Here is a 72,089-nt window from a genome sequence, read left to right as displayed (position 1 = left end):
GAAAATGTCGTAAGCGAGATTCAGGCATCTGTCAATTATCTTGCGTTATATGATTGCTACCCGCCACAATATGACAGGAACAGTGGAAATATTCCATTCCCGATACTTTTAGTGCAGCCTAGTACATGCAGCTCTACTAAGTATAATTCAGTCCTGCAGCTCAATCCGGTAATTGTAGTACAGGAACCGCTTCATTAACAAATCGATCATCTGTGGCGTAGTCACAATTTCACAATTAGTAACACACATTTACTTTCAAGTAACATTTACTGATTTTAGGTTTCTTTGAGTAATAACTACGGAAGCAAAAGCAGCAATTATGTGGGCACTGGCACCTTTACAGTGGCTTCGTTACTGCGTAGATATTACCCCTCGAGGTCACGTTATTCTTTTGACAAGGCCAAACCAGAGCCTGCTGATTTTGCTATTTTTTTGTTTTTCATATCTAGACTCAATTCACATGGAATACAATTTATCTCAACATATAGAGTATACAAACACCATCATTGTCCAGTCAACAATTTATTTGAAAGGACAGTCATTAAATTAAAGTACATTCTCAAAAAACAACACAGAGCCTCGTCCGTGGGGCGTCCTCCAACCAGGTGGACCGACGACTTAGTGCGCACGGCGAGAAGTCGTTGGATACGGAAAGCGGAAGACCGCATTCTGTGGAAGGCATTGGGGAAGGCCTACGTTCAGGAGTGGGCAGATACAGGCTGATGATGATACTATGTCTAAGTGAGAAGTAAGCCGAATGAATGGCTATGCCGCTGGCATTACTGGCGCTGACCACTCAGCATCAGATGTGCCGCATGTTCGTTTGTCTATACGGCAATAAAACACAAAATCAAAACAATGTACTTATTTACATTCAGAGTGTGATTTGTTAATTATATTTTGGAGGTATAACGACGGAAGGAAGATCTTTCACTGAGCGGGTGATATTGCTCGGTAGACCGACGGTCCAAATGTTATTGTTCGGAACTGGTACCTATATATGCAAGCTTATCTTGAAAATGTAAGCGAGATTCAGGCATCTGTTAAATGTCTTGTGTTGTACGATGGCTACCCGCCATAATATCATCATTAAATTACAAAATTATAATTATTGTCGACTTTACGAATAAGAATAAGTTAATTTCGTAATTAATCTTCGCACCATCTTAAAATACAATCTTCAATAAATCCATACCTGATATTAAAAGCTAATAAACGTCCTCAAAGGCACGCCCGCGTAATTAGTTCGCCAAATATAATCCTTAAATTCTCATCAAAAACACCCATGATTCGCCAATTTCTTAGGTAAATAATATTAATATATTTTGAAAACATACCTCTCTCTGTTCTGTCACTTGGGGTAATAAAGATATCTATGAGCCAAAGTGATTATCCATCACCAGGTGGGTCGTATATCATAGACAGGAGAGTCACGAATTTCGTCATGAAGTATACTTTCTATGGTCATGAGATATTAATAATAATTAAAATTAGTAATTTTCTTAAAAGCAAGTAAACGTACAAAAATAATTTAGTTTTAATATTAGGACAACACGTTAGAAAAAAATGCCCACTGAGTTTCTCGCCGGATCTTCTCAGTGGGTCGCGTTTCCGATCCGGTGGTAGATTCTGCGAAGCACTGCTCTTGCTAGGGTCAGTGTTAGCAACTCTCCGGTTGAGCCCCGCGAGCTCACCTACTAACGCTAGGGCGAAGCTGAAATAGCCTCTCAAGGCTATCAGCATAGGTAGGAAAAAAAAAAAAAAAAAAAAGCAAGTACAGAAAAAAATATCTAAATTATTCTAGAGAAATTGTCTAATTTGAAATGACATGAATTGTAAGTATATTAAAAATATCATTTACTTAACTTTATATACATTTATACGAAACGGAATTCATTGAGAAACTGATTTTTTTCTTTGTATATTTTTTTTTGTAAGTAGGTTATTAACTGTAGTTATTCTAGTTCATGAACACTTGCTGTGTTTTTTGTTTTACAAATAAAAGAGATAGATTTATGTAGGTGATCAGAGGTTATATAGATGTTAGTTTTATGTCAATTAGATCATTTTGTTCTTCATAACCCTAATTGTCGTATTATCCTTGGAAGGCTTACCCACCTTAATATAGATCAATTACCGAATGGATATATATATATCTTCATTGCGCCTTACCTCCATATTACGCCTTTATGTAATCGCCTACATAAATAATAATATGTAGGTACATGCTTTACCGGCGGCCATGTTGGGCAGGCTGTTTCATCTCTTTTTGCCACCAATCATCGGCAGCTTTTTAATTGTTGTTACCATTTATCATACCTATCTTTGTTTGTGTTGTTAAATATATATCTATAATATCTATTATTCGTTATTTCACTTTATATAAATATATTTATCATAATTAAATAACAAAAGTGGAAGTCAAAATGAAAATGTTGCATCAAAATAATGATGAATGTTGTTATATACCTAACACTTTCAAGTAATTGGAGAGAGCCTACCGTTAAAGTCGACTTAAGCAAACCAAGCGATCCACGGGGGGACTCTTTGACAATGGACTCGAAAAGCCTTTGAATAAACGAGACATTTTCTGCGGTATCATGTTACTGTAATTTAAAATTGTAGTTCAGATTTTACTGCGATTTCTAAAAAAAAAATTTAATTTTGTGAAAGTGCTTTAGATCAGATTATTTTCTCAGCGACTGGGATGATTTCATAGGAATTAATTTAATTAAAAAGTGCTTAAGAAGTATTCAGGTTAGTGAAACCGTTTTTTTTTAATTAAATAGCAGACGATTCCTTTTATTATTACTTTCAAAAAGATCTACTTACCTATTACTATCGGTGTATGCTTCGTTGATGTTCCTCGGACATGAATAAAACGCAGCAACTTTAGAGGTGAAATGACCAGCTATAAACTCATGACTAGAAAGCAACTTGAATGATTTTTGAACTTTTAATAAAAAAATTATACTGTTAAATATTAGTATTCACTTTAGCCACCATCATTGAACAAACGTGCAATTTTTAAACTAAATGCTTAAACGTGGTTTTAGAGCCGCATGAATGAATGAGATCATAACATCATACCGAGTTATTTTTGAATAAAACAAGTGTTACGTGTCACTCAAGCGATCGACGTATACAAATATATATTTGATATTTTCCAAGAATTACGAAAGGTTCACAGAAAAAATTGTTAAAAAATTCATTTCAAAAATTCAAGTTTGAGGCGATATCCGTTTGTCAATCCTATATCTTGAATCGCCCTATTTCAGTTCAAAGCCGTATTTTAAGTCAGCATGTAAGTAAGAAATTTAACTTATTTAAGTTTCAATACAATCTAAATTCTAAATAATTTACGGAAATTATTATATCGAATTATTTTTTCTAGTTGGCAAACTGGCCATCGCGCAGAGCCTAAGCTGCTGAAGTTTTGAAAATATGTATTTTGACAGTTGACGCCTTGTATGTTGTAAGCATCCATAAGGATGAATTTTTGGTGTTTTCACTTGTAAAGATTATTTAGAAGCCCGTCGTTTTCAAAGTAAGAAATACTCTAAATCAGAACTTCTGGTCAGAACTAAATGTGGACTTATATTGAGGTTTTTTCAAAATTTTACGCTTAAGAGAGTGAATTACGGTTTGAAAACGAATATGGAAACTTCTCCACATTTGAAAGAAATGGAATATTAAAGTTTAGCATGTAAAATTAATATCATATAAAATTTGAATAGGTATAGTATGAAAAAATTCAATTCTGGAATTTTGAATCTGATCGTGATAAAGGAATATCATGACTAGAAAAAAAACTAAATAAAAATCATAATTCAAACTGTTTTACGGTTTAATTTTGCGTTTATTGTTTTCGTTTCCTTATTTACGACGTGTCAAATACTCCAAAGTTTTCGTTTAATTGTTAGTTTAGTTCGACTAAGATGTTAATCGTTGATATTTGAATATTGTGCCAACTACCGTCAAATCTTGTATAAAATATTTTTTTTTTACATTTACGTTTCTTTGCACTTAGAAATAGCTAACAATATCTTATACTATGACAGTCTTTTTACTTGGGTTGTCATCTTCACGATAACAGGATCTCAGTTGTTAGATAAGCGTCAACCATCTTCTCTATTAAAGTTTTTTATTTGAATGGCCTTTTAATTTATTTAGCGAGTATGTCGATTCTGTCAAATCTTATTAAATGGTTACCACCACTGTCCAGGCAACTGTCCACGTTGACAAACTGTAGACTTGTGTACCCAGTTATTCTTGACATCCGCAATGTGCCTTAACTCTAACCGAAATGTGTTTCATAGCGAGCTCCTTTAAACTTTTAATACCAAAAATTTACATCACCGATAATATAATATTTAAGAAGTTAATTAAATTTTTATCAAAGCAGCAAATCCTCGGCAAGCCTTCCATTTCGTAATTTATAAACCTCTTGTACCTTTAACCGCTCCTTCAATTAACGTAACGTAAAGTCTGATTGCGCCTGACACCTTAATTAACGTTAAGCTTCGTATTCGTAGTTTGTACACGCTAACAACGATTATCTCGCAACGCTCAATACAAAGGGCAGGACAATATTGTCGTTGCTTTAGTTCGGTTTGAGAATCCCTTCGTAAAATATCTATATATTAATACGTGAAGCAAAAACTTTGTATCCCTTTTTACGAAAATTGCGCGGACGGAGGAGTATGAAATTTTCTACACTTATAGAGAATATAGAGAAGAAGTGCACAATGCTAATATTTTTTTTAAATAATGCGTAAAAGATATATTAAATCAATAAAGAAAACATTACACACACCACATACCATATTTGACGCACACACGCATGCATACTATTTATTGTCAAAATTTTGTTCTTGACGTCTGTGGTCAAATTGAGAATAGATTAACTATTGTTTGTCTTTATTAATATTTTTTTATAGTGTAGCCTTGGCGAAATTTGTGATTATAGAAGTATAAAATACAATCATAATAGTGTACAAACTTACAATTCCAATTAATTATAGTCGAATTTCGACTACTGCGGGACCTCTAGTATTATTAATTTCATGATTTCCATTTACAAATTAGCAATAAAATTGGAGTTGAAACTTGCTGAACTTTATTAATGTTTGCTTGAGATAATAACCTAATATGGTACAAACGTGTAGTTTCTGAAGTACGTAAGCTCAAACTAACACAGGCAGCCTAACTCTGTTAAAACAGATAAGTTCAATTTCAATACAAGTAATATTGCAAAAGCAGAGGATAGATTCAAATTCATTATTCAATAATTACATTAAGTTTTTTATTGGACTAAACAAAATAATACATATCTGTCATTCATTAAGTAGTCACCATAGCACGTGGATGTCAACAACGCCAGGTTCACGACCATGTCACCGCTCACAATAAACAGCAAAAAAGGACTAGTGGACTTAAAATTAGTAGAGAAGAGTAGATTCCTTGAGCCAATACTGATTGCAGTACGCCCGATAGACTTGTGATACGGTGTGTACTTAGTGGTTCGATCATACGTTTTATGCCAATTTGTATATATCCCACAATTTGAAAGATCTGTACAGGTTAAAAGATGCTTCACTCCTTCACGGCTCATGCTATAAGGCAGCACGCAAGGCAGCAACAAGAGCACAAGCTCGGCCACAAGTGGAGTGCTGCTTGCATCTCTGGGTTGAAGCTCTCAACTTCCAACTATGTCCATGTTGGGGGAGGGTGCCTTTCGGATTGACGATAATCTCGTTACAGTGATCGTTTGGTATTTTTTACAGACTCTAGCGTCCTGATTATTTTGTATCGCTTGTAAAATGGGGTGTGCTTTGCGGAATCGTTTGAGATCTCTCTATCTCTTTTTGCTATTTAAAGAATTATATCTTAGTCGTTTCTAAGTGGATTCAGTTTCGCTTTAAAATTTTACATTTTGGGCTACATTGCATCGCTACCCCATCTCTTCCCGTGGATGTCATATATAAAAGACGACTAACGGATTAACCCCAGAATAACAATAGCGTTCCCTGAGTATTGTACCAGTATACTGCCATTGTCAACCAAGATCTTTTAGTGGAAAGACATATTGTGAGCCAACACTATGGCTGCTACCATCCTGCCCATTTTTGTCGTAAAGAAATTATATGTTTCCGGTATATAACACAGCTGATATCCCACGTGTCAAAGTAGGTGGCGGAATTTACCTTGCCGGCTATGGGCTCCAAAAACTTTTCAGTAGGAGGTGAGACAAAAGCTCGATGACAGAAAAATAACCATTTTTACAACAAAGAAATTACGGCAGAGCCATATTTCATAAGATCATAAACGAAAACCTAATAAGTTTCGTTCCTAATAGTCGTTTTTAGGATTCCGTAGTCAATTGGTAAAGACGGAATCCTTGTGGTAGGACTCGATTAAACCCGGTGGTAGGACGTCTTGTGAGTCCGCACGGCTAGATAGATACCCTGCCCATATCTACCGTGAAACAATAATACATTTCGGATTGGAGGGTGGGACAGTCGTTGTACTGTTAAAACTGAGACCTTAGAACTCATGTCTTAAGGTGGGTGGCGGCATTTACATTGTAGTTGTACGTCCATCTATCCAAGCAATAAAAGAAAACAATTTACAATTTCATTGTGTGCGTTTGTGCGTCTGCCAGTAAGCTATAGTACTCGGAACCTATAAGTAGAAAGCATTACATAAGCGGTACATAGATGAAATTCGGAAATTCGGTGTTATAGTCGAAAAAATATAAAACGTATTTAGTTTCATATAAATCTACCTCCATTTTGGAACGGGAAAAAATATATATATTAATTATATCAAGTAATGGTTCATATGTATGTGATATGTAGATCATTAGAAAGATCTTGAATAGTTGAATGTGCAGGTTTTTAATTTTTTGAATAAACTTCCAATGTTGTAAATAGTCTGACTTTTCAAGTATCAGAAAGGTAATCACCAAAAAAATAATGAAATTATGCAACGCAAGCTCATAGTACGAACATCACAATTACGAATTACACAAACAAAATTTAGTTTGATTAAAAAACATTTATCAAGCTTTTGTTTATTACTTTAAATTTCGTTTCATACAGAACCCTTAACTGTGCGTGGACAAAATACATCTGCCCGTTTTTATATTAATTCCATCAAATGAAATTTCTTTTAAGATGTTCTTTGACTCAAGGCTTTTCCCTTTTTTATAAAAGTAATACATTAAAAGGTATCCTAAGTATTTAATTGCGAAAAGATGTCGGCATGACGGAACATTTTTTATTTATTATATTCAGATATTTTAATCTTTAGTACTAGGAAAATAATCGCAACATTCATTAAATACCCTAGGTTGGCCTAAGTATAACGGGAGTTATACCAAAATAGGTCACTGCGTTTAAATATATATATTTTTCTATTTTTTTTAACTACGATTCGTCAGATACTTCACGCTTTGCTTTCCATTGCGGCTGCCATATGTCAAAGGAATGCGTTGATAGCCGGCTGTTCTGTATTTGAAGATGACAATCCTGTGTCTTTTTTGTTTGAGATAAGGATTTTAACGTTGTCTGATGCCTGTAAAACTTGACGCATTGTATTATGAAATCAAACACGGTGCGCCAAGCGTATATTAGGCGTATATTAGGCGACGAGTCAGTCGTTTCAAGAACTGCAAATAATTTATTATATTTTATTACTACATAGTATAAAGCAAAGTCGCTTTCTCTGTCCCTATATCTGTTTGTCCCTATGTACGCTTAAATCTTTAAAACTACGCAACGGATTTTGATGCGGTTTTTTTTAATAGATAGAGTGATTGAAGAGGAAGGTTTATATGTATAATAACATCCATTAAATAGTGGAGAAATCAATAATAAATTACAGTTTCCGAAGCGAAGCGAGGCCGGGTCGCTAGTTTATTTATAAATAAGCTTTTCGGGAACTTCCTCCCAAGTGCTACCAACTGTAAAACTTTCAAATCAATCGATAGAACGATGCGCGAAATCATAGAAGATTAACATTTTTTTTCCTACCTAAGCTGGTAGCCTAGAGAGGCTATTCCAGCGTAACCGTAACTAGTAGGTGAGCTCACGGGGCTCAAACCTGACGACGATGCTAACATGAACCCTAGCAAGAGCTGTGCTTCGCAGAATCTACCACCGGATCGGAAACGCGACCCACTGAGAAGATCCGGCGAGAAACTCAGTGGGCTGTGTCTGAGAGTTAATTTACTCGTCGAGCCCTTCGTCGCAAGCGACGGGTTCGACGAGAACGGTGACCGGTGCTTGAAGTACCTAGAAGCACCGTTAGTGGATCGGGAGGATCCGAGATGACGTGTTTTGGGCGACGTCGACTGCTTTTCATTCTTTCCGCAGGATCGGGAATGTAGTTACCGGCGGCCACGATGAGAGGGTTCTCGTGTCGTGCCGCTTTATCGAAGTGGGAAGATTAACAAACAAACAAACAAACAAAAAACAGACCTTCGCGTTTATGTGTTAGAAGTAGATTTCATTATAACACGAACCTAAACTGTTTCTTAGCATGCGAAATGAAGTTTAAAATTTATTTCGTGATAAAGTATGAATAAGAAAAATATATTTTTAATTTTTCGATTAGATGAAGTGCTCCATGGTAATTACGATATAAAAAATAAATTACTACAATTTTTATAAGCTCTAAGTAAGTAATGTAATTCGTGGTAATTAATGTCTACGATAAAATGCATGCTAATATAGTTTTTCAGTACAGACGTATGACGTTATTTTCCGTCAGTCGTCTTGCCGGCATTCAGAGTAGGGCCACTTCCTTGCAGCGGAACAACTCGTAGCGTTAGCGTAGCTAACAGTTTTTGTAGAACTTGATTTATTTCTTCCGCTGACTGCGACCTCGGTTGTATGCTTTTATTTTTTAAAGAAACCAAAAAAAGACCTAATCGAGTAAATACAAATGTATGCTAATGCATTTATTATCAACCTTCGAAGGTAATAAAAATGTCTAAATAATTTACGACAAAAATTATACATAATATAATATAGCAAGCAATTCTTAAACAACATTACTACAATAGGAAAGTTTTAGGTTTAAATCACACAAACAATAAAATTGTTCGGATATTGTTTCGTTTTCTCAATCTTAGGTTTCAGGTAAGTCGCCAATGTTTCAAACAATAATAACTTTTGTATTTCTGTTGCAGGTCTGTAAGTACTTAAGTCTGCTCATGAACTTCATCAATTCAAGCATAAAGTCTACGCGGTGCTCTACCACAATTTCATTGTTGATTCAGATGTTTCCAATGAAAAATTTATGTTTAACTAGTTGACCCGGCAGACTTCGTAGTGCCTCTATCGAGAAATAAAAGACCTAAGCTTTCGTATAAAATAAATTTAAAACAAACAAAAGGAATCCGTCCGACGGGGGACACATCAAAGGAAAAACAAAATTGTTATTTTTTATTTAATTCCGGGCATTTTCATATTTATCTACCTTTTAAACCTTCCCTGGACTTGCACAAATAATTCAAGACCAAAATGAGCCGAATCGGTCCAGCCGTTCTCGAGTTTTAGCGAGACTAACGAACAGCAATTCATTTTTATATATTAGATTTACATTATCACTCATTTACATTGTAGTTTATTCCCCAAAAACTCCTAGTTAGCAGCATCGCTGATTTGATTCAATAAATAATTTGTTTGAAGCTTTTGTATACATCTCCTTAACTGATTCATTCTTGATTCTCCTCCCGAACTTTGTAATGAATTAAACGTTGCTTAACATTGTGTTTGTTTGGTGAAGTTAAACGCCCAAAGAGAATGTTAAATTTAACTTGTTATCCTGATTAAAATCTTAATAAATATCATTTTGACTACATGTGACTTGCAGAAGAGATGTCCGTTCCGTCCAATAAAATTTTACAATTGAAATATAAAATTTATTTTTAGTTCTTTTAAAATCGAGTATTTTCGTATATGCTTCGTATATCTTACTAGTGCTGAGGCGTATTGTGACCTGTTACGGGTAACCTTAACATACTTGGAACCACGACCTCTTGTCTTAAAGTAGTACCTCATTGCTCATGGCCATTGGCAACGTACAGAACCTAAAGCCTTTGCCTACTGTTAAACGTTGAACTCTTATCTATATTTATTTCATAAAATGAATTTGTCCTAAACACAATTACTTAAGATAACGCTACTTACTAAATGTATTTTATACAAAATTCCCATCGAGATAAAATGTATCAAGTAACGGCTCAAAACACGTAATGAATATAAGTTCAAGATGTTTTGGTTACAAAGAGAACATGAACAATTCTAGGTGGTTGGTCATTCTCCAAACACCGGGTGTTTCGAACCGGGAGGGAGAAAGCTCGACTGAAAGTGGCTTAATGTATACTTGAAAATCTTTTGAGCGCACAACTCATACGTAGCCTACCCCACCACATATTTTACTAAAAACACAATGAATATATTTTTGTAATACAAAAGGACAAGTTTTTTTTCAAAGTATTTTACTCATAATGTCTTCATACACTCAAGATTTTTCATAATGTATGTCAAACTGCACGACAGAATAAAATAAAAACATAAATCAAATCTACAAGAATGAAAATTATATAGTTTTTAGTTTTGTTATAATAGTATAATCTTTAATATTTAAACCATTATCGCTCTAGATTTAATACTTACAATTGAATACCTACAAATACCATATTGCATTTCAATTTACTGCCATCAAATATATTTTACCGCGCTATGTAAGCTATTCGTAGCTATTTGGTATTTAGAGAGAGCTACAAGAGACTACCACGAACAACGTTCACGCTGTTTCATCAAAAAACGAATTCAAGAACTAAAAAATCATCTTTAGAGAGAGTAATGATGCGTTTATCTATATATCATATAATTTACGTTTTTTGGGGCTTAGTTTATAGATCTATAATGTTTTTAATTAAGATACAGAAAAATCTAAGGACAGCGAAATACTATTCTGCGAATCAAATTTCAGATTAATAGGTCAATTCTTTGCTTTTTGCGAACCACAGACAAGAATGAAAAGCTATTTAATGTATTCTACAATTTCCGACGTTTCGAATACTTTCATTTTTGCGAGTTGAGGAGTAAATGTGTCGACTAAAAGTATTCGAAACAAAAGAGGTTGCAAATGATAAACCCTAAATTAAAACGTACAAGTACTTAAACACACTTATTTTGGAGAGGTATATCGAAAAGCAAAAGCTTCCGTTCCGAACAGACAGAAGGTTAAGAATGACTCCTGTTCCTGTATAACATCTTTAAAGGAGCCCGGCCATTAGGTATATTTTATTTCAAAGAACGCGTACAATGTAACGGAAAAAAATCCCGGATAATTGTGTTTCATGAAACAGACTTTCCTCTTTACAGGAAAAGGTTCAAAATGACGAACTGGTATTGTACACGGACCTCATGGTGGTTTCCAGTCATTCATTAAAATTATTAGACCGCAATCTTGATATTAAATTGTGGTCGATCCGAAAAAATGTAATGTAACCGGGTGAAAATTTAACTGTTACGTTTTAAAAAAAAACTTCATTTTAATCACGAAATTCCACAAATATGTTTCAAACAATCAGCGAAATCAGATTTATAGATAACGACAATAATAACTTTTCACAATTAATCGTGTATGGAATGTTGGGTTCGCAATACCCCTGATGCTAATTCATTACTGGTTGGGTATGGACGGCCACGTTGTAACTTGATATCGAAATCTTAATTCCTTCTTTCCTTCATAGAAATAAGATAAACTATGAGATTAAGCACGCCCTAATTCTTAAGATAAACGTGAATTGGGACTATGAAAAAATAACAACGGTAGATCTGATTAACTTTATTCAAAAACAAAAACAGGACTATATTTCCGCAACACAGCCAAACAATTACATATGATTGAGAGTGAGAACGATTCGAGTTGTGTTCTTTGATCTGTGGTAATGCATCCCGGGCATTCGGGCCGAGATGCAGCGGAGGGTTGAGGGTGCGAGGGCGGCCGCGCGCGTCGATATGCATCGCTGGCCGGGCACAATCACTGCCGTCATCATTACATCAACAATTCTATGTAAGTCGCCATTCCTGATGCATACGTATGAATTCGCCGTCGCATACGGATTTCAGTTTCAACGTTCAGTGAATTTATGTATGTAAATTTAAAATTCGATATTGGTATTCGGAATCTCTCTAAAGAAACGCTAAATTGGTATTTTATTGAAATATTAATTGAAGGATGTATTGAACCAAAAATAAACATTGATAATTTAATCATTTAATTTAATATTTAATGACGATTACTAAGGACTGGGAATCAATTTGGTTTTAACCCACAGATACAGCCCAGTGAGTTTCTCGCCGGATCTTCTCAGTGGGTCGCGTTTCCGATCTAGTGGTAGATTCTGCGAAGCACTGCTTTTGCTAGGGGTAGTGTTAGCAACGTAGTCAGGTTTGAGCCCCGTGAGCTAATTTACTCGTTCGATAACGCTGGCATAGCCCTTTAAGGCTACCAGCATAGGTAAAAAAGGGAATCAGCTTGCAGTGCAATACGAAATGAAACCGTACAAGTATTTTAGTTTTGTTTATATTAACGACTCGCGAAATTCGAAGACAAAATATTGCACTATACAAATTCTAATATTAATTACTTATTATTACTCGCGTGTGTAATTTATATCTGAAGTATGAGTATTTCATAAAAAAAAAAACGCTGCACAATAGGCCTAAAGAGCACACGAGAATAAAACAAAATATACTTGTAGTAATACATATATTTATATCGTAGCTATCTACTTCATTTCGTATTTACATTATTAAACGTTTCCAACTTATACGAAACGAAAATATGACAAAATAAGCCATGTTAAGTAAATAATTCTCTTTTTGAAAGTACTTTGTGGAATTTCAATCTTTTTATCAATGTAACTTTATCTCCTTTGAATTTTCCTAAATAAAAAAATCTCGGTTTTGATGTAATCTACCTAGAAACATCATTCAGTCCCCTCCTTTAACTTTCAAAGCAATAAACGTACTGTGTACTTGATCACTTCTATTAAAATTCTTGGAACGATAATTGGAAAGATAAAGTGATAACGTTAACGGGAAGACTTAAGTTTCCTTGAAAATTGAATCTAGTCGGCACGCAAATATAACTAAGTTCAACAGGTTGGTCCAATAAAACGACCAAGTTTCTGATTTCAATGAAACCTTTCATAGAACGACAGAAAGATATTGAAATTATTTCTTGTGGATTTAATTATTATTTCAACTGCATAAGCTTGTTTACTTTGTTTGTATTTTCAATGAAATATGATTTGATTTATGATTACTTATCGTAATCTTTTTAAAATATTTATAGGTAATATCTTAATTACCATTATCCTTTGTATTTAGTTGGCTTACCTTTTGCAGCAGTTTGATGAAGTCAGGTAAGTGTTGCGGTTGTGTCGTTCTGTTTCGTATGTGGCGCAAGTGGCGGTGGTCGGTCGGTGGGGGCGCGGCGGGTGGCGGCGGGTGGTCGTGCGACGCGCCGTGTCTCCGTAGCGGCACTACCGCGCCCGTCGCCGCCGCCGCCCAGCGCCGCCGTCCGCCCCACGCCGACCAATTCCATCCCGTGATTAATCGCCCAGCCACCTGCGGAGCCTTTTGTATATCGTTAATGTGTTCGGTTTCGTAAACAATTTTGAATAACAATGAAATAAGAATTTGGGTCAATATCTACGAGTATTACATACTTCACACACACAATTAGTTCAGATCAGAACAAATTCTTTTAATGTATTTACTTATATTACAATTTTTACTTCAAATACGCCCATGTCATTTTTAAAGTTATCAATACATCCTAAATAAATTGACAAACTTCTTAATGCCTATTTTTAATAAGTTAAATATTCAGATTTGTTAGTCAACTGGAAAGGATAGTAGATAGACACTTCTCAGGCAATGTAGTTTTTCCCAGAAAAACGATCTAATTATTTAAAATAAATTTTATGCGTGTGTTTGTTTGTTTATCTGTGTTCTAAGCGGTCGGAGATCTTTATTCTATTATCTAAAAAAGAAAAATTATAATAGAATTATAAAAAATAATAATAGATGTAGTTAGAATTCGTTATGAATAATTTCAATAGTGAGTTATTTAAATATCATCTTCAAAAATCATCTTAAAATTTCATCTGATTAAAATATGTTGATGTCAGATTCCTTAAACGTAAACAAAAGACTACAAACATTAAGCGTGCTTCCGTTCGAACATTCTGCAATTCAGACAACAAGACGCCGGAAGGCACCGGTGGAAAAATATGTCTACGGACCTTCCAGTGACCGGATGGAGCGGGCAATGCAGAATAGGATGAAGACATTAAAAAAAACAGTAGATAAACTCATTGGCTCTGATATTTCATTATGGCTACAACATCTCGATGCTTGAATACAGTACCTAAGACATGCCGATAGAGCCCAGAAAGTCGATTTACCTGAGCTGTTAAACCAACTCAAATTATGTTCTCCAACTTTTATTTTGTTAAGACTAAAACGGGAACGTTCGTTTCGCTCGCTAAAAACTAGTTAATTATTAAAACACTTCTACCTCGTATATTCACATGGACTCGTTTTGCACTCATGCGAAATTAATTAGACCCCTACCTGAGCCATGTCACTAATACAAACCACTCGTCGTAACTAAGTCGTCATAAGGAATATTGAAACAACTTGTACTACAATAAGTAATCCCAATGAGTCGGTCGTTTACTTTGTGCTAAGATGACACACATAAAAGCGAATAAAACATATTTGCTGTATTCTGTATTTTGTCCTACTCGCTTAAATTTTCAAACATTTTTTTTATAAAACCCTGTTCTAATCTAATTTAATCAGATATTTAGCGTTCGTGGCTTTCTTGATCTAATGCCCATTGTGCTTGCATTGAGTGATGCGACTATGTTTGAGTAAACAGCAGGTACTAATTTATATAAATAAATAAGTTCCAAATAGCGTTCACGAATGTTTTTCACGAAAAAGGAATACCATCGTGTAAATAAACCGCCAAAATAAATATTTTGCAAAATCACTAGTCCGTAATGTCAGCGCGGGAGGTACATATAAACATAGCACTTATTTCTGTTGCAAAGCAGTTGCGTTTTGCGGCTTAAGAAAGGCAAAGTTGTTATATGAATGAGACTTCGAACAGTCTTTAGGATGTAGTGTTCAACCTACGTTGTTCGTAGGCGACAGCAATCGCTTAATATCAGATGAGCCGTAAATTAGCTAGTTCACCTTAGCTTCTAAAAATATACTTACTGGGTGGAAATCAAGCCCTTCGAAAAACGAACAAACTTGGAAGATTATTATTGCGATCTATAATAAAATCTTCCACGTATTAATATAATATAAATATAATAGTTACAAATAATTAACAACACAAATAATTAACATATTTTCAAACCTACAAAATTATAATTTGCGTAATTACTGGTGGTAGGACCTCTTGTGAGTCCGCACGCTGCCTATTTCTGCCGTGAAGCAGTCATGCGTTTCGGTTGGAAAGGTGGGGCAGCCGTTGTAACTATATTGAAACCTTAGAACACATATGGATGGCGGCATTAACGTTGTAGATGTCCATGGGCTTCGGTAACTACTTAACACCAGGTGGGCTGTGAGCTCGTCCACCCATTTATGCAATAAATAAAAAAACCTATAAAATCACGATCTACACCCTGTATTTAATAGCAATCTATATACAGTGTGTTCGGTCCTAGAAGACCGAGACTTTAAGGGGTTTAAATACAATCAATTTTATCGACAAATCATCCATCAAACGTCCATAAACATGGCAGTTCTAATTTTTTTCCGAACAGGTGCGTATGTTAATTTACCAATATGATGTCTTAGAAACACAAAGGGGATCTCATTTGTGAGCTGTTAAAAAAGCAACAATAAAAAAGCCACAATACTAAAATAGACAAAAAGTATCAGATAACACCACTTCAAGTGACTCCACATCAATATCCTATTAGGCTATTACGTCATTTCTGACGTTACGGCCTGCTTCTACTATCGCGCGAAGAGCCAGATTTTGCTGGGCCTGCAACCTCACCCGCATACGCTGCGGGATGAGGTGATACCAGGCCGCAGCTGCGTACGTGATACAGGAACGGACATACGTCTTGTAAATGCCGAGCTGAATCCTGGCCGGCAACCTGGAGGCCTGTAAGGGTAAGGGAAAGTCTTCCCTTCCTCCGCCCCAACCCCTACATTCCACCCCCGAACGATCGGCCGGAATGGGAGACTTTCTCCCAGCCCGAACCTCAGCGACCTCTGGGCCCCCCTGGAAGATCCAGGTCGGTTGGCCGGATCAAAGTCCATATGACCGAGGCGCGGAATGGTAGGTGGGCGATGGGAGAATATGCCCGCTACCGCAGTTGATTTTTGTCTCTTTCGGGACACTACAGATGACTCCGAGTATGTTTTCTTTTCTTTTGGGATGAAAAGACTGCAACTGGTCTAGAAACTAGGGTGCTAGCTGGGACGGCTGAGTGAATTCAAAGGCTCAGCCAGTAGGAGAAGTTTTGCTAACAACAGCCCTAGCGCCCCCAGACGAAGCTCAAAAGGGCAGTTGCTTTGTGAGTGCCTCTTGTGCCGGTTCGGTCACTTTGTGAGTGCCGATCGCGCACTGAGACTTTCCGGCGAGAAGCACAGTGTCACACATAATTATTCACCTAGGTATTCAGCGAATATTTCGCCAATCGTCTAAATGTCGCAAAATACAATGTAGGTACATTGTACACTTATCGATAAATAACCGGTCATCGTTCTCGTCGAACCCGTCGCCTGCGACGAAGGGCTCGACGAGTAAATTAACCCTCAGACACAGCCCACTGAGTTTCTCGCGGGTCTTCTCAGTGGGTCGCGTTTCCGATCCGGTGATAGATTCTGCGAAGCACAGCTCTTGCTAGGGTTCGTGTTACCAACGTCGTCAACTTCGAGCCCCGTGAGCTCACCTACTAGTTAAGGTTACGCTGAAATAGCCTCTCAAGGCTCTCAGCTTAGGTAGGAAAAAAAAAACTAAACAACAAAATATACATACATACATACATTTACACATACCCCTCCTGACTGAGCTCGTGCTCGCCCACCTGTCGGAAAGGCCTTCGGGCTACCAATAATCCTTGCTTCATATAAATAAATACATTTGGACACATGCTGAAAAACGCTTGACAGACTCCCTTTAGGTAATAGAAGTTGGCGACGTTGTTTGTTCATTCTGCTTAAAATTTGATCGTGCTTTAATTAAATTTAATATGGTTAAAGACAAACAAGTTTAGTACCATTTTCTCTTCTGTTGGTCAACGTTTTTTTCTTTTTTTTTCCTTGGTGACAATTGACTAGCTTGAAATATGAACCAAAAAACTAAAGCATGTTTAATTTGCCTCTTTTACAAGAAAAACAAAGCAAATAAAAAAAAATATAAATACAAAAATTAAATGTATAAAAATATCCTGTAACATCAATGATCGTGAATTAATTACAAAATTTTTAATAATGTACTAGTAAAATTTCATTTAAATTAAATGTATGGTCGAACACCGCTATTTACTGTGTTTTAAAGTACGGATTACACTTAAATATTAACCTTTAAGTAGATAGGATTTTAAGGTTCTCAAAATCACGTGTCTATTCGTCTTCATAGCTTGACGTAACCTTAATAACTTGAAATTGGGTGGCGGCTCGGTAAACAATCTCCTGTAACATGCGCTGTCAACTGATAAGACCATGAATGCTGGAATTGATTTTCAATTCATTTTAGTACGTGGAAGTTATTAAGTTTCTTTTAAAAATTTACTGATGTATGTCGTGATAAAAGCCCTAGATTACAGAGCGAGTACTTCCCCTTCCAGTCAATAGTCATTACATTTTGGATTGTTTTTCTTTCTCATTTCTTAAGTGATATCAATTTTTTTGTCATTATACCAGAATTTTTCAGACTCATTGACAAGCTTCAGAGAAACTGTAATATATTTATTTTTACGTAGATGGGTAAACGAACTCACGGCCGTTTGGTGGTTATCGGAGTCTGTGCGCTTAATGCGAGTTTTTAAACGTTCTCGATAGCGTAAAAGTTAACTCAAATTTGTATGGAGTCGGAACGTTTACCTGCGTTTGCCACTACGGGCGCTGTTCCAACTACATACAAATTTGAGTTAACTTTTACGCGATCGAGACCGTTAAAAAACTCGCACTCAGCACATAACCAACACAACGTGAATGTCGCCACCCCCTTTGAGACCGGAGGGTAGAGTTTCAATTGTATTGTATAATAGCTAACTTCTAACCAAACTTTCTAACCAGAACGAATGACTGCTTCGCGGCTGAAGTAGATAGGTAAGAGGTGGGACGCCGTGGTGTCCTTCTGCGAGGACGTGATGTCGCAGAAGGAAACTGCGGAACGGGAAAGGGAGATCTCGACTCCCTTCCCCGGCCGCAGAAGGCGCACCGGGCGCAGAAGAAGGGCGGACAACTCCCTTTTCCGCCCCCCATGAATGGGTCCAAGAGCGAGGGACTTGGGAAAGCCCTCGCCCCCTATTCGATGGACCTGAGACGGAGGCGCGTGCGGGTGTCGGCGCGTGCCTCTGAGGCGATGCACGGAGTAGGTGAACGCCTCACCTCCCCGTGCAGGAGACGAGGCCTGGACAGACCAGGCCAGCACTGGTGTGGGGCTGCGGAAGAATTTGGATTCCCGCGGCCCTGCGTGCACTTGTGGGTGGACACCGGGGTGGTTTTAGCCGGTAGGAGTCCGGCACGCCCCTCCGCCTTTCCCCAGGCGGAGGTAGTCCATGAGGACTTCACCCCGAAAAAAAAAAAAAGAAAAAAAAAAGATAGGTAAGTGGTACCTACCGATGTGGACATTGAATACGCCCTACCTCCATTAAATACTGGTTGGCTATCACAGACGCTGGTGTACTCAGAAAACGATGCTGTCCATCCAGTAAGGAAATAAAACGACTCACCGCAATCAGAGGATCTTACTTATAATTATGTTAATTGGGTCGCCTGATGTTAATTAGATCTAAGGAGCTTAACGTAAGTTCGTCCGGCTAATAATCAGTAGATACGGGTATACGACTTCAGCCTCATGGAACTAAGATATCATTTCCCTATCCGTTCATATCTGATTACCAAAGTTCTCGAAACCTTGTCTCAAGATTGGCGGAGTTTAGTTATGGTGTCTATGGACTCCGATAACAGATCCAGATGAGCTACGGGTTCTAGTAGGTATCTTATCCATTTAATATTAATTGAAAGTGAATTTGTTTGTTAGGTTTTCACATTTTAACTACTTGTGCGATTATCACATCACGAAATATTGCATACACATCATCAGGAGTACATTAAAGGACATAGGATAAGTTCCCTTATTAAAGAGAGCGAAGCTGCGATTGACAGCTATTGTAATGATATGTGCTAATTTCAGTTTTTTTGGACTCTTAATATTTTTATTTGTAAAATTTCAATAGTGAAATAAAAATGCCTACCTGTTACAAAACATTTTTTTGTTTTTCTATAGCGTTTGTGGCGGTGATTTCATCGCAAAATAAAGTATGTTATGCGGAAAATCATGTTTTATTATATATTTTTTATTGCATAGATAGGTGGACGAGCTCACAGCCCACCTGGTGCTCCCATAGACATTTGCAATGTAAATGCCGCTACCCACCTCGACATATGAGTCTGGAGGTCTCACTATAGTTGCAATGGCTGATTTTCATGTTCACGTAGCAATGATAATAAATAAAAACATACTTTTGTGTTAAATTTATTAACTATCTGAGACATTATAATAAAAAATATAATAATATATTAGACCGGAATTAAATTATATACAAAGAAATATAGATCACTCGCAGGAAATTGCAGCATTCTTCAAGCACATTTTTAAAACATTTCAAAAATGATCCTGGTCAAACTTATCGACATTTGAGCCAACGCTTCATTTATATGTCCAAACACTGACTCATATTTTATTTTATATTTCTGTCTTCCTTTATGTATGTAATAAATAATATAATAAGTAGTCATCTCTCATTATATAAAAATAAAATATCAAGTGTATGCAAGCAGTGGGACCAAGCTGTTGGCTCGTATGTCGAAAAATTATATTTTTAAATAAATAATATTCAGCAACCTTATAAGTACCTTTATTTTATACCAAAATGTTTCAAACAATAATAAAATTGTTAATTATTTTTCATATACAATCATCGATATATAATGGCACTACACATTATTTTAATTCACCACGTCTGTATGCAGAGACGACCGTAATAAGATCATGAAAGATTCGCAGGCAATATAAAATATAATTAAAATCTTGCTATTTATTTATTTCACAATCACTACTTCTACTGGCAGTGATGAAGCAAAAATACAAAGTTTACCCGCTGAGAAAATTAAAATATTTAAATTTTTCATTTTAAGGATTTCTTTTTTCTTTTGTAACAAACTTTAATGATATATAAATTAATTTTGTGCAGACTAATCACTAATTTCATACAACACACACACAGACATCGAAGTATAGAAGCGTTTATTAAAATGTAATGAGATAAAGACCTCTCTTGGCGACAAATTAAATACTACAGCAAAAGCAAAAGCACGGTAGAAAAAAATTGTATATAATAATTAAATAACCATAAGTACAATTATAGTCGCTTACATGCCTCAAAGATTGTTGAGGTTTACGTCAATATTTAAAAAAACGTTTACAGTACAGTATACTGTATATGTATAAAGTAGCTTTAAGACTAGATTTTCTTTTCTTTTGAACAAGTCACGTGTAAAGTAAATTTTCCCGAAAAAAAAAGAACACGAACAGTGTTGTTGATAACATTAAAATCATTATCGATTTAATATTTTACGTTTTATTATTTCACGGAACTTAACAGTACAAAATAAGATGTCGCACGGGGTCAGTGACCTCGTGTGATACGGGACGTTTGCTTCATACTTATATCATAGCAAAATATTATTCAGTTTAGGTTAACATACCAATTTTTTTTACTATTATTTCTGGAATATTTACCTTATATTCTGTATATTAATGAATATACAATACATTAGTCATGAAAGCAATAGTTTTTCCTACAGGAAACGAATAGACAGTAAGGCACAGATTAAATATAAAAACGACATTTCTTTAAAGGCACACTTTTAAGGCAACTCTTTTGATGTTCGCCGGCATCTAAAAGCTTCAGCTATACGTCACTATAAAAATACTAGAAATGTATGGCGCTCGGAATAAAGATCGTAATTGAACATTTACATCCTATCATTTTGTATTAGTACATAAAATACAAAAGAACAGTTTACGAAGGCACACTTTTATTTTCCGGCGTAAGTTGGATTCTTGAACGTCGACGTCGCTTGCTTGTAAATCGGATTCTCGCCCTGAAAAAAAACACCACATATTTATTACAAAACAATGTTTATGTTAAGAATCAAAATTAAATTATCATATATGAGAAATTAATATATAACATAAAATATTGATTTCTGCCCATGCGGATTGGTATAATTGTTGTAGTCTAGTGACGTTCCGGTCTGACGCGCAGATCAACCGTTACACAGACGCTAAATTTGAGACTTCAGACTAATTACACAACTCTACAAAAAAAAATTCGTTCTTTGTCGTAACGTTTATAGTAGGTTTTTCCGGTTAATTATTCACAAAAACGAAAATAAAATACCTTTTTTTGGTATATGGTTTGCTTTTGTGATAGTTATAGTAATAATACTCATTTTTAATTTTTTTTATAAATTTTAATTAATTTTAATACTTTCAAAAAAATCGCGCTATGAGAGTGGGGTGTTTACGTTTACACAGTGCCACTAGATGACACTCGAGTCATAAACAACGATCAGGTGTTTCGTACAAGCCCAGAAAATCTTAAAATTTCACAAAAGTGTAAATACGATGCTGATGCATTTTGTTTCATATGTGGTCAATTTATTAAAGTTCAAAGCAAACTGTTACATGCCATGTATTTTTTTTCCGTCTAATTACGATCTAAAATATCGAAATTTTATGCTTTGGAATCAAAGTAAAATTTGGTGTTGACCCGTGTTATTTATCTCAAAGAAAGCGGCGACATTCAAGGTATGTGTCTATGGTACAGGTTTACATCTAACCTCTCTACGCCAATTAAAAGTCGCTTACCGTATCCCATTTGGCCATCATACGTTCCTTTTCGAAGCGTGCGAACTCGCGTCGGTCGTGTATGGTGGTGGCCATCTTCCATAGCATCAACAGCGCCAGCCCGACCAGCACTATGGCGGCGATCACGCCCAGGACTATACCCAAGATTGGTACCTAAGAAAATAAAAAAAATTAACACTCGTACTACTATTTATTTTTTCAAACTAAAATGATGTTTACCACGAAGAGTTAAGGAGAGTTGCTTCCTGAAAACTATTTTAAATCGAGAGACAGAAGAAATACATTATTAAGCTATGCAATAGCTTTTATCGCGGGCTTTGAGCGCGGCGACCGAAATCATGAAATTCCGTAACGAAAAAAACCTTACACCCTCACTCCGCCTTCTATGTAGCTCGCGTTCAACACATTCACACGTTGCGCTTGTGTAGTGTTTGTGAATAAGCGCGTGGCGTGACGTCACACTGCATGCGCATCATGAAAAATCTGGCCATCTCTCTCTCGCGCGGTCTAGCTTATGAGTGTGAAGGGGACAGTTAATGTTTTGCTTTTATTAATGTTTAATATAGCGTGGTCTTGTTTTATTATCGTTTTAATATTAAATTATCATTGTCTAATTATGATTGCATAAGTTGATAAAAAATGCTTTGCAATAGCTTTACCGCGGTAGTTCCCGAGTGCCACACGTTTTTTTATTTATTTATATAAAAAATGATAAAAAAAATCTTCTAAAAATGAAATGTACACACCTTTTTAGGGCATTCTCGTTCCTTCTGCGCCCTGATGACCACTTTCCGAGTGTCTTGGTAAGAATAGACGTACACGTACAAACAGTCCTCGTCGTCGTAGAAACTGCACAAGTGCTCGTTGAGAGTTTCGTTGGCTGCGGAAATTAACATCATCATAATTATGTCATTTAAGAGAAAAAAAAGTATAGTATAACATGCGGCTAAAATCGGAACTAAAGCGCCACCATTTTGTAAAATGTAATTGACAATTTGTTAAATTTGACGTTTTGTTAAAATCAGTTGAGGTGACTTGAAAAATACTAAAAACTTTATGTAGAAAACTAATGTACATAAATAATTCAATTTAAAAGCTATGAATTACTAATTTAAGTCTTTTGATTTGGATTGTTTTTTTTTGCTTTGATAGTTGGACGAGCTCACAACCCACCTGGTTTTAAATGGTGGAACACTGAGATATGAGTTCTAAGGTCTCAGTATATTTACAACGGCTGCCTCACCCTTCAAACCGAAACGCATTACTACTTCACGGCAGTAACGGGTATCTACCCGTGCGGACTCACAAGAGGTCCTACCACCAGTAATTATAATAATTGTTGTTTTTAATAACATAGATAAAAAGAATGCAAGATGTTAATGTTACCTTCGATCCTGCCTTCCTCTATGATCGGCAGGAGCGCGCAATTGCCGCAGCCGTCCGTGTCGGGGTTGTACTTGGGGCCGCGCTTGTGCACCTCGCAGAGGACGCAGTCTTTGAAGTCTCCGCAGTGGCCGGGGCAAGTCTGTTTTTCATGAAATATATTTAATGTTCAACAACGGATTTTTTCCCCTACCTACTCGGTAGCCTAAGATGCTATTCCAGCTACGCCTGAACGGGTGAACGACGGATAGTTTTCCCAATTAGATCAAATACAATCAAAGTTTTGTGAGCCCGATGGGATAGTTATATAACTATGTAATTATATATAACTAGACGTACTCGCCCGCTTCGCTAGTTATTTAAAATTAACATTATTATTTATTGTCATTATTATTAGGGAGTTCAACACTCATATAAATATTAGCCTATCTATTATATACATGTATTTTCTACCCGGATACCAAGTTTCAAGTCAATCGGATGCATGGTTCAGTAGTTATAACGGAACATCCGTAAAAACGACTGTAGATTTATATATTAGTATAGATATAATAATACTGATTGTATTACGACGGATGCTATTTCGTGTGCGTAATTGAGCTCAATCAAAATAATTGCTACGAATCGAATTTTAAAACACCATTTACTGTTTTCTGTGTTGTTCATACTACAATAAACTGGTGAATTATTGATTTTAATTAAATAAATTTTCTTGAAATAATGCCATAAAAAAATTGTACACTATGTTAACGCGTTTTGGGTTTTATATATTTCCTTTTATTCGTTCGACTTTCACACAATAAACCTTGACCGGATCTCATGAACAATTATTTTTTTCATCACCAGTCTGAGTTATCTATCGTAATAGAATGTAATCCCATCCAAACACCTTGTTAAACCTGTAATGGACCAAGCCAAAGAGGGCCTCTACTACATATTGATCGAGACGGACATGTCACTGGACATTTTGCATACGTCTGTGATAACTTTTTTCTCAAAATATCTTTCAAATGTCACTCTGTAAACGAATCATGTAATTCGAGAAAGGAAAATAAGTTGTCTTCAGAAGCTTATGAGTTGACTTTAAAAAATATAATTTATCTCCAGGTTTTTTCCTAACTAAGTCGCAGGCAGCCAATCCAACCCAATTACTCACGGACCGGTAGGTGAGCTCACGGGCCCAACCTAAGAGAATTTTCTAACACTAGCCCTGATAAGAGCAGTGCTTCGCTGAATCTACGCAGGGAACTTCCCTTACAATATGCTCTCGAGTAAAATAAAAAACTTATTTTTTCATCCGAGAGCGAACTATCTAGTTTAGTTTGTAGTGAAAACTACGAAGGTTTTTCACCATGTGAGTTTATTTCCTAGGTAGACAGACAGACTGAGTGATCAAATTTGTTTTAAAAATTTTATTGCCCTTATGGGCAGACGAGCATACGGCCCACCGGATGGGGAGTGGTTACCATCGCGCATGGACGTCAGCAAAGCCAAGGGCAGAGCCAAGCCGCTGGCTACAGTTAAAACTTGTATTTGTACGGAGTTATTCTGGACATGTCGCTAACGACATACGCTAAGCGTAGTCCTCGTTTTTGGTCAAGTCTCTTACATTCCATGACAGACATTGCTACAAGTGCCTTCATATGTTTAAAGACGCGGCTGAAGGCGCGACACACACTTTTCAAATTAAACAATAAAATGTATACTCACTGGGCATTTCTCGCAGTACATTCCAGAATAGTGTTTGTCGTCGTCCACGTTGCACACGCACTGGCCGCACACACATTTGCCGTTGCCACTACAAATCTTGTTGTTCTCTATAATCAAACAAATTCTAAACTTTAATACGCCCTATTACGACCAACTTTTTATACAGGGTGTGGTACTAACATCAAGATACTACTAATGTTTTTAATACACGCAACACAACACAATACAAGTCTTGAGGAAAGGCGAGGGAATCCTTTTTTAGAGCTAGATTTAACTCTGCCAATGCCGGTCCCAAGTCCGGATGACAATAGAGGAGGGTTGAGTTGGAATTCGACCTTTCCACCATAAAACAGTCAACGCCGAATGTCGGACGGCGGTTAACTATTCGCACCCAAATAAGGCTTCAGCGGTCTCGAAGAACTAAATCACTTCCAAAAGCACTTCCGTGGAAAGATTCCCGCATCCAGATGGGTGGACGAGCTCACAGTAAACTCACAAGATGTCTTACCATCAGTAAAGTAGGTAAATTAGGCATCATGATTTCACTAGATGTCGCTCACATTAAATATGATTATGATTTTGACGGGTTATCGGGTGGGGTAAGAGTGAGCCCACTTTTTTTTTTTTTTTTCCTACCTAAGCTGAGAGCCTCTCAAGGCTATTTCAGCGTAACCCTAACGTTTGTAGATGAGCTCACGGGGCTCAAACCTGATGACGTTACTAACACGAACCCTAGCAAGAGCCGTGCTTCGCAGAATCTACCACCGGATCGGAAACGCGACCCACTGAGAAGATCCGGCGAGAAACTCAGTGGGCTGTGTCTGAGAGTGTGAGCCCACCTGGCGACATGCACACTTTGGTGTCCTTGAGGCACTGGCAGGCGGGCCCGCCGTAGTCCGGCTCGCAGCTGCACTTGCCGCACACGCACGTGCCGTGGCCCGAGCACAGCTGCCCCTTGTAGCGGTCGCACGTGAAGTTGTCGCACTCGCAGAACGGGCCCGATATTACCTTAACAAACAAATTTTCTTTTTAACCTCTTTTTTTTTCTTACCTAGGCTGATAAGTCTTGAGAGGCTATATTTCCGTAACCTAACAAGTAGGTGAGCGCATAGGGCGCTAACCTGACGACGTTGCTAACACTACACTGAGAAGTTTCGGCGAGAAACTCAGTGGGCTGTGTCTGTGGGTTAATTTACTCGTAGAGCCCTTGATCGCAAGCGACGGGTTAGGTACATAAACGCACCGTTAATGGATCGGGGGGATCCGTAATGACGTGTTATGGGCGACGTTGACTGTTTACCATTCGATCCAGAGGATCGGGTATGTAATTCCCGGCGGTCACGACAAGAGGGTTTTCGTGATGTGCCGCCTTTTCAAATCCAATATCCTCGCAACCAGAGTTCGTTTGTTCGTCGTTGTTGTAATGAGAATCGTCGTCCAAAGCCAATAGTACCTTAGTGGGGTCTTCCATCTTGTTGCACTCGCAGACGCCGCAGATGCAGGTCCCGCGGTTGGAGCAGAGCGGGCTGGAGGTGGCGTTGGTGGGGCGGCAGCCGCGCTCCTGCTCGACGGACACGCCGCCCTGCGCGGAGCACTCGCAGCTCTTCCCGAAGCGGCCCGGGCTGCACAGGCACACGCCGCACGCCGACACGCCCTCGCCGCTGCACACCAGCGGACTCGCGTTGTACGCCTGGCGCCGACATCGAACGCGTTTACGATTTTAATTCAATAGCTAAACTTTAATCTCAGACAGACAGACAGAGTTCCGAATGAATACATACGCGGGAGCTTTAAAGTCACATCAATCACAGACAAAATGACGGAAAATCGCCTTAAATGTTATGGCCATATCATGAGACGGGACGAAGATCATGTGGTAAGATCAGGTCGCATTGGGCTTGCCAGAACAAAAGAAAGGTAGAGGCCGCCCGCCATCGACCTGGTGGCGAAACATCGAAAGAAACCTTAAGAAAGTCCAATTGCCAAAACCGACAACCCAGGACAGATCAGCCTGGCGCCGTAGAGTGAGGAGATCCGATCCCAGATAACGGGAACAGGGACGGATAGTAGTAGTAGTAGTAGTAGAATTCAGTAGTATACGGGATTTAGAGTATAATTAATAAATAATGTATTTATTATCTACATCTTTTGGCGTATTAGCTATGACGTCTCTCATACAGACATCAAGACAACAAGATTAATACACAGGTCCAAAACATACAGGAGGAAAAAAAAATTAAAAAAGAAAATAAAATTTTACGGATAAAAATTGTGACTTACGAAATGTCCCGGCCGTTCACAAGGACAGTCGCAAAGCAACTCCAACTCCACCTGTAGACTGTCCGATATACCCACAGGGGATATTTCGAATAATTGTTTCCATTTGTTTCGATCTTTAGGACATTCCTTCAATGTAATCTCTGCTGTGAACTCCACCATGTCTCCGACCTGTGGAAAATAATGCACACACTTTCTTGTAAAACAACATATTTATTTACGATTTTAAATTTATGTTTCAAATCGAAACCATCATCAATAGCGTATTCAACTGCTTTACGGAATTTTATAAATGTTCATTATCTTGTTATTAACATGTATTTAATACGGAAACATTTTAGCATTTTAACAAAACAATTTTATGGTTTACTAAATGGCACATGTGAAGGAGGCGACCGCTCCCAATGTCTATTAAATTTAATCTGTTAAAATTATCTATTAATGTACTTTTTTTAGGTTAATCAAAAATAAATCAAAGTTCATATTTAAAAAATCCAAGGTCATTATTTATTTTTATTACATAGATGGGTGGACGAGCTCACGGTCCAACTGGCGTTAAGTGGTTAACGGAGCCCATAGACATCTACAACGTAAATGCCGCCACCCAACTTGAGACATATGTTCTAAGGTCTCACTTTTAACAGTACAACGGCTGCCCCGCCCTTCAAACCAAAACGCATTACTGCTTCACGGCAGTACTAGGCAGGGTGGTGGTACCTACCCGGGCGGACTCACAAGACGTGCTACCGCCAGTAAAATAAGTAAGTTCGTCTATTTTCTGAGGACTATGACTTTTTGGAACCAATTATAGCGTTTACTTTGACATTAAATCAGTATGTAACAGGACAATCAATTAAAAAGAATTAATTTAGAATTTGAATTTATTAAATGAGACATGTTATTATGTACCTTGAGTCCGTCACATTTATTTGTTTGCACGAGATCCTTGCCGCCGAGACACGATGAGTAATACACAATTTGAACGGCGTCACTCGATGAGTCCTTCATTTCAACGGTTGACGTAATTTTCTGTAAAACAATATAAAGTCATAACGTTAATAACACGTCCAGGAATTTAATTTTATTTTTGAATAAAATAATTTAATTTTTCCTCCCATGCGAGCTTACTGCTTAAATGATGTTATGTGACATCAGGAGTCGATGGGCATCATAACGTGAACGCCGCCGTATATCTTGAGGCATGAGATCGAATATTCAATTGAACTTAATTTCAGGTTTTCAAGCTTGATTAATAAGCAGGTACTATTTATGCCATCTTTCAATTTCGTATACTAGATGTTCCCAAAAAACCTCTAAGCAGCGTACTCACATTGTATTGCTCCCGTACGAGATCGACAACGTTGTCGGAGTCCTCACTGAGGATGCCGCTGCTGGACCCCTCGATGTGTTTGCTCAACTCTTCGTACACGCTGATCTGTTCGGCTGTTACCGCGAATATCACGTTTATAGCATTTTTTTTCACCTGAAAATATTTTTATAATTACAATTCACTGAATTTAACATCAATGTTTAACGAAAAAAATATTGTTTTTTGCATGTACGGCTAACATCTGCAATGATCTCAAAATGTTTCTTTTAAATTTAGAAGACAATTTTTCTTAATTGACAGTTACTTCCGCCACCAGATTTGAATAGTCTCTAAATATATTAATATATTTATAAATAAAAATGAATTGCTGTTCGTTAGTCTCGTTAAAACTCGAGAACGGCTGGACCGATTTGGCTAATTTTGGTCTTGAATTATTGGTAAAAGTCCAGAGAAGGTTTAAAAGATAGATAAATATGAAAATGTTCGAAATTAAATAAAAATAACAATTTTGTTTTCCCTTTGATGTGTCCCCCGTCGGACGGATTCCTTTTGTTTGTTTTAAGTATATTTTATACAAAAGTTTAGGTCTTTTATTTATCGATTGAGGAACTACGAATTCTGCCGGGTCAGCTAGTATATTTATAAGTATGTATTACATTTAATTCAAATACTTTATTCGATATTCCTGTTTGTTTAAATTATTGTGAATTCCTTTCAATTGTTGTCTCAAAAATCAATTTGAGTATTGTGCCACTCACATATCTTTTTCAATTAAAAAGTATTTAATCGCAAAAACTGAACATACTTTCAGGTTGATCTGTGAAATACTGGGGTAATCTTGAAGGGTCGAGTGTGTGTAAGCGTTGTTTTCCATGTGACATTGGCCGTCATTAGGCTGCACTATACCGCCGAGCTGAAAAATAATCAATAGATCATGTAAATAATAATAACATTAAATTAATTTCGTGCTGATGTTTTTTTTTACATTGGTAACGTCATTTCCTGTGTTAAGTAGACTGCGTTACACATTTTTCCTGGACACGGAATCCAATTGTGACGTCAATCACTGACGTCCAACGAAAGTGAGCGCGAAACTAAAGTTAGAACGAGTTTAAATCAATTAATTGTTTAGAAAAAGAACATTGCTCAGTTTATTCAAATAAATATTTAATAAAAAAAATTATTGCCCTTGTAGGCAGACGAGCATACGGCCCACCTGATGGTGAGTGGTTACCGTCGTCCATGGACTTCAGCAAGGCCAGGGGCAGAGCCAAGCCGCTGCCTACCGCTTAATACTCTCCACAAGCCTCGTTTGAAAAAGAACATGTCATAGCGCTCGGGAAACACCGTGGAGGGAGCTCATTCCATAGTCGGATGGTACGTGGCAAAAAAGACCTCTGGAAACGCACTGTGAATGAACGCAGTGGCTCCAGGTAGTATGGATGAACTCTACTCCGGTGGCGGGCGGTGCGAATGATTGATTCATAATTTATTAAAAAGCTAAGGCTTTTTCTTTTTTTTTTTGCAAAAGGTTTTTTTTCTAAACAATTAATCGATTTGACTTAATCCAACTACTTTCAAACTAACCTAGTTTATATTCAAAATTTTACTCGTGACCTCAGTCATGTATTTAACTTTTAGCATTGACCGTGCAAATTTCACGTCACATATTTTCTCTTGTCTAATCTAAACGAGCTCAAGCTCCACCTTATTCTTAATGTATGGTTGCGTCAGCAATGCTAAAGGAATATATCCTCAAACATATGACGCTCAGGGCTGTTTATAACCTTTATTAATAAAATATGTTAATCTTTGGATATATCAATCAAATATTTTCCATTTTATTATATCTATATAATTGAGCTATGCAAAAACGACGCGAATGTCTTCGAACGAATCAGCTGTCGTGAGCGAAGATCTTCACCAAGAGCGTATTAGTAAATTCTGTGAAGCACTGCTCTTGCTAGGGCCAGTGTTAGCAAATTCTCTTATGTTGAGCACGTGAACTCACCTACCCGTGCGGGCTTAGCTGGAATAGCCCTTTAGGCCTCATTCGTACGGGAGTTTTTTCAGCGCGCATTAAAAAAGCGTTCAAATAGAACAGATGCATTTATGTATATGTTCATACCTCAGCGCTTTTAAAACGCGACGCTTTTTTATTGCGCAGTGTTGCATTTTGAGCGCTAAGCGTTGGGCGTTACAGATTACGTCATAATAAAAGCGCCAATGCCGAGTTTTGACGCAACGTTTTTAAAACGCCCGTGCGAATGAGGGCTTAGGCTACCAGCGAATAATTTATTAAACAAACATCAGAATTATTTAATCAAATCAAATCAAAAAAAAAAAATTATTCAACTTAAATGAAAGTACATACTTGTTGAACGTCAAAAAGAACTACCGCCAATTCACAAAACTAGCCTCCGTCCTGAGAAGAACTGGCAAGAAACTCAGCGGGCATGTCTTGTTTCTCTTTTTTTTTTAATATTAGGGTTTTTTTAAATATTCATTTAAGTTGGGAGTATTTATTTAAAACATTACCTTTCCGTCCCCGGCGTAATGGAAGCCGGCGTCGGTCGAGAAGACGAGCAGCCGACGGGCCTGGTCCCTCCAGCCGATCTGTTGGCGGCACACGACCGCCTGCATGATCGCGTCGAACCCTCCTTCGGGCGCGTCCAAGTTACCAGAAACGTCCGCTTGTGCGACTGCTTTCTAATAAAGGATGTAAACAGTGACGATACATTTAAGAAAAAAAAAAAAAAAAAATTGTTGCGGGTTAGAGATGAAATAGAATAGAAATACTGTGGCGGGTAGCCATCATAAAACGCAAGATATTTGACAGGGACTTTTTGGTGGGAACGCGAGGAGTGAAGTTGTGTTATTTTGTTTTATTTTGTCTAGTTAGTGTTTCTTCAGATTTAAATGTGTAATAACGGTGGTTTATTAACTGTTTAGTATCTGTGAAAGTGCACAAATGTGGGAAAATGAAACAAAGCCACTGAACGTAACTTCTCGGGATCTTCTAAAAAGTCCACTGAAAAAATTTCAGTAAATGACCACCATTTTACTGAGATTATACTTCATCCCATATCATCTCATCTCATGTCATTTCATTTCGTTTTCATTTCACTTCAGGCCATGTTTCATAATAATCAACTTCATTTCATTTCATAATATCATTTTCATATAAAAAAGTTACGTCATTAAAATAAAAATAAGACTTGACCTTGACCTTGAAAGGTCTTAGTTACCAGGTCATAAAATCGACCGTCGGTCTACCGAGCAATATCACCCGCTCGGTGGAAGATCTTTCCTTTCGTCGTTTAAGTCTCCCCACAATACCATTTCTTAAACTATCAATGAAAAAATCATATTTATTGTATTTTTACTATTAAATAGCGAAGTCATTCGTAAATCGTCAGAATCATCGACATATCATACTAAGCCCAAAAATCACAATTATATAATTTTAATACAAACTTATGGCACTGTCTTAATACGTAATAGAACCAAACAGTATATGTTTTATTACATAGATTAAATAAAATTATGTGCATTAGCTGATATTACAAGTGAAGAAAACATGAAATTCATATGTTCCGAATAGAATTTTGAAAATTGAACTATTCTTGATTTAATAAATGCGAAAATTACACATTTAAAAAACACACGGGCCAAAGTATAAGTCAATTTTACAGAAGAGCAACATATTGATTAAAACGATTTGACAGAAACAGAAGACATAGCATCTTATGTGCACCATCAATAAATACTTATTTATAACTTTAGAACTTATGTGATAAGCAGAGAACTTCAAAATTTAATTGGAAATGTCTAAAACCAAATGAAAGCTAAGTAAGGCTAGTTCAGATTACAAAACCTCATCCCTACATAGAATCTCAAAAATTGTTTTTCCCATCATCCGTGCTGTTTATTAAACAAGTAAAAACAGTATTTAAATCATATTCACTTACTTCAAAGAAGTCAGTATCCTTACTGAGCGACATTTGATTGCGGAAACCGTAAGGCGCGGCGCAGTTGTCGCACGGAGAGATGAGACTGAAAATTGAAAATTCAATAAGCGATCCATCTTTACCACATCGACTGCTATGCAGGTCACTGGTACCGTAAATGGCGCAATGAAGTAATTATGTCGATTTCTGTTACTAAGCGGCTTCTTTTATTTGCTAATGATGTTTTAGTCTTTTAGGTCTTTTAAAAATTGACTCATTGTCAGTATCTGTTAACAAATTAAAGAGCGGACGGTTACCGTGGTATGGACATGTGATGCGTAGAGAGAAGATGCATGTAACTAGGAGATGTATGGTAATGGTAGTGCAAGATAGAGGAGGAAGAGGTCGACCGAAGAAGACATGGAGTGGGTGAATGACGATATGAGGAGAGAGAGGAGTGAGTGTTGAGATGACGGCTGATAGAAGAGAACGTAAGAGAAAAACTAGCTGTGCCGACCCCACCTAGTAGTATAAGGTGGAGAAAAAGAAGGGTCATTGTCAGTATCTTCCGAAACGTTTTTCCCAGAGTCTGCTTGATATTCTGACGCCTTAGTAATACAAATCGACATGATTACTTCAGTGCGCCATTTACGGCACCAGTGACCTACGTGGCAGTCAAAGGGCAGTGATTTTGGGAAAACGAAACTCAAACTTACTTCTTAGGCACCGTTGAAACATACGGCATAACGAGTTTGTCTACGAAAGATCCGAAGCCGATCCTAAAATTGGATGTCATGTTCCTCATCGTCGCCGAGAGCAGACTGCCCAAAGCACTGAGCTTCTCTTTGTCGTTCTTCATGGACCTACTGAGATCCATAAGATAGTACAGATCGACGGGATAATCTTGAGCCCGGGAATAGGCAAACGTAAGCTTTTGCATTTGATCTAAAAAAAAGAAGTAAAAAGTACTTAATTATATCTTGATTCAGTGATCGTAACATAATATTTTCATATAGTTCATACTCATTCTCATGAAAAGGAGTTGTCCTAAACGACTTGAACATCTTGGAGAGGAAGATGTTAGTGCAGAGATGACGTACTATATATACTTAGTCTGGCCATAAATACTGTTACAATGAAAAATGAACAAAATATTACATTTGAATTTGGAATTTTTTATTACATTACATTACATTAATTACATTTTTTATATGATTGCTCATTGAGTTTTCTCAGTTTGGCGCCAATACATTGTACAATATTTTGCGATATTAAAATGGAGTGGGGTGATAAAGAGAACCGAATCGCTGTGATTGCATTACACAAAGTATGTATGGAGCCAAATGCAATTTTTAAAACTCTCCATACGCTTGGTATTAGCAAAATGTTTGTGTACCGGGCTATTAATAAGTGCAATGAGACCTTTTCTGTTTGTGACAGAAAAAGATCTGGCCGTCCACGTAGTGTTCGTACGAAAAAGGTGGTCAAAGCAGTAAGGGAAAGAATTCGAAGAATTCCTGTCCGAAAGCAAAAGATTTTATTTCGGGAGATGAAGATAACACCTAGAACCATTTCGCGTATTTTAAAAGAAGACTTGCAGCCTATAAAAGACGTACTGGTCATTTCTTAACTAACAATTTAAAAGAGAATAGGGTGGTAAAATCGAAACAACTACTGAAGCGGTACGCAAAGGGAGGTCATAGAAAAATTTTGTTTGCGGATGAGAAATTTTTTACAATTGAACAACATTTTAACAAACAAAATGACCGTATTTATGGTCAAAGCTCTAAGGAAGCTTCCCAATTAGTCGACAGGGTGCAACATGGGCACTATCCGACTTCAGTGATGGTTTGGTGGGGTATTAGCTATGAAGGAGTGACTGAGCCATACTTTTGTGAAAAAGGTATCAAAACATCGGCACAAGTGTATCAAGATACAATTCTTGAGAAGGTAGTGAAGCCCCTTAACAACACCATGTTCAATAATCAAGAATGGTCCTTCCAGCAAGACTTGGCGCCTGGTCATAAAGCTTGGTCTACGCTGTCTTGGTTGGAAACGAACGTTTCGGACTTAATCATTGCTGAAGACTGGCCGTCGTCTAGTCTCGATCTTAATCCGCTGGATTATGATTTATGGTCAGTTTTAGAGAGTACGGCTTGCTCTAAACGCCATGATAATTTCGGAATCCCTAAAACAATCCGTACGATTGGCAGTGAAATTTTTTCCCATGGAAAGAGTGCGTGCTTCTATTGATAGCTGGCCTCAACGTTTAAAGGACTGTATTGCAGACAATGGAGACCACTTCGAATAAGCTTTTTATACTTTAAATTGTTTTATATTTATGTATTAAACTAACACACTGTAAACGTAATAAATGTTATTTACCATAGATTTTTTTTGTTTGTCTTTGTAACAGTATTTATGGCCAGACTAAGTAGAGTTGAATGGTAAAAGTGAACATGCTGCACTGACCACACATAGGACAAGGACAAGAAAAAGAAGAAGACATACTCATTCTCATCTGTAGCTTCACTCTCTGGGGCTTCATTTGTACGAGATTCCCGCCAGCACCAGCTGCACCAGCGGCACTCCCGCTGCCAGCAAATGAACTTCCCTTAGAGCTCATTGACTCTTCGTAAGTTGCCGAGCCTGTTGCCATTCCCATGCGACCCTTTGCTGAAGACAAGTAAATATTTAATAAGAATCCAAATAAACGTTATCATTATCGTAATATATGTGTCTTCAATATTTACCTCTACTCAAGTCTCTGTTATATGCAGGGTCGACAAACAGCTGATTGTCGGGATTGAAAATGTAGGCTTCATCGCAACCACCGGTACCGCCTTCCATTGCGGGATTAAAACATCGAGGTCCATTGAAGTCGGTGGCGAAGCACCACGCACAGCTGGGAGTCCGAGCGCATTCGCTACAGGTCGTTTTACTCGAGCAAGGATTCTGGGCAAGCAGCTGCTCTGCGTGTTGCGTAAAACACACGACCAACAGGCTCGCCCACACGCTTGCCAGCAATAAACTCGTTCGTTTTATGTACATTTTTTGTTTTCTTTTTCAGATCTAATTCTGTAATGAAAGTTTACCGTTTTCTTGTGAAATAAATAAAAAAAGTAAAACTTAGGAATGATTAAAAAAAAAAAAAAGTTTATTAAGGTATTATGTATGTCTTGTAAACTCTTGTATGAAAAAGTTAAAGAGGAGTAGGTTTCGAGGCGTTTTTTTTTTAACATTCATTCAAGATCTTATTGATCGACCAGATGGTGGCCCTGTGGGCGGACCAGACAAGAAAATGTGCCGCCCACATGCTTTCCATTATGTAGCATACTAAATCCACTAAGGCCAAACATACTATGCTGTAACACAACAAATTAAAATACACCAATGAACGAATTAATTACCACAATGAAGAATGAAACTGAACATGAAATTAATGCATAAATTTATATTTGCTGACAACTGTTTTCAGTTTTTTATTTTTCCCTACCTATTGACTGGTAGCCTAGGGGACTATTCCAGCTACGCACGGACGGATGGGTGAGATCACGGGCTCAATCTGAGAATGACAAATTTCTTTTACCGTGAAAGCAGCCGCAGTCTACATTTGTCAAGCCAATGTTGTAATAACAAACCAGAAACAGATACGATTAGGAGTTATTCTAACATGCATTTGTACGCTTAACCAAAATCAAATGCAATTCTTAATAGTGTTTTCTTACCGACAACTTTTTGTCTGCGCAACTATAGATGTTCGCACTACTTAAATAGATCAATAACAATGGTACTGAGTATGAAACTTATAACAATATGCAATTGAATATTTATAAGAATCAATTTCTAGGTACAATGAATAATATATTTTAACAGTTCGAAACTATAGCTTGGTTACTGATAGTGCTTTTAATTTCGAAATATTTTTATTTTATCTCGTTATAAGTATGATTAAACTTTGGATTATTAAGTTCTTTGTGTTTTAAATTCCAACTTTAGATTTTTATTGGAGATCACGACCAGACCGATGATCAGAGTTAAAGTACCACCTGACGTTAAGCAGTTATCATTGATTGGGTGACCATGACGCATACACACTGCGAGATTAAACTATCCATTTAGGTAACCGAAAACAAATATGAGATGTGCATATTTACCTATAGTCGTGGTTTGACTCCAATTTTCTCGAAACAACACAAAACGATGTAGTGATTCACATACTTAAAGACAAATCATTTGTTGTTGGAATTCATAAGGATATTAAAATCAAATAACCACATACAATATACTCAAATAAAAGAGTTCACGAATCTTGCTGTATTAATTAAGACGTTTCTCACAAGCACTTATAGGTTTAATGAGAACAATGACGAGATAAAGATACCCTTATCTGTGCCATTAAGTTTGCAAATAGACATCTGCGATATATCTGTTTCGAAATTAAGGAGTGCAAAGCGCGCGACTTACTCCCGCGCCGGATACACGAGTGACTAATGAACAGAAAATAACTTCGTCAGCGGTGATACAACGCGCGCCGTCACCGGTTCTTCTCGGAACGTTCGACATTGAATCAAAACTTAAATGCCCGAGTACTATTCTATGAAATTATTGACTGCCAATGAAGACCTACATAGATATTTAAACAACGATTTAGGTCAGTGTTTTGAATATAAGGATACATCAAACATATAATGTCCTCCACTAGGAATTGGTATTACCGTTTCACTTATTTCGGCCGTAAAATAATCATGGATTCGGTTAGGGGGTTACTGGAATCCTCAGTATGCCGTTTCCACTTCGAAACTTGAACCAAAACCTAAATTACATTTATTTTGTCTTATCTACTACTCTAAAAAGGTCGTTATTTGCGGCCGAAATGGTCACATGGAAACAAGGTTAAAATACCGTGCACACAAACAATATATCAAACCGAAATTGTTAATGCATTTTTTTGTTAATATTGTCTAATAAGTTAGCGGTGTTCGTCAAAATCATATCCATTCTTTCATTGCAGTACCGTTGAGATTCTGTCAATCTTATTTCGTTATATTGGCAACGACAATGTCATTATAGCATGGAGTGGAAGGCGCCGTCTGTGTGCATATACAAAAACGAAAACTGACTCGAATAAGGTTAAGGTAAAGCAATGGTTGCTGCACTGATATGCCATCTTTAATTAACACCTCGCCAAACATACTCGATATGTACTACAGAATTCTGAGTGTGGCGCAATTACGTCATTAGTCGTCGACCGTGAGTATATTATAAAGATGATTCAAATTAATATTATGAAAGTATTCAGGTATAGCTCCTTGTTTTGATACAAATTAATCATTATTTGTCATATCGTTTTGATCAGCCATGAACAAATAATCTATAGCCATCTATAGCCATGAACAAATAATTCTCGATTTTATTAAATGTTTATTATGGTAGAGCTTATTATCTATCTTCTATCTATAAAAATGAATTGCTGTTCCTTAGTCTCGCTAAAACTCGAGAACGGCTGGACCGATTTGACTAATTTTGGTCTTGAATTATTTGTAGAAGTCCAGAGAAGGTTTAAAAGGTAGCTAAATATGAAAAAATGCTCGGAATTAAATAAAAATAACAATTTTGTTTTTCCTTTGATGTGTTTGCACTGTGTCCAATGTAAGACAATTTAACAAAAGATAACGCGCGGGGTCTACGCTCCCGTATGACACATTGGCGCAAACCAGCCGACATGGTTATTGAGTGCGAACTTACGTGATAAGTACGAAGGGTTTGCCGAAATAAAAAATATTTCTTTTCTTTTTGTTACTGCAGAACTTGAACTAAATCGATTTTTAATGTTAAGTAAATTCTTCGAAATAAGTGCTATTAGAGTTATGATTCATTCACATTGTGTAATTATTTCTTTAATTGACTACTGTTCTTGAACAAAAAAAACGACTAAAAAATAACGTGACGCCTCATCAAATATTTCAATTCTATTTTAACTTTGAAATTGTTGTTACTCAAATATATAAAATACTTATTGACTCTTTTCGGCATAGCAGGGATACCTAATAATATTATTAGTATCCACAGATAACGGCAGCTATTGAAAGATTTCCATTTTATAGATGCATTTTTATATAAGCATTTTAAACACGCATTAATAATTAAGTAAAATGTGAACGAGGCCTTAAGTTATGATGCATGTAGTCGAGAAAAAAGTTTTTCATTTATCACAGACTGCCATCGTTTGCGACGTTATGATACTCATAGATAATTATTTATTTAAACGAAAACAAATGTCGCAATCTATAGCTTTTTTGCTTTGATCGATCTCTGCATGAAGAGAAACATACCAAAAAAGACTGTGGTTGTTAATACCAATATCAACTACTGCTTACATTCAAATAGACTAATACCATATTCATCTTACTTACACATAGTTTCATTATATATACCACAATTTTTTTTTTACGATTGAAATAAATAAGAACACGTCGCAACGGCTTAGCTGTGGTCCTGGGATTGCTGTGATTCATGGATATCAGCGACCATTAATCAACCACATCATCGTCATCAGGTCTTGTACTCAAAAAGCGTCAAAGGCAATGGATTTTTTAAAAAAATGTGTTGAAATCGGTGTTAGGTGCTCGGATGAATAAAAATATAGGGAAGCATTCAAAAGATAGACAAATGCACCAAAACGATACATCATTATTTCTTGTGTGAACATTTATAATGTACAACCTTCTGTTAGTTTTATAACGCTGTAAACTAAAGATAAAACGAATCTTTTCAATTCCATACTTAGAAAACGGTATATTCCAACAGGAGTCTACAACGCCCTACATTGCACAGGTATCCATATATCGTCAGTAACGGTAGAGGGTGGATCGAACGGGTCAATGACCGTTCCCTGTGCGCAAACAGTCGCGACGCCATCCAGACTTTTAATGTCTACAATTCTGTACGTCATGTAAACGTATAACCATAAACTAGTATGTTTTTCTTTTTTAAATAAGGGTTTTCGAAATTTAAACAAGCTTTGTAATGTATACATACGTTTTACTATCATTATCTAGTTTTTTTTAAATGGGTAAACAAGCATTAGCTCTCGGCTATTTTTCCTTTCAACCAATTGCTTCATAGCGTGCTTGATCTTTCATAGATACGCTTTATATTATATATTAGTCTTATATAATAGTCATTACTTAATTATTATTTTTTTGTCAGGAGGAAATCGCCGGACTTCCGCCCTTCACTGGGGATGGAGGGCGGGGCATGTCGGACTCGAACCGTATGTTCTGCCGTGTCCAAGTCGCAACCACAATCGTGGCACTCTGCCGTCGGCTCGGCTCTGATCCGGTGCAGGAACTCACCGAAGCAACCATGCCCAGTGAGCACCTGCGTGAGCCGGAAAGTGAGGCGTCCTCTGTCACGATTCACCCAATTCACAAGAACCGGGCGAAGTCGTTGTGGCCTAAAGGATAAGACGTCCGGTGCATTCGTATGTAGCGATGCACTGGTATTCGAATCCCGCAGGCGGGTACCAATTTTTCTAAAGAAATAAGTACTCAACAAATGTGCACGATTGACTTCCACGGTGAAAGAATAACATCGTGTAATAAAAATCAGACCCGCCAAATTATAATTTGCGTAATCACTGGTGGTAGGACCTCTTGGGAGTCCGCACGGGTAGGTACCACCACCCCGCCTATTTCCGCCGTGAAGCAGTAATGCGTTTCGGTTCGAAGGGTGGGGTAGCCGTTGTAACTATACTGAGATCTTAGAACTTATATCTCGAGGTGGGTGGCGCATTTACGTAGTAGATGTCTATGGGCTCCAGTAACCACTTAAAACCAGGTGGGCTGTGAGCTCGTCCATCCATCTAAGCAATAAAAAAAAAAAAGAATCGCCTCGACGAAGGATCGGCCATCCGCCTGGATGACTCCAGCACGGACCGCCGAGATTGGACCCTCCGCGCTCTGACCACACTGGGGCTGGGACGCGCCACGCCCCAGGCACGCAAGTTAGCCCTCCACTGATAGTCAGCGGCGAACGCCTCCGCCTCCAGGACCCAAGGCGGCGTCCCAGCCAGTACACACGCCGCCTCAAAAGAGATAGTGCGATAACCACGGATGACCCTGACCGCGGGTCATTACTTAATAGTGAAAAAAAAACTTAGAATATCTATGTTTAACCGAAAACTAATTCCAAGATATATCCCACCGACTTGATAAACATCAAAATGCTAATTTCACCCCACCTTCAGACATGGGGTTGAAATATCGATTGTTTTTATGTACTATGTATTATATAGTGCTGCCATTTGCGACAGAAATGTGCAAGATGTGGTACCTACAAGTACGATATTATTTTATTATCACAGATATCATCGATCATGAATACGGAACGGTACCTACTTAAAAAATAGTACTTGGCTACATCTAGCTACATTGGATTTGACCGATTGTCGCAGTAGACACTGGCTCCGCCCAGTAGTCTTATGCGTAAAACCACAAACGTTTAAGGTACGCGCTTAATTCGCTCCTGCCTCAGCTGGACTCTTTATTATGATTCACCCACTCCACAAGGTTAGAGCGTATCGCGTATCGTCTCCACAGTCCGTAATGTGTGTCAATCACATTGACAATCGACACAACTACAACTACACAGCTAACTACTAAAACAGTACTAAGAACTACAGCACGGGCTTCAGAGCTTGAAGCATCAGTGTCCTTATCACACTTGAGCCCGGACACGCTTGTCACGACAGGGCATATCTCCTATACATTCCCTAGACCAGCCGTAAAATCAATAAATAGCCGAGATCACGACTTCAGTGCGGGTCAAGAATAAAGCCACCCATTTCTTAAAGGGCCGAGATGCAGCTCACCTGATTGCATAAGAATTTTTTATCCAAAATCAATAACGGACTCATACAAGTACCCGAACTTTCCAATTAACCCTAATGCTTTGACAGTGCTATGATATGATCAATGCGGTTATATGCAGAAAATGATCCCTTCTTCAATCTGTGTCCACCCAATGAGTGTGAGTGAGTGTAGGACTCTTCATATGCACTCCATTCCTGCTAATGATGCAGCTGCATAACTTTGTGTAGACTCAGGGTATGTTGTAATATACTCCAATGTTAGGGAGAAGTCCTCTCAGTTGGCAAGCAGAATCTACTGGCCAAAATCAGTTCAGAATAAAACGAAACTTTTCAGATTGAAGTGATAAGTATAATGAAGGCCTAACACGAGAATGAGTTACTTCAACTGAACCTGACTAATGCAAACACTTCAGAGTTCAATGTGAGTATTGACATGTGACGCTCACCATAACTCTAGTTTGACTAGTTTGACTAGTGTTATGATCAAGTGTCAATTAATCACTGCCCACAGGATTAAAAGTTTTGGAAAGCATTTGGTAACATACTGATCTCCTAATACCAATTATTGCTACACTCTTCATACTCTCATTATTTTCACTATCATATCATCATTATTTTGCATTATCATACATTATCTATGACCTGTTTGGTAGCAACCAGTAGATTTTGAAATGGCCAAAGTGTGAACTAATGCTTTGCTTATAAATCATTTTGAGTGATCCAAGTTTGCTAATGATATTAAAATCTCAGGAAGCTGCTCTAGGTATCCTAGAATCACCCCAACTTTTCAATTGTATGAATTCATAGAAAATTTTAGGATACTGCATATACAAGTAACTCTTTATCCAAAGAAAGTGCAACATGTTTCATTATTTCTGAATTAAAATTGAATGTGGTTGCAACTGCAGTGCACATCTGGTCTATCATACATAAATGGATAGCATAGAAGTAGCTATCAAACTTGAAGTTGATAACTATGGTAATCTGAAAGGTAGCAACCTTCCAGATTTCAGACGGTATGTAACTGAGACCCCCTCTTTAATATGTTCTACTACGATCCCCTCTTTAATATGTTCTACTACGATAGCTTTGTAAACAAGTGACCCATTACTTACTTTTTGTAGTGACCTAAATATTTTGATAGTGAAATTCCCCTTTTATAGAGAGCTGGAATAAAATGCTACATAAAAATTATGTGTTAGATAATAATTTGTTACTGCTCCAACGGAAATTAGTATAAAACTTTAATATTTACGCGAAATAAGAAAACCAGTTATTAAAGACTAATATTAAGATTGTATTGTTTCAACATTAAAGTTTGTAACATGAAAAACACTTCCAACTTACCAGTCTTAAATGTGTTCGTAAATACATTGGTAAACAAACCCTATTAACTTTTTTAAGCTATCGAAAGCATTTTATTTTCAATAGGAAGGCACAACATATTCTATTTCGGACACTCGCTCGCTATTCGCTAATCCTAATAGCTCTTTATTTAACTCTGTATTGAGTATTGTCTATGCTCATCAATAGAGTTCGGGATGTCCTTCGACTCTTTGAATCGATTCTAGCTCTGCAAGCTCAGGCCGTTTTCCAATTACAGCCCAAGAGCGCATTATGCGGCATAATGCTCAACTAAGCTTCAGCATAATTCGGCATTGTGCGTCACTGAGTCGCATTATGCTCTGTAATTGGAAAACTACTTAAGTAATGTTTAATTACAGAGCATAATGCGACTCAGTGACGCACAATGCCGAATTATGCTGAAGCTTAGTTGAGCATTATGCCGCATAATGCGCTCTTGGGCTGTAATTGGAAAACGGCCTGAGCTTGCAGACTTAACATTAAAGTATACCGCGGTCAACATTACATAGATCTAGATGTGCAACATCAGCAACTGGGCACTCGCCAAAATGGTGTGGTGCGTAAAAGTACCGGTAGCACGTCACACGGCCTCATCCGAGGAAATCACCTCTTAGAGTCCGGTCTTATACACGCGATGAGGTCACAATGCTGCTCTTCGCAGGCGGGCACGCCGCGATCATGTGCTCTTTCTTGTCTTCATCGCAAAGTCAATGTCGGCACTCCATTGCGATCTCCTTCGGATGGCTCTATGTGGATACTCGCCGAAATACCTATTGCTAGTTAGCCACCATCAGCTGGAAGGTGAGATATGGCTGGTCGTGGTTTACCCAGTCCACGAGGACCGGGCGCACCACATCAACGATCCAAAGATAGTCATCAATTTTATAAATCGAGTCTTTAACAATAAAGTCATAGCCGTAACTCGAAAGTGACCTAGGCTACTGACGCTCATAAGTGACGGTGATTAATTGCCGTCAGATGGGCTGTATGCTCGTACGCCATGCAAACTAAATAACTTAGAATAAAATGAACATGCTGATCAAAAACAGTGGAACAAGCAATATGTTAGATAGTCAATTTGATATTGAGTACCAATTTAATGACGGGACTGGAGTCTGGAAGAATCCAAGAAACAAGTCCAATAATTTTGTTTCATTTTAACATGCTTGTGCACATAAAGATTTCAAACAGATTTGACAGCTGACATACCTACCTCATACATTTCGATACTCAATCATAGCTTATAAGTTAATTCTAAAATGTTTCTAAATAAATGTTTCTAGTTTTACAGTCCACACTAGAATATGCTAGCTCTACGTTCCTTAAGTGTATAATCTATGAGTTCACACTGCGAGCGCGCCCTCAGCGCCCTGCACCCGCGCCCACACCTGCTTCCCCTCTCCACGGCCTCGTTCCTCTATCCCGCTCCGCTTACCAGTTTTATATGAATTTTTAAACTATATAGTTCGCAACTTAAGTGTATAATTATATCTATGTTCGTAACTCCCTGTCCACTAAAGAGGTGCGGAGATTTTTGAAATCTTCTTGGTTAATATTTCTCTGTTTCTCTGCTCCGGTGTACAAGCAGCCTTAGTTCCGCATCCATCTTTCTTGTCTAAGCTGAATAAAAAAAAACAACTGAAAGTCGATAAAAGTAGAACCTCATAGTGATAGGGTGGACTAGCGGCTATAGCAATTAATTAAAACGTAAATTAAATACTTGAAAACATTGTGTTGACTGAGAAAATATAATTCAGAATGAAACCGCACATCAAAAGTAAAAGGAACATAATACAAATTCAAATATAGTGCATCATAGACAATTATACGTGGACAGCATCACGACCTTCCAACACCTTCTCCTGATGTTCACTCATGTTGCCGAGACACTGTGCATTAATCTTGCACAGTGTCTTTCAAATTTTACTTTTGAAAATGCTTTTGTCACATAGATACCATTTAAAAAGTTTTCCACAAAAAATTCAAACCATGAAAGTTCTATCGCAATTCGATGTAGGTACCGTATCTACTACAATACGGCAATCTCATACTTTAACCCCGATTACTTAAACATCCACGGCTCATCGTTCTCGTCAAACCCGTCGCTTGCGACGAAGTGCTTGACGAATAAATTAACCTACCAACCTAAAATATAATTTGCGTAATTACCTGCGAACGATGAGCTACATAGCACTACCTTGACTATTTCTGCCTTGAAGCAGTAATTGATTTCGTTTTGAAGTGGGTTCTATCTGTTATACTCTAAAATTGTGGATTATTTATACAAGTCTCAAGGCGGGTGGCAGCCTTCACGTTGTCATTTTTAAGGGCACCCGTAACTATTTAACCCTAGGTGCGTTTTGCGTCAGCTCGTGCACTCATGTAAATATAATTATTGCATTTAGTAGGTTTATGTTCACTAGACTACAATTTATCAGAAATATGATGGATGGATGGAACGTTCGTCATTATTCGTTCTAATTCGTTCGCTCGCTGTGTTTAAAGATGTAGCATGCCAGAGCGACACAGTCGTTAATGTACAACAGAGCGTAATCTCGTATTAAAAGTATTATTCAACTTTCATTATCGTGTAAAATTTATAGTTCTGAAATACCTACTGGCCAAAATTCCAAAAGGTGGTTTTAGTCAGGATCGATTTTTTTTGTTATGTTGGTTGGTTACACTACACGTTGGTCGTCAACTGTCTTGCTGTCCGACCAATGAGAAACATTTCGGCCCTTTCTCGTTGAAGAACATGGCCGACATTTTGGTATTGCTGTCATGAAGATTTTTCAGTGACAAAATTTAACTTTGTAGTCCTTCATGCACGGTTTTATGTTCCGCAATCGTTTTATTTTTTAATTATTTAGAAGGTGATTAGTGATAAGAATTTTTTTTGTTAAAAAAATGGCAGCCGATCGCGAGATTGCTGCTGAAGACAGTATCAGAGTGGTATGCCGATTTCGACCACTGAATGACTCTGAAGAAAAAGCTGGTTCAAAATTTATCGTGAAATTTCCATCTGGACCTGATGATAATTGCATTTCTATAGGGGTAAGTGTAAATTAATTCAACAACCTACACTGGGTTCCCGTATCATCGCCTTAAATTAGATCATGATGACTAATACAGCGAGTTGTTCACCTGCTACGAAATGGCCTTTCTTTTCCATTCCGCTTCGATGATTATGATTATGATCTCATAAAATTCAGGAATTTGACCGAATAATGGGCAAATAGGAATCGCAGTCTTTGTTTTGTCGAAAATCAATACAAATACCTCTTCGACCTTGACCTGAGTAGGTATTCTTCAAATAATACTAATTCAAGCTCTGTGATTTGTTTATGTTACGACCCCTAATTACTTAACTTTTATGTGCAATTTTTTGTTGTTTAGAAATAAAATTTCCATCTTATATACTAACTTCAAGTCTGTAAGCATATAAATTTTCAGCACATTAATTTATCAATAACACAAAATGCAAAAATAATGAAAATAACATTATTTTAGTTTTAAAAAAAATATAAAATCGAAGATTTTATTTTGAGATTGTCTTATCATTCAAAACACAATTTATTGAAAGTGGAATTTTGGTTAGCCTTTATTATATATGTGCACAATATTTAATCATAATATCTTTATTGGTGTACTAGATAAACTAATAAAGTAAAATATTATGTTTAAAAAAATTCAGAAAAGGTGGACTAAATTATGAATTTATTACACAAATTGATACACCTAAATGATAAATTTTAGCTTCTAAAATTATTTAAAAAGTTTAACTACTATGGTATGAAAAAAAAAACTAAAAATAAAACGAAAATTTTAGGGTAAAGTATACTTATTTGACAAAGTATTCAAACCCAATGCAACCCAAGAAAAAGTCTACAATGAAGCTGCCAAAAGCATTGTATCAGATGTTCTGGCAGGCTACAATGGAACTATATTTGCCTATGGTCAAACAAGTTCTGGGAAAACACATACCATGGAAGGTGTCATAGGTATGTGAACAATTTTAATTGAAATGTTTCGAATTACTTAATATAAATATCAATAAACATATTTTAAATATTAATTTAAATAATGCAGGAGATCCAGGAAAACAGGGTATTATACCAAGGATTGTCAATGACATATTCAATCACATTTATGCCATGGAAGAGAACTTGGAATTTCATATTAAAGTGTCATATTTTGAAATCTATATGGACAAGATCAGAGACTTGCTCGATGGTAATATTTATAATCATGAAATTCATTTTCAACTTTAGGACCCTGATTCTCTAATTATTTTTATATTACAGTGTCAAAAGTAAATCTCAGTGTCCATGAAGACAAAAATAGAGTCCCATTTGTAAAAGGTGCTACAGAACGATTTGTATCAAGCCCTGAAGAAGTTTTTGAAGTTATTGAGGAAGGCAAATCAAATAGACATATTGCAGTCACAAGTATGTGCTATTACATGTTGTTAATTTTGTTGTTCTGTTTTATATTATTTGAGACTACTTAATCTGCTTTGGAAAATAAAAGCCTAATATAAGTTTTCTTTGCTTGACAGACATGAATGAACATTCATCACGATCTCACTCTGTCTTCCTTATAAATGTCAAACAAGAAAATTTGGAAAATCAAAAGAAACTCTCAGGAAAGCTCTATCTTGTGGACTTGGCTGGTTCTGAAAAGGTATGTAAATATATATATATATAGGTTTTATATACTACACAATGAAGTTTAAAGTGAAATAACTATTGCCAATGCCACTTTTAATTACAATGGTTTGAAATAAAAGAATATAATTTTAAGTATACATTTTTATTTTCTCTAGGTATCAAAAACTGGTGCTGAAGGCACTGTCCTGGATGAAGCTAAAAATATTAATAAATCACTTTCGGCATTGGGTAATGTAATTTCAGCATTAGCTGATGGAAATAAATCTCATATTCCATACAGAGATTCCAAACTAACTCGAATTTTACAAGAGTCACTTGGTGGTAATGCAAGAACCACAATTGTAATTTGCTGCTCACCTGCTTCATTTAATGAAAGCGAAACTAAAAGTACACTTGACTTTGGTAAAAGGTATGTCCTTAATGTTTGTGTGCAATGTACAATAGTTTTTCAATGAAAGTTTAATACCATTGTTAATTAACTTTCAATACAGAGCTAAGACAGTCAAGAATGTTGTATGTGTCAATGAGGAATTGACAGCTGAGGAATGGAAACGTCGCTATGAAAGAGAAAAGGAGAAAGTGGCTAGGCTGAAGGGCAAGGTAATAAATTCATGCTATAAACAATAATGTTTCATAAGGCTCATAAAGCAGTCAGCAGCATCTAGTATTATGCATGATGAATATAATGAAGATGCTATTTAGCTATTAGGCAAAACTAATATCTATTATTGACAATAACCAATTGAAAACATGAGTTATGAGGTTGTCAGTCTATGAGTATACTAAAGTAATAATATTATCACACTGATTCAATGGTAACCTTCCAGACAGTTGTACTTTTTTTTCTCATTACTAATGATATTTTTTTTATACCTAAAACATAGGTTGAAAAACTAGAAGCTGAACTGAATCGCTGGCGTTCTGGTGAGACTGTCAGACTAGAAGAGCAAGTAAATCTGCAGGAGATTGAAGCTGTTACTCCAGTAACATCATTTATTGAAGAAAAACCTCCAGCACCTGTAAGTATACCATCGCTATCTTTTTCTGTTTTAGAATAATATATAATTCATTTTTATATATTTTATAATAATTTCCATAGCCTGTACCAGTGGCTGTCGCCAGTGTTGTCGAAGACGCCGCAATGCAGGCTAAGTTAGAAGCTCTCTACCAACAGCTGGATGACAAAGATGAAGAGATCAACCAACATTCTCAGCTTGTTGAGAAACTTAAGGAACAGATGATGGAACAAGAAGAATTAATTGCCTGCACAAGGTGAGATAATTTAAACTTAATTTGGACACTTCATTACTCACGTTCAGAGGGAGAATCAGAATTGATACAAGATCAATTGCTACCAATTATACTACCAAATGTTTTTTAGAATAAAAAAGTTTGAAGTCGTCGTGGCCTAAAGGATAAGACACCCTGTGCATTCGTATGTAGCAATGCACCGGTGTTCAAATCGCTCTGATAGGCATCCATTTTTCCAATGAAATATGAATGAAATACTTATTTTAACTAATGTTCACGATTGACTTCCATGGAAGGAATAACATAGTGTAATAAAAATCAAACCCGCAAAATTATAATTTGCGTAATTACTGGTAGTAGGACGTCATGTCAGACCGCACGCGTAGGTACCACCGCCCTGCTTATTTCTGCCGTGAAGCAGTATTGCGTTTTGGTTTGAAGAGGGTGGGGCAACCGTTATACTGTTAAAATTGAGATCTTACAACTCATGTTTCAAGGTAGGTCGCGGCATTAGATGTCTATGGGCTTCGGTAACCACTTAACACCAGGTGGGCCGTGTGCTCGTCCACACACCGAAGCAAGAAAAAAAAATTACGGTGATAAAATTCGAAATTGAGAAATATAATTATTTCAAAAGTGTTTGACTAGGGTTGCATGACTATAGGTAATTTAAGTTGTTCATTGATGAGGAAGTGAATTATTAAAATATATTTTGTGTAAAATTCGTGACTGTTTTAAGGCAGTTAAAACGCATGAGATATGTAAAATAGTTTGCATTTAGACTATATTCTTAAGTAGTTCTATATGAGTAATCATGTCTATAAATAACCACTGTAGTTTGAGGACGACAATGAACTCTTGAGTTTAGCGTGTGCTAACCTAAATTATCCTAGGAAATAATTAGTCTTAGAAATTGAAATAATGGTGATTTATTTTCTATTTAATAAAATGTGTGCTGTTCAGTAATCATAGAATTTACTAAATGTATAATAGTATTAAAAATTGTTATTAATTATTTGGCATTAATAACATGCAACAGGCGCGATTATGAGGCGTTACAAGGAGACATGAATAGAATCCAACAAGAAAATGAAGCTGCTAAAGAAGAAGTCAAAGAAGTTCTACAAGCTCTTGAAGAGCTCGCCGTTAATTACGACCAGAAGTCGCAGGAGGTAGACAGCAAGAGCCGCGAGTGCGATCAGCTGTCTGAAGACTTGCAATCCAAACAGGTGACGTATTGTCTTATGTTTACTCAATTGTGAAACGTAATCATTGTATTATTGTTAAGATAGTGCCTCACATTTGACAACACAAGACTTGTTTAAAACTTATTGAGTATTATTGTTGAATATCGAAGTATGATGTACTACAATTTTAAATGTTATATCTTAAAATAATTAAAAATAATTTATAGATGTAATTTTTTAGTACATATAAAAAAACTGTAATACCTGCAACTGCAGTTTTATAAACTTACACAAACATGATCTTTATAAAATCTGTATACAATATAATAACATTATATTGGTTTCAATGAAATATGAAATCCAAAAAAAAAAATATATCCTCATCTTTATTAAAAAGTGTGAGATGAAATAGAAGTTTTTTTTATGTATTTAGAGCGCCCTGACTAGTGCTACGGCAGAGCTGCAACAACTCCGTGATTTGTCTGCACATCAACGAAAACGTATCGCGGAATTATTGACAAACTTACTTCGAGATCTCGCCGAGATAGGAGCTGCCGTCGGAGGATCTGAGCTCGACTTCAAACTCAATGTAGACACTGTCGGGAAACTGGAAGAGGAGTTTACAGTGGCTCGTCTCCACATCAGCAAAATGAAAAGTGAAGTCAAAAATATTGTCCAACGATGCCATTCACTTGAATCTGCTAACATCGATGCCAATCAGAAGGTATTTCTTTAGTATATCCAATGATGAAATTGTATAGCTTCTGGATAGTCAGGCACTTAAAAAATATTTTGATATAGATTGAAGAATATGAGCGAACACTTGGTGAATGTCGCCTTTTGATCTCCCAACACGAAGCCCGTTGTGCTTCGCTAGCAGAGTCGATGCGTGAGGCCGAAAATAAGAAACGACAACTCGAGGAAGCTGCTGACGCTTTACGTGAAGAGTGTGCTCGCCTACAGGTACATCTACATACATATTCTGTATATTACAATTTTTTTCTCACGAATACTTTGTAGTAATAATACCCCGAAAATTAATTCACCACCGACACGAGTATAGAATGTTTTGATTCCTTAAAATAAAATCTTCAAGCCCGGTCACCGAACGTGTCGATTACGATTACGACGAAGAGTTCGACATGTGAAATAGTCCATAGACATAACCCACTAAGTTTCGATTCAGTTAGGTAGCAAGAAAATAAATATTATTGTAATAATTTTAGCAAAGCATTACACATTTATAAACTTTTTAATATTTTTCTTTATTAACATTAAGCAAACAGAGTATCGAGCCATACTAGTCCTCAGTGTGTATTAAAACTACGTATATGTATCGTGCAATGAGTCTAGGTAGCATGAGAAAATTATTCACATTTGTTAGCTTTAGACAGTGGCATATTCACACTTTACAATTTCACTCGCGCTGTACGTCTCGCTGAGGTTACTGACCTATTTATATTAAGATATTACTAAGTTTTCCATTCTGTATGATTTTGTACAGAAAAGACCATACATTTTTGTCACATAATACTTAATGGTGTTTAATTATGGTTATAATTTGATTTTGATTTACCTTGTACCAAAAACCCATCTCTTTTTTGTAAAATCAACAATTTAGTTATTGTTTATGAAGTATGTAGAAAAACGTCTCTAACCAATTTTATTTGAATAGTACTAATGTGTTCTTCCGTGTCAGGCGGCCGAGCGCGTACAGCTGGCGGCGGCGGAGGACTCGCAGGTCCGCGGCGCGCTGGAGGCCCAGCTGGAGCAGCTGCGCGCCGCGCACTCCACGCAGCTGTCTGCGCTGCGGGACGAGCTCGCCGCGCTGCAGCGACAACACCAGGACCTCAAGGAGTCAGTGCTACCTCCTTACCTCTATTTACATCGCACATTAATAATTCACTGTAGATACAAATAGCTGTTTTTTTTTTTGCCCCTGTAGGCAGACGAGCACATGGCCCACCTGATGGTGAGTGGTTACCGTCGCCCATGGACTTCAACAATGCTAGGGGCAGAGCCAAGCCGCTGCCTACCGCATAGCTAAAGATTTATATTTGGCATCTAAAGTGTCCTACGATCCTACCTAGAAACACCTAGATTGTGGGTTATGAAAATAGATAAATATAGCAGTAATACTTAGCTTGCTACTCCAAAATATTTAAAGTGTCCTACGACCCTACCTAGAAACACCTAGATTGTGGGTGATGAAAATAGACAAATATAGCAGTAACACTTAGCTTGCTACTCCAAAATATTTATTTTGTAAGTTAACGAGGTCCGGATTTATCCGGTGTTAAAGTCTAAGTGAACATTTGATCAAATAAAGTGCAAATTCATGTTGTTACACCTAGAAGACTAACATTGCTGAGAATAGATTTTTTACGTGCCACTTATACACAGCTTTGTTGGTGTTAATGTAGGAATGTAATTTGTAAATGTAAAATTTACTTTCATCTTTATCTGTATTTTCAACAATAGGTATTCGTGAAGAAATTTCGATAGTCTGAAAATGATCGGTTGAATAATTAGACTTGTAACAAAACAAATAAATACACTCATTTTCGCATTGAATTACTAGCACGGATTAATTTTCTAAATACTTTATTATTTTCGACAGCACGTACCAGGAGCTAACCCTGGCGCGGCAGCAGCTCCAGGACGACTACGAGAAGCTGAAGCGCGAGGAGGCCGACAAGTCCGCCAAACTGAAGGAACTCATGTTAGTGTCGCACTCGCCTCGACGGACCCTAGACAAGGCCGAGAAGGAGGTCGCCAACCAGCATTTACTTATCAAAGATGACGCCGAATATTACCGTGAATACGTGATCTCCCCTAAAAGAGATAAATTAGGAATGGGATACCCTTTCGGCTTCGATTTTGAGAAAACTTTGGCCAAAAAGGAAAAGTCGCTCTCGGCAATTCCCAAATCTCCCGGTCCCCGTCATTCCTGTAATATCCATCCTCTGCAACTCCATCTGCTCATATCCGTCACGATGATCCTGATCACCCATCGCTATCCACAAATCGTTGTTTTGGTTTAAGCTTCCTTACTCATTTTATGGGATGCTCTCATATATTCATCTATGAAGATCTTCCCATATTATTATGCAACTTTTAGTGCCTTTTAACTTTAATGCAAGTTATGTGCATGAGTAACGTAATTGTTTGAATAATAATCGACTGCTACTGAGATGATACTGCTAACTTTGATATAATTTAAAACCAATTTAACATGAAGTATATAAGTTGACAGTATGTCTAATTTAGAAAATCTTAAGCAATCTTTATGTATGCATTTAATTTGAATGCTTCGCTTTAAGAGTTAATCATAAATCATGAACTAGTCAAATGTATTTATTTTTGAATTAGCTTAGGGAAAGCATGCTAACTCTAAATGGAGTTTCGTATAAATTATTCATAATATTCGTACTAGATCTTATCGATTTAACATCGGTTTTCGTGATTTTTAAGTTTAGTTTTCACTGCCAATTCATTTCGTACATAATATTTAGGTTATTTGTAAATAGGAAGAGAGAAAATATATTTCATTAGTGAAATGTTGATTAAAGTGTTAAAAAGTGGTAAAATATAAGGCTCACTGTTTAGAATGCCAGCACAAATTACAATAAAAAAGAAAAGTTAGTGCAAATGTAATGTTAAATGTAGTAAACATGTAAATAGAGGGCTGTAAATACAGTTTGCCCGTACAGAGTGCAGTGAGTTTATATTTTTATCAATATATTTTTTATAGGGACATGACTAAAAAATATCTTCTATTTTATCTATGGAGAAAATATTGAACATTTCCTATTTTTTAAAGGTTACCTGTTCCAGCTATGTTACATAGTTAAATATTGGATAATGAACTTGTTATTGAGTAGATGTTGATAGTGTATATTTAGAAAGGTTAAGCGACATGGAACCATTCAGTAATTAAAACTCGCAGTATTAAATAAACATGCAAAGCAACATTCCGCTGAATGCATTTATCGCAAATATGGTCTCACATGCATTTTTGTTTGCTTATATGCAGTTTTATAAGTAATTCATGTAAATCACCTCCTAGTATAACCCACCATTTGTATTTGTTTGCCATCAATGTCATAATAAGAAATCCTGGAGTCCGTGCCACGTCCTTTAGTCTATATGCACTCTACATGCCGAAGAGTGATTGTCGTCTCTCAGAGTTCGTGCACTTAAATTATAAAGATTATAGTTAATCAAAATTAAATGTGCACGCAAAATTTTAGTGTTTCCTTAGTTCTAAAAATTTTATTTAGTTGTAACAAAATCGGCATAATACCTGTAAAACATTCCGCGCCGATGACTTCCTCTCTGCTCTCGATTAATGTCTTGTTGAGCAGATTGTGTCAATGGTACACGTTTCATGGTCTATGTGTAAGTACAGTGTAGTTGTAGTTCGAGATCTTGTAACGCCTTCTGCTTTTTAATTTTGATTTGTCATTTTATTCCGCACGTATCCCATTCATATTCATTCTGCCGGGGGTTGGCATTTGTGACGTACACGGCCTACGAGCGGCGAGCTGATGTATATGGATGGGTGCGTGAAGGACATGAGTAGCTCGGACTGTTGTACAGGTAAATGTGCGATTATTCTCAGTGATGTACAGTCATTGTTCATTTGTATTTGTGTTTGACCGATTCTTTATTTGAACAGTCAAAGCGTGGAGCGGCGTGAACAGGCTCGCGCTGATCTCAAGGGCTTGGAAGACACCGTGGCTAAGGAACTACAGACCCTGCACAATCTGCGTAAACTCTTTGTTCAAGACCTGCAGGTATATTTTTGCTTACAATTAAATTGATAAATCGTATCATTTTTTTGCATATAATAACGTAATGTAAAACAATACATTTTTATGTATAACAGGCGAGGATAAAGAAATCGAACAATTCTGAAGAGGGCGCCGAGGAGGAAGGCGGTTCCCTTGCACAAAAACAAAAGATCTCGTTCTTGGAGAATAACCTGGAGCAACTGACGAAAGTCCACAAGCAGCTCGTGCGTGACAATGCCGACCTGCGATGCGAAGTGCCCAAGCTGGAGAAACGACTCCGAGCCACCATGGAACGTGTCAAGGCACTCGAGACAGCGCTCAAGGTACGACTCACAATTACTAAAATTTTAAGAAGACAAATATTTATACATTCACTGGTGGGTAGGACCTCTTGTGAGGCCGCACGGGTAGGTGCCACTACCCTGCCTATTTCTGCCGTGAAGCAGTAATGCGTTTCGGTTTGAAGGGCGGGGCAGCCGTTGTAACTATACTTGAGAACTTATCTCAAGTTGGGTGGTGCATTTACGTTGTAGATGTCTATGGGCTCCAGTAACCACAACACCAGGTGGGCTGTGAGCTCATCCACTCATCTAAGCAATAAAAAAAAATCATTAACATGTAAATGTAACGAAACAAACAGAGTGGGTTGACGAGCTAGATACAATATTGTTTATTTGTTAACAGGAAGCAAAAGACGGTGCAATGCGCGATCGCAAACGATACCAGTTCGAAGTGGACAGAATCAAGGAAGCCGTGCGCGCTAAAAATCTTGCTCGCCGCGGTCCACAGGCCCAAATCGGTAATGTGAAATTTCGTTATTCATTGACTACACGGCGAAAATTAAATCCGGACCGCCTTCAAGAATTTATTTAAAATTATGTTACTATTACATGGTGGATGGTGGTAACACGATTTCGCGCGCAAAGGACCCATAGACACAGCCTACGGAGTTTCTCGCCGGATCTTCTCAGTGGGTCGTGTTTCAGATCCCGTGGTAGATTCGAAGCTCAGCTCTTGGTTTTTTTTTATTATTATTAAGCGATTTTATGACCTGGTAACTGAGACCTTTAAGTCATGTCTTATTTTAATTTATATTCATATTTTTATGAAAAATGATATTATGGAGTGAAATGAAATGAAGATGATTAGTTTGAGACATTAATCAACTGGGATGAAATTAAATGAGATGACACGGGATGAAATATAATATCAGTAAAATGGTGGTCATTTACTAAGATTTTTTCAGTGGACTTTTTGGAGGATCCCGAGAAGTTACGTCCAGCGGCTTTGTTTCATTTTCCCACATTTGTGCACTTTCACAGATATTAAACAGTTAATAAACCACCATTATTACACATTTAAACCCGAAGAAACACTAAATAGACAAAATAAAACAAATCACACAACTTCACTCCTCGCGTTCCCGCCAAAAAGTCCGCACTGCTCTTGTTAGGGCTAGTGTTACCAACACACCCGGTTTGAGCCCCGTGAGCTCACCTACACGTGAAGGAGAAGCTGATTTCGCCTCTCAAGGCTATCAGCATAGGTAGAATAAAAAAAAGAAACATATATGCAATTCACAAGTGGTAGAAGTGAAACCATCAAAAATTAAAATACAATTATCCTAAATGTCTAGTATATGTAAAATTTTGTCATTAGTAAATAATTGTAAATCATCTTTTATAGTATGAGTTAGCGTTTTTGTGAATTGATATCTTAACTTCACGTATAATCCAAAAATTAAAATTCAGTACAAGAGGTTTCACACACACGTTAGTATTAAAAAATCTCATAGATGGCGCTGTATTAAAAAACACTAAGGACTTATTTTTTCGTTGCATCGAGTTTGAAATCAACGATTTTAAAGAAGTTTCACTTCAAAAGCTTACATTAAATATCTTGAATTTGCTAGTTTGTACACAGATAAACTGTGACTCGGTCAGAAGGAGCACAATAACATGACGCTCTGACAAATTTCACATTCGCTATATTATATTATAAACCTAAGGTAAGACAATAAATGTGTGATATCTATAACAGCGAAGCCGATACGCGCGGGCGGCGGGCACCTGGCGGGCGGCGCGGGCGCGGGCGTGCTGCGACCCGCCGCCGCCGCGCAGGACATCAAGCGGAAGTCTATCATCGTCGGCGCTAGAGGTAACTTCCATCCGTTCAATAAAACAATACTTTGATGTATAATAGTATTTTAAAAATAGATTTGTCACAATATTCTGAGTTCACATGGTTTATGACGACCTTGATACATATTTAACCGAGTCCAAATCTATACTAATATTATAAAGCTGAAGAGTTTGTTTGTTTGAACGCGCTAATCTCAGGAACTACTGGTCCGATTTGAAAAATTCTTTCAGTGTTAGATAGCCCGTTTATTGAGGAAGGCTTATAGGCTATATAACATCACTCTAAGCCCAATATAAGTGGAGCACTAATAAAAAATGTTTTAAAATAGGGGTTTAAATCGCTCCTTAACATTCTATAATTCAAAAATATGTTCACTTTCTACGTAAATGAAGGGGGGGTAAAATTTAGCGTTATGCCAAAGTAACTATTCCACGCGGACGGAGTCGCGGGCAAAAGCTAGTATGGAAATAAACTGGAATGGAAAGGGCGAAAATATTGTATATTTTCATTTATACACTTACCCTCTATAAATTTCCTAATGTATATAATCATGCATGATTATTGTTGCGCTACAAGAAATATATTTAACTGTTTACTGATATTTAACTAATACCAGCAGTGTTGTCTTATTACTGTATTAACAAAATTACACAGTTTTTAATTACTTAGATACCCTTCTGTGATCCACGCTCAATGCATTGATTACAAATGTGCCTTTAAAAAATAATACAAACATCATTTTGAAAACGAAATCTTACATTTATGTTTTTTTTTTACAGATGAAAGTTGAAGCAATTTGCAGTCACGTCGTAGAGAATTTAATGAAAGTTCATAGATGTACCTACGAAGAACGACGAAATTCAATCTTGAAATATATCCATTATAATATTACTATTGTGTTAAGAGAAGCCTAAAAGTAAACCGAAAAAAAAGAAAAAAAAAGTATAGGTCTCCTAGGCTTAAATCTTTTGAGCTATCTAATCTTAACGTCTCTATGTGCACATGGATTTAATACAATTATAAAAAAGCTTCTTGCAAATTATAGGTCAGGTTTAATATGAATTCCGACGATTGTAGTTTTTATGCTAAATGTATTATTATAACATTTAACCAGGGCAGCAGATTTGAAGCTTCGATTGTCTTGTCGCTAATTTTAAAGTGAATGTAGAATATTTTATGAAATGACAAAAAGTATTAAATTTTGTTTCTGAACTTAATGCTTCGTGCATTTTATTCTAAATTAAATTGTAAAGATTAGTGAATATATTTTGCTCACGGAAAGAAACTGGGCGGGAGGTATGAAAATTGTTCAGTACAAAGATATGCCGAGCCAGTTACCAGAAAATGTCAGCAGAAATAAATTGTAGTTTCTTCCTGTGAGTGTTTTAATGATAATTTCAGAGATGCAATATGTCGTTAAATGTAAGAATTATTAGCTGTGAATTACTCTGCAGACTAGCATGTGCTGCCGCACAAATAAAGAAATAAAAAATACAAAAAAAATATATGGCCACATTATTATTTCCAGGTATGGTGGCAAATGCATTATGGTGTGCATCTTCGATGTGTAGTTGTAGTTTAAGCTTCTTTAATATATATTTTTATATATTGTGATAAGCGTTGATATGCCGATTATGTGAGCATTTAAATAGATATGAAAACTAACCTTTTAAACGATTACTTTAAAGTGCTATGGGTGTTAACGCGAGAGCTCTGACAAACATTATGCAAGTTCACTTCATCCCCGGTAGGAGTGATAGCGGGAGTGCCTACGCGACTTGCTGCAACAAGCAAGTTCTCTGCTGCTAGGCACGGTCGGCGTCATGGTAATGCGATACGATTTTAGTGAGTGATTTTTGTATTCATTTATAGAATATGAAAATCTCGTTTAACTAAAAAAAAAAAAACTAGCTCCGATATAAAATGTAATAGTTGTCAAATACGATAGAAGTTATCTGAGTTTTCAAGGACCATAGCACTTTGCTTAAACGTTTTTGCGCGTCACCCTCACTAATGCTTAGAACCTGTGATGTTTTAGCTAAAATGTAATATCTATTGCGTTTTCGTTCTAAGACCTAAATGTTAGTCGCTAAGCAACATTTAAAACGCGAATAATATTAATGTAATGTGAGCTGTCAAATAATTTCTTGACGCTTTAAATAATCAAAAGTCCGTTGTATGTCGGAATACGAAAGTCGCGTTTCTATTTAGAAAAAAAAGTCTCATCAGCTTCGTAGATCTGTAACTTACGTAAGTACTTATGGAGTAGTCAGCCTGGAACGCGGTCCTCTGTAAGCTTCAATGTCATAAACTATCCGCTCTGTTGTGGCGCCTGCGTCTTCTGAGGAGTTATGGAACTATCGCAGTGCTAACGTCCAAAAACCAAAGATAAATCACAACGTTTTAGATTTATTGTTCGAGATTATTGTTTACCAGCTGAAATTTATTTTAAGTTCCGTATTACTTAATGGTTCCAAAGCTCCTTGATGTGTTGCAATAAATACTATGTCGTTTAGATAAGATGTAGTAAATTATTTCACTTTAGGTTTAGATATTTGGTTTTATATTGTTTTATTTATTATATTTCTTAACGAAAATTATCTCTTTTCACTTTTGTGTTACACTAAGTGTTATACGCTTTTTTTTTACATACTTCTTATATACATTATTTTATAAACATGATCAAATACACTTATATTTTCCATTAATAAATTGGAGACGTCTACAAAGATGCATTCCACGAGGAAAGCGGATCTTTGTTATCTGTAAGTCTAGTTGTTTTGTTAATGATTAGTAAAAGAGGCTATCCTCGGTTTGTACACGCCTGTTGCATAGTTGTCGCTCGGAGCCGGCGCTCGGTCCGTGGCCGGGCAAACCCCAAACCGACAGGCTTGCCTTTGCACCAAGTGATTTAGTTTGTAATGACATCTTTTGTATGATGTATTTAATATATGGAAAATCCTCGAGGAAGAGTGTTTTCTTGATTTTTATTTATTATAAAATAAAATTATGAATTTAATTTGCCATGAAGTACTTTTATTGAATTTTATCAATTCGTTAGTAAATAGCGACCATTTTGAACTATCTCATGGTTTCCTTAAAACAACACTGCATGTTCTGGAGTTGCAGCCTGCGTTACGATAAGTGAGTTATTTATATAGAGCCGTGGTTTAGTGACATACTATTTATCCATTTTTACTTTCCGCTTACTAACAAATGCGGCAACTGACTTCTCCCACTCCGACGCTCGGTAGGGACAGTGCTTGAAACATTAAATCTGTTAATGCGCATTAATTTTTATTAATTAAAATTACCTTCAAAGATGACTTACGTGGATAACCGCTGAGTGTAAATTGTTCTGAGCATCGTTAAAACAAAATTACAACAGTTGACAAATCGTCTGTGGTTAGGTATTTTTGAACAATATAAATATTAATAATTATTAAGATTCGTTTCCAGAAATGTTTTATTAATATCGTAGGCCGACGAATTTACACCTCACTGGTTCTGGTTCTGGCACTACACGATTTGCTTAATATGGATAAGACTACTGAGTGCGAATAACTTCAAAGAATTGAAAGCCAGTTTGACCATACCATCCATATTCTCCGAAACTTAATATAAAAATTTCAGACTGCGGTAATGAGAAATTAGAAATTATTGTGGGATAGTTTTTATCACCGTTCAATGGCCCATATTTGTACGAAACAAGAACAAGTACGTCCATAATGCCAAAGGTCTTTAAAGATACTTACTCCAGTCGGAGAGGACCATTCGTACAGTAATCAGTGTGCTTAGTGTGAGTTTTCTAACTTCTCGGTCGCGTAAAAGTTAACTCAGAATGGAGTTGGAACAGCACCCTAGCGGAAAACGAAATGAAGCTGTTCCAACGCTACAGATTTTTTTTTTGTCGTGAGGAAATTAGTGCCTGCCACCCTCCACTGGGGATGGCGGCGGGACATGTCGGAGTCGAACCGACTATAAACCTCCGATCGCTCACATATTTTAATCGACTTGACTATATTGATGATATTCACATTTCGTTTGTTGAAGCCGGTTTTCTGTTCTGTAAAAAAATGTATTATTTTTCTGCTTCGATTAATTTATTATCAACTGATAGGACCCGTAAGGCAGGTGTTTTATTTATTTATTTCATAGAAGTGTGGACGAGCTCACAGTTCACCGGGTGTTAAGTGGTTAACTGAGACAGACATCAATAACGTAAATGCCGCCACCCACCTTGAGATAAGAGTTTTAAGGTCTCACTATTGTTACAACGGCTGCCCTGCTCTTCAAACCGAAATTCATTAGGTACTGCTTCACGGCAGAAATAGGCAGGGTGGTGGTACCTACCCGTGCGGACTCACAAGAGGTCCTACCACCCGTAATTACGCAAATATATAATTTTGCGAGTTTGATTTTTATTACACGATGTTATTCCTTCACCGTGAAAGTCAATCATGAACATTTGTTAAGTACGAAGTCGCCGTGGCCTAAAGGATAAGACGACTGGTGCATTCGTGTTGAGCGATGCATTCGGATCCCAGGCGGGTACCAATTCTTCTAATTATGTGTGACCAAGCTACATTGTACGGAAAGGTATGCGTTCTAGTTTGAATAATTGATAGCCGTTGTTCTAATCCCTTTACCGGTTTACATATGGTAGCTACGCCGGGTGTTCGTCTACAATACGCCATTTATGCTGATAAAAAGAAAATCCGATAAGTATAAGAATAATTGTTTATTTCAAATAATATATATTATATCATGAAATAACTATTTCATCAAATTATTGAAATACATGCATAGTCTTTGTAGAAATGTAAAACTTTAACATATTATTATTATTACTCAATAATTAAAAATTATCTCTTCATGATGAACGAATATTTAAAATGAAAATTTATTATATAATACATATTATTGTGTATTATTAATACTAGATTTACAAAACACCACTATATATCGAAAAATAAATATAATGGCCGCAATGTATGTATGAGTTGATCATGTACTAAAATTGATATAATTCAAGTATCTTCTCAACTCTGTGATGTACTTTTGTGTATTAGAATAAAATATGAATTTTAATTCATCAGCAATTTTATGAATTAGTGATGTGTCCTTTAACATTAACCACTTGTAAAGACTATGTATTATTTTAGCTGCTAAAATTTGATTCCATTACATTTAATGTAATCTATACATACACGCCTCTTTAGTTTTTTGTTAGTTATATCACAGACTAATTACATATCATACGATAAATAAATAAAATACAACTGAAGAAAACATTACGTACTTCAACCTTTTATCATGACATTCATTTTAAAATGGTGATTATCTTCACTCTAGGTCCGGATTGTTGGATTGTTTTGGAGATGTCTCCAAAATATTCACGAAAAATGTAAAGCACTCGAAACATTGGGAATAATATAATGACAGTAAAAGACACGAGATTAAACCGTAAAAGTATAATTAATTATGTCTACGACTCGTGAAAACCGATGAAAATACGACAAATATTGATGCATTTTGAATAAAAAAAAATATATTCCATGAAAGGAATTGATCATAAAGCGGTAGGCGTTATTTCAAAGTATTTCAACGCATTCTATATAAAATAAAATTATTATGTTCATGAATTATTCATATTGCACACGATCACAATTGTACAATTATTGTACATTATTCAATAATACTTAATTAACAATGTAATTTCTCGTTATCATAATCATAAATATATTTTTTCATAATCTGTTGAAGATTAAACAAAAATTATTTAGTTAGAAAGTAAGATGCTACGTTACATTATGATGTGCAGTTAAGCACAGAGATTTGATTGATATTCAATATGCAAAACAAAAACAATAAATTTTAACTGTACTTATTATATTGTAGTATAGATTCAAGATGACTTTGGAGCACTAGCGTACTGAGATATTACTTTATCTCTGAGGACTTTTTACAAACAGTTTGAACCTTAATGGGACATACTTTATATTGAATCTTCGATTTCCTAATATTGAGTTAGTATTACAATATATTAATTTTAAAATACTGGATATTAATTACATAGAAATTATGTTAAATGTTTTTAAAAAGGTTATTGTATTTAGTACATTTACTGTTTACTTACACTTACATAACAATACATCTACAGTGTTCTAGCGTTGCTACCGTGGAATGGATTTTGTCAAGAGACCGTTGACAGATCCATATTGTATAGAAAAAAATAAAAGTTTTCTTATCTTTCGAAATATTCATACAAGACATACGCATATCAAAGTACATTGTATGATGAGGCAGAGTCACTTGAGTGTTGTCGATCGAGGACGTCGTGAACACCATTTTCTTTGGAAGTCGAGGAGGTGCTGAAATAAATAAATAATCACTTGTTTTGATTGGTTACTTTTTTTATATATATTATTGCTTAGGTGGGTGGACGACCTCACAGCCCACCTGGTGTTAAGTGCTTACTGCAGCCCATAGACATCTACAACGTAAATGCGCCACCTACCTTGAGATATAAGTTCTATGGTCTCAGTATAGTTACAACGGCTGCCCCACTCTTCAAACCGAAACGCGTTACTGCTTCACGGCAGAAATAGGCAGGGTGGTGGTACCTATCCGCGCGGGCTCATAAGAGGTCCTACCACCAATAATTACCGTGGAAGTCAATCGTGAACATTTGCTGAGTACGTATTTCATTAGAAACATTGGTACCCGCCTGGGATTCGAACACCGGTGCATTGCTCAACACGAAAGCACTGGTCTTATCCTTTAGGCCAGGACGACTTCGAATTATATATATATTTATTATAGAATATATTTCCCATTACAAATAACCACGGGGTGGGCCGTACGATCGAAGGCCCATTTTCAGCAAAAACAAGCACAGTAGCATGACACACGGTAGTACAGAGCGCGCGCGACGTCCACCACAGCCACGTACCCAAAGAAAGGCAGTAGCGTGACGAGCTGCGGCCGGCTGGTGCACTCCCTGAGCTCGGGCAGCACGAGAAGGACGTGCCGCAGGTACGCCTGGAGCGCTAGGCGGCGCTGCTCGACTAGATGGGCGTCCTGTCGAAATAAAGATACGTTCCAAATTACATTAACAGTCCACACTTTGTCTTCATATCAATTATCGATAAAGTACTGGTGGTAGGACCTCTTGCGAGTCCGCACGGGTAGGTACCACCAACCTGCCTATTTCTGCCGTGAAGCAGTAGTGTGTTTCGGTTTGAAGGGCGGGGCAGCCGTTGTAACCATACTGAGACCTTAGAACTTATATCTCAAGGTGAGTGGCGCATTTACGTTGTAGATGTCTATCTCCAGTAACCACTTAACACCAGGTGGGCTGTGAACCTTCTAAGCTATAAAAAAAATATAAAAAGAAAGTATCGGGTTTAGTGGAGTAGCGATATTTCGAACCTCCCGAACTTAATAAATTCTTAATTTTAAATTTGTATAAAGTTCTTAATTCCAAGAACATTAATGTTAATTTTGTGCAGTTACTAAAAGATACTGGCGTGCCCTGAAGCTGCTTGCTGCTCAAGTGGGTAGGACATTTTGCAAAATAATCACGATCAAGCGACAAAAATACTCCGACTAAGTAGCCTAGATGAAGACTTCTTCATTCAGGGTGTTTTTTACTAAAAAAATATTTTGTTTTTTCAACAGTAAGCATGTTCTGTCATAAATATCATGTTAAGTAATTTGCATAGGCTTACCCGTTTTCTTAAGGTTTTTTTAGGTGGAAATTTGTATGTTGCTATATCGGGATGACATTTTTTTAACTGCGTATGAAGTTCGTGGAACTTCGCATATCTATGGTAGACGCTCCATTCTTCATTGCCAACTTTTAGAAAAATCTGCAATATCCGTTAAATATAGAATGAAAGTTTTTTTTTTTTTTGTTTAATATTAATTATATCCCAATTATTATCTATTCATTAAGGATTGTATGATGTATGAAAATCTTACTTGATAAACATGAAAGGAGTGTGTTCTCTTTCCAACTAAAAATGCACTGGGAATATGAGCCTTAACATTAGACTCAGGGTAATCTAATAGTTCGAGGGCACATGTGCTTTCCAATTCTTGTAGCCTCTGCACCAGATGCTGGTTAAACTCCATCAGCTCTGCATGCATCTCGGCTACCTGTAACAAATTTAATAATTAAAAGCAAAAAAATATGTATGTAGGTATTGGTATGTAGGCTTTTCAACCCATAGACACAGCCCATTGAGATTCTCGCCGGATCTTCTCAGTGGGTCGCGTTTCCGATCCGGTGGTAGATTCTGCAAAGCACGGCTCTTGCTAGGGCCAGTGTTAGCAACACTCCGGTTTGAGCCCCGTGAGCTCACCTACACGTTAGGGTGAAGCTGAAACAGCCTCTCAAGGCTATCAGCATAGGTAGGATAAAAAAAAGTCTTTTGTTGATAAAAACTGCTCAGTGAAGATTCGGCTGAGAATTTTTACTTCTTTTATAAGTTCATTGGAAATACAATATATTCTTATTTTATTTTCATATAATTCTTCTTAATCTAAAAAAATTAACACATTTTCAATGTAATGAATTAGCATTGTATAACTATACCTGAACAAGTTTTCTTTCATACTGGTTTATTTCATCAGTGTTGTCATTATTTGCTTCCTCCCGAACATTATTATTCCTTAGAGCTTTGCCCATATCCACAGCGGACATGTAATGTCGTAACTGCTCCTTTATTGTGTCGTTTTCTCTTAAATTCAACATTATACGTGTGTTAGTTTTTTGGATTTAAGCAAATTGTTTGATTTTTCTTAATTTTGCGTTGCTTAGATAACGGGCTCAAAGCATAACCGGTGTGGAAATGATTACCAAAGTTCATACACATGAACTTACCGACTTTGATAGATGTAAGTCTAATCTTTAATTGTACCGTATGACGGCTGTCCCACCCTTCAAAGTGGCAAGCTTGACTGCTCGCGGCGGAAGCGAGCAGGGTGATGGTACATACCCGTGTGGCTTTACAACACGCCCTACTACCAGTAATTGTTGGTTGGCGACCATTTGTATAATTCTCAAAGAATGATGCTGCTCATAGTCTAGTGAATGGCTCGGTCATCTTTTACGATGCTCACGCCACGAATTTATGCATAGCTTTATAATATTATTGAGCATTATTACACAAATGTTTTATTTTTATTTTATTTTATGGCCCTTGTAGGCAGACGAGCGTACGACCACCTGATAGTGACTGGTTACCGTCGCCCATGGACTTCAGCAATGCCAGGGACAGAGCCAAGCTGCTGCTTAGCGTTAAGTAATCTCCACAAGCCTTGTTTCAAGACATGTTTCTATAGACTTTTTTAAATATATGAACACATAACCTGAGTGCTGTCTCATATTGTTCTATGAAAAGTTGAAATTTTTTTTGCACAGATAAGCAACGGATATATATTTATGTGATGTACAAAAAAATATAACAGTCAAAACCATCATCCAGATCATTGTTATTCAATGAGAATATTAGTTGTTATGAAAAAAAGTGTTTAAATATAATGACTTTCAACCACTTTGTAGGCCCCTGGAATTGTTGAAGTCGATGGGCAACAGTAACCACTCACCATCAGGTGAGCCGTATGCTCGTCTGCCTACAAGGGCAATAATAATAATAATAAAAAAACTTTACTTACTTGGTGAGATCTATTATTACTTTTTCAAGTTTTCGAAATTTATCTTTGCTTGCTACTTCTAACTGGCTACATTTCATTTGTAACATCAAAATTTGTTTATCTTTATTTTCCAACAAGGAAAGTAATGATTTATCGTCTGGTGCACTTTCATCTTCAGTGAAGCAAAGCTCCAAGCACGATGTGCTTCCATCAATACTACCAGCTACTTCCTCACTGTCACTTTCATATATTTTTAAATTGTTAACACTCAATTCTGACGCATCATCTTTAGCAGTATTGTTTGTTTCTATACTGTTTGAAGATGAAAATATTTCTTTGGCACATTCAGAAAGTTTTGTTAAAATTTGTGAAGGACTTTCTATACCTTTTACACTATCGGGAAAGAAATGTCTGAAACCACTTTTGAAATCTGAGCTTGCAGGTTCACTTGTTGATGATATTTGAGGCACAATTTTAGGATCAGGAGAATTAAGGCAAGTTGCCGGTGCACTGTTCCACATTGCATCATCTTTGCTGTTGATTGAGTGTATCTCTTTACTATGATCAATGTTCTGAGTCTTCCGTTCATTTTTATCAAATGATATAACTTGACGTAATGGTTTCCGTTTTAAGTTCCCAGAGGACTTGACTGGTGTCGGTAGTGGTATAACATGCTCTACTTTATCTACTTGACTTGACTGTTGTGATTCATTCAACTCAGGTCTGTCAATTGATAACGCAAATAGAATGGATGATAAGCCTGAAATATGACCAGAAACATTGTATTATAAACATGATAACATAATTTTGCAACAAAGTATTAATATTACCAGATGCAATATTAGGAAGTTTCAAGGAAGCTTCAGAATCTCTCACAAGAGCCCCTTCTTCATAATATTCCATTAATAAGCCATGCGCCACCCAGCTTTGCAGATATCTAAATTTTAATATATATTATAATACAACCAAAACATTTACTCAAAATGAAAACTATGAGCATTTTGTAAAATTGTTACCACACTCTTTCGTCAATAAATTTAAATTTTATTGCCTTAATAGACAAAATCGTGTTGAAAAGGTACAGGCACAGCATAGTTTTCACAAATCAGATGCTGTTTGCATACCTTTATATTAATTGCTCTTGAACACAACACTACTTAAAATTTTGCAAATCTGCACCTGCCTACAGAACCAAGGACTAAAGAATCATTATAACTAAACATATTTTTTTCAAGATTATGGGATAGTAGACAATCAAAATACTTGATCCCATGAAATGCAAACAATCATTTTGCTAATGGCCAATTATACTATATTTACCTTTCAAATGATCTTTCATTTAAGGAAGCCCTTAAGAATGCTCTAAAATATCCAAGGGGTGTGTTTATGTTTGACAATATTTTAAATCTTTCTTTTTCATGTTTTGTCAAATGCAAACATGTATAGCTCCATAATGAGTTGCCTACAATTTTAAAGTTTCAGTAAATTCTCAATATTTTGTTTTACATAATTTAAGATATAACAGTAACATCTCACACATACCTATATTTACAATATTGAATGTAAAATTTAAACCTGCAGTCACCAAGCTTTGTATGGTTGAGTTCGACAAATTTGTTCTTATTCCATGTCTTAATATGGCTTCCCATTTTTCACACAGCTGTATTATTCTATAATGATTACAGTTCAATATAAATTCTTAACAAGTTTAATATAAAAGGAACATGAAAGCAGTATGGACTGTCCAAACCTAATAACTTAATGGAATTTGTTTACCTGAGATCATCTTCAGTAGCTAATTCAGATCTTCCAGCAAATCGGTTGAGACAATTTTGTGTACACTTTGAAAGTTCATTGAGTAATACTTTTCCAGTTTCCGCTCTTTTCATAATTTCTTCTTTAGGATCAATTGCATTAGCTAAAGTATTTAAAATTTTACTATTCTGTAAATAATTTAGAATTCATTAAATAAGTTTCAAACAACTACGAAGAAACATTAAATATGTATATAAGGATACTTCTAATGATCTCAGTTACTACTTTGTTCTTGCTGTTTAAATTTTATCTAAGAATTAAAGTTTAGGTAATTCTCATTTTGACCAATATTAATTTTACTACTTATAAAATTATTTTTTAAACTTAATCGATGAAAACGAAAATAAATTTCAAACCGTACCATTGTTATTCTTCAAGTGCAAATTCTATTTAATAATATTATTAACAGATTATACTGATTTAAGGAAGGTAAAGCACCATCATTTTATTTTTATTCAATATACATCAGAAGCACTAATTTGATTGTTGAATAAAAAGCACATGAATAATACACCCAAAATTTATAGAACTATATATTTTGATTGTCCTTTGGTTCTGAATGTTCTGATAATTTCATAAATATTATGAACTGTAACATTCATTGTGATTTTTGACCCTTTATTTGCCAATAGAAATGTGTAAGTAATGCGAGTGATATTACTCGGGTAATATTACTCTACGATGTAATGCAACATCACACATTACGCGAAGGAAACAAACATCACACTATCACCCAACATGTTTCTTTCTTTGTCGTGTAAACAAACATCACACTATCACCCAACATGTTTCTTTCTTTGTCGTGTAATGTTCCTTAATACACGAACGGAACCGAGCGAGCGAGACAGACCGATCGACGCAAAATAAATGAGCAAGAGACACGGAATTATTCCTAGTGATTTTGAACCGTATGCCCTGGCCGCTAGGTACATTTTTATACCTATGGTACGTCTGAATTTTAATATAGGTATTTGTGTTTATATTTTTCATGCGGCCAGCCGGTAGTTCCCCGCAAGTAGTTACTTAATTTTTTATTCGCAACTTTTGTAAAATCGCTAGTCGCTCGTAATTGTTTAGTAATATTTCATATTAATTTTTGTGTTTGATTTGAATTACTTAAGCACTTGTTTGAAGATAGTTTTATTATTTGTTTTAATGCGTGTTTAATAAGTGAAAGAAATAACGGCGTCTAAATGAAAGTACAGTCCTCCTTGGATGCACTTTGAAGATATCGCGCCGAAACAATGCATCCTCGTATAATATATTAATTAACATTATTGTCGAGCTCAATTTGCAGTCTAAGTCGCCATATGAAATCCGTTCATCCCACAATAAATTATATTAAGTAAAAAATAAAATTATTATATTATTAAATAAGTCAATCTCTGTCAAGTAATATAACAGTGTATTATAATACAAAGTATGAACACATCACTTAAGTAATGATTCGGGTGTATAGATACAATGTATTCATCACAGTATCTATTGAACGCACCGAGTAATGTTAAGAGTGATGTGTAATGTTTTCGAGTAATATCACCTGTCTGTAAAAGTGATGTCATATCACATAACATTGAGAAGTGATGTTTTGCGCAAGTCTATTTGCCAATTGAAAAGTGTAATATCTATACAAATTTTTTTTAAGAGATTTTATGATCTGGTAACTAAGACTTTTAGGTCATGTCTTATTTTAATTTCTATTCTTTTTATATGAAAAATGATAATATGGAGTGAAATGAAATGAAGATGATTAATTTGAGACATCAACCAACTGGGATGAATTTAAATGAAATGAGATAAAATGATATGGGATGAAATATAATCTCAGTAAAATGGTGGTCATTTACTGAGATTTTTCAGTGGACTTATATCTAGCCAATAAGTCCAGTTATATTCTAATCCATAATAGGATAGTCACATGCGGAACATATATGAAAGAAAGTTGTCATAAGCTAGTATTTAAAAAAGTTAAAGAAATAACCGTCTTCATTTAGATGTCTCATGGAACTGCTGTAAAGAGGTTTTATTCTAGTGACTAACTGAGGTGATTTCATTTCATCTGGAATTTTTATAAGTTATTATAAATATTTTAACTCGAAGTGATTATATTATTATTGGCTATTATCTTTAACACCAAATAAAGGTACTCATTTCAAAGATCAAAAACAGTTACTAAGTAATAATAAAATTGAACAATTAATAATATAACAAACAAGTCAACAACAAGTTAAATTGACCATAACCACTTTTCTGTTATTTAAATATATTTAACAGTAAGGTTAATGAGTTTAGGTCAACTTTCTAACAAAACAATATCTTTGCTTTGTGGTTTATTCGCTCGATTAATTGTTGATAGCTGGCTTGAAATATGTTACTTACTGATATTTTAAAAGTAAATATTGAAATAAATTTTAAATTCCTATGGCAAGAACTGATATATTTTCAGAATAGATACAAGTTTAAGTATTTTAATGCATTTTTTCTATTGAAAGCTTGTATTATTTATTTATAACACTTCGTGTAAAATTTACATTGGCGGACTTAATGCCTAAGACATTCTTTACCAGTCAACCAAAAATAGTACAGAGTAAATAGTGGTAGGTGCAATGAAATTTATATTAAGTTACAAATACATACACAAAAAAGTATATATATATACACACAATCATATACACATTTATATACATACACACACACACACATATATACATACATACATAGATTTAAGAGTTTATACAGTATTAAAAGGAATATATTTATAAATTCCCTTAACAAATAACTTCATCTTAATAAGTTCATGACGATACCGCTAACTTTTCCAACAGCATTCGCCGAACCCTTAACTTGAACTCGCACCGGTTAGTAATAGTCTCTCGAGAGGAAGTGCGAACTGCACGACGAAAGAGTTATGAACATAACTAGAACTATGTGTGGGACAAAGAATTAATAGGCTATTATGGAGAGAACGTAGAGCCCGCTCATGGCTGGAGTGAAGATATATAATCATATATACGAAGATTAAAAATTAATCGAATGCAGATAATAAGAAGACGACCAAGTTTATTAAGAAGGTCTGCATTCAGGTCAAAATAACACACATCACCGTAATCAATCATAGGGAAGATCAAGGCTTGTACTAGCATAGTCTTAGTCGCTGATTGTAAGAAATTCTTGAGGCGATACAGAGCACAAAGAATTTCAGAGGTTCTTTGTCCAACGTAAGATACTTGAGCTTTGTATTAATAAATCCCAGCAAAAATTGCTATTTCGTATCCGGCCATAAAAATTGGTAAGTTTGAACTGTTGCCATATGCAATAGTTTAAATATCATTCAGTATAGGTATCTAAAGGGAGGCAGCGGGACGCTTGTGAGACGCACAATCCCACCGGCGCCGTCGAGCGGGGGCCAGGCAGGCGGATCTCGCCCAAGCCCTGGCCC

General features: G+C 36.5%; 3 protein-coding genes and 1 long non-coding RNA gene across 10 annotated transcripts; 2 read left to right on the top strand and 2 right to left on the bottom strand.

Annotated features, from left to right (window-relative positions):
• Positions 1 to 19,823: 19,823 nt before the first annotated feature.
• LOC100313947 (integrin beta subunit 1) lies at positions 19,824 to 43,288 on the bottom strand. Of its 4 annotated transcripts, XM_021347051.3 has the most exons (18): positions 43,109 to 43,253; positions 42,877 to 42,928; positions 35,640 to 35,964; positions 35,398 to 35,562; positions 33,603 to 33,831; positions 32,908 to 32,992; positions 31,475 to 31,645; positions 29,742 to 29,849; positions 28,937 to 29,089; positions 28,516 to 28,635; positions 27,610 to 27,777; positions 26,783 to 27,019; positions 26,169 to 26,337; positions 25,330 to 25,436; positions 23,623 to 23,761; positions 22,983 to 23,116; positions 22,237 to 22,389; positions 19,824 to 21,467 (listed from the first exon to the last, which is right to left on the bottom strand). In XM_021347051.3, the coding sequence occupies exons 3-18, from the start codon at positions 35,935 to 35,937 to the stop codon at positions 21,402 to 21,404; spliced, it is 2,502 nt and encodes an 833-aa protein (XP_021202726.1). In that variant the 5' UTR covers positions 35,938 to 35,964; positions 42,877 to 42,928; positions 43,109 to 43,253; the 3' UTR covers positions 19,824 to 21,401.
• LOC119629050 (uncharacterized) lies at positions 37,409 to 39,939 on the top strand. The gene is made up of 3 exons (XR_005245156.2): positions 37,409 to 37,540; positions 37,901 to 38,139; positions 39,697 to 39,939. It is a non-coding gene; the product is annotated as an uncharacterized LOC119629050 (long non-coding RNA).
• Positions 43,289 to 46,033: 2,745 nt separating the features above from the next.
• Khc (kinesin heavy chain) lies at positions 46,034 to 57,962 on the top strand. The gene is given in 19 exon segments (NM_001123350.2): positions 46,034 to 46,180; positions 46,956 to 47,127; positions 47,216 to 47,359; positions 47,431 to 47,574; positions 47,685 to 47,809; positions 47,952 to 48,205; positions 48,288 to 48,396; positions 48,681 to 48,815; positions 48,896 to 49,068; positions 50,087 to 50,276; positions 50,668 to 50,958; positions 51,036 to 51,197; positions 51,934 to 52,091; positions 52,855 to 52,956; positions 54,916 to 55,033; positions 55,126 to 55,353; positions 55,715 to 55,829; positions 57,071 to 57,187; positions 57,952 to 57,962. Coding segments are annotated over 19 exon segments (2,895 nt in total).
• A 3,936-nt stretch (positions 57,963 to 61,898) lies between these two features.
• On the bottom strand, positions 61,899 to 70,257 carry LOC101743448 (sorting nexin-29). Of its 4 annotated transcripts, none has more exons than XM_004924812.5 (11): positions 69,012 to 70,257; positions 68,612 to 68,778; positions 68,378 to 68,505; positions 68,156 to 68,297; positions 67,666 to 67,772; positions 66,857 to 67,595; positions 65,775 to 65,919; positions 65,159 to 65,335; positions 64,906 to 65,046; positions 64,128 to 64,255; positions 61,899 to 63,546 (listed from the first exon to the last, which is right to left on the bottom strand). In XM_004924812.5, exons 1-11 carry the CDS (start codon positions 69,012 to 69,014, stop codon positions 63,456 to 63,458), a joined length of 1,968 nt encoding a protein of 655 aa, XP_004924869.1. In that variant the 5' UTR covers positions 69,015 to 70,257; the 3' UTR covers positions 61,899 to 63,455. The 4 variants fall into 4 exon arrangements, with proteins under 4 accessions (XP_004924869.1, XP_062526627.1, XP_062526628.1 ...); XM_062670643.1 differs by having other exon boundaries at positions 70,146 to 70,167; XM_062670644.1 differs by lacking the exon at positions 64,128 to 64,255 and having other exon boundaries at positions 69,012 to 70,191.
• Positions 70,258 to 72,089: the final 1,832 nt, after the last annotated feature.

This window comes from Bombyx mori, chromosome 10, assembly GCF_030269925.1.
Source record: "Bombyx mori chromosome 10, ASM3026992v2".
In the NCBI taxonomy this organism is placed as follows: Eukaryota; Metazoa; Arthropoda; class Insecta; order Lepidoptera; family Bombycidae; genus Bombyx; species Bombyx mori.
Note: the sequence above shows the minus strand (reverse complement) of the source record. Positions and strands in the feature narration are given on the sequence as shown.

What these genes read in the sequence shown, in the direction of transcription:
- LOC101743448 (XM_004924812.5), bottom strand. An exon ending in AATGAAAGATCATTTGAAAG is followed by an intron (nt 67,773 to 68,155) that starts GTAAATATAGTA and finishes ATTAAAATTTAG; the next exon opens with ATATCTGCAAAGCTGGGTGG. An exon ending in ACTCCTTTCATGTTTATCAA is followed by an intron (nt 65,047 to 65,158) that starts GTAAGATTTTCA and finishes CGGATATTGCAG; the next exon opens with ATTTTTCTAAAAGTTGGCAA.
- LOC100313947 (XM_012689204.4), bottom strand. Translation starts at nt 35,937, where the DNA reads ATGTACATAAAACGAACGAGTTTATTGCTGGCAAGCGTGTGGGCGAGC. An exon ending in AGGATACTGACTTCTTTGAA is followed by an intron (nt 31,646 to 32,907) that starts GTAAGTGAATAT and finishes ATCCTTTATTAG; the next exon opens with AAAGCAGTCGCACAAGCGGA. An exon ending in TGATGGCCAAATGGGATACG is followed by an intron (nt 21,468 to 22,236) that starts GTAAGCGACTTT and finishes GTTTTTTTTCAG; the next exon opens with GGCGAGAATCCGATTTACAA.